This window comes from Trematomus bernacchii, unplaced genomic scaffold (assembly GCF_902827165.1).
Source record: "Trematomus bernacchii unplaced genomic scaffold, fTreBer1.1, whole genome shotgun sequence".
NCBI lineage: Eukaryota > Metazoa > Chordata > Actinopteri > Perciformes > Nototheniidae > Trematomus > Trematomus bernacchii.
The window spans coordinates 921,447-993,535 of record NW_022987666.1 but is presented as its reverse complement, the minus strand read 5'-3'; the positions used below and the strand labels follow the sequence as shown (position 1 = coordinate 993,535).

Genomic DNA, 72,089 nt, shown 5'->3' with positions numbered 1-72,089 from the left:
GCCTATATCCATTTCATATCCTCCTCAGTAAGCATCATGGTATCACTGGATCGATTTCCCGTTTTGGGGATCTCTTTGTAAACAGTTTCATTCATAAGGCAGCACTGTGGATCCTCACAGGCTACTCTTAAATGAATCGAGGGAGGCAGCACAGAGCTCACAGCAACTCTTTTCCCCAAGACTACCAGTCATCCTCCGAGGACAAAAGCCTGTCTCAACTGGAAAAGGTAAGACAATGATGATGACTATCATGATAGAGGCAGTTGTGGTGGTGATTAATAGCAGTACAGTACTTATTTGTATAAAGTGATTACCTTGGATTTTTCATTTTACAACCCAAATGTAATCCTTTCGCCTCTATCTACTTGTCTTTCATCCTTTCTTATAACTAAGAATTGTGATTTTAAAAAGGTGTCTATTATCATCTGACCGGGGACAACAGCTGGAAATTAGCAATGTTGGTTAAAGCTGCCCCATTTACATGTGTTTGTGACAGTTGATCAATGGGGACTGTCCAGGACACTATAAACAAATAAACTAAACTAAACTAAACTTTGAGGGTTAAAAGTGACTTTTTATGTCATAATCACAGCCACCACAAAGAAGGAAAGTAATGACGCTGAAAATCAACCGTCTTTTAATCTAATCTGATTTCTGACCTGAATATTTGTGACTGCGTCAAAAATATCATGCGTCCATGATTGAGGAAGCCAGTAGAGGAGGTTTGATGCACTTTGTCCAAATATCTCTTTTGTCCTTTTCAGAAGGTGTTGGTCTTATCTTCAGGTTGTGGCCCATGATGAGGATGACTCTGGGTATGATGCTGCTCCTGCTAATGCAAACGTTTTTAGGATGGACAGGTAAAGTATCTTTCATATCTTTCCTTTACTGATCAATTGTTTTATAGTCAAAAGGATCATTTGAGAATTACCCAGTCTGTCTCCTTTCTCCTCCAGTTTCATGGAACTTTTTTAGAGTCTTTTAGCTCCTTGTTTTGGCAATATAGAACAAGGTCCAAGTGGCCAAACAAATGAGTTAAAGGTGCATTCAAAGCAGTTTATCTCAAAATCAAAGTAAAAACTTGTACAATCTACACAAAACTAAGGGGGCAGCCTAAGGTAATCAATCAAAAAAGGAAACGACTTGGCTGAGCAGAGGACGAATGAAACTGACATTATTAGCTAATGTCAATATCAACAATCAATACGTTGAGTTTCTTCTCTTTTGTCTAATGTTTGTCAAATGTTTAATCCTTTTAGCTGTGGTTGGTTCCACCACCTCTTGAAAAAAAAGAGGTGGTGGAACCAGTTTTTCCAGGCTTTTGCTAAGTAATGGTGCAATTGAAAGCTAAGTAGCAATGTGGGTTAACAGATATTTGGCTTCCTCTTTAACCAGGAACTGCCGCAGCAAATACACCTACTCCACCTCCACCAAATCCTCCAGTGAGGCTGGTCGGCTCCACCAACTCCTGCTCCGGCAGAGTGGAGATCTTTCACAACGGCACGTGGGGAACAGTGTGTGACGACAGCTGGGATCTGAACGATGCTCACGTGGTTTGTGGACAGCTGGGTTGTGGCCGGGCTGTAGAAGCAAAACATAACTCACATTTTGGACAGGGAACTGGACCCATTTGGTTGGATGATCTTCGGTGTTCAGGGAACGAGACATCACTTAAGGACTGTGTTCATTCGGGAATAGGATCCCACAACTGTCGTCACCACGAAGATGCTGGCGTCATTTGTGAAGGTAATTGTGCATGCATACAGTCAACACCTACAGTTAGTAATGTTCATATACAACTAGAGATGGCACTTTATACCCTAGCACCAACCGACACACAAGAGAGATTTTATAAGGTTTTTAAAGGTCGCCTATTATGCAAAATCCACTTTTTCATGTCACTTCTACATATACATGTGTCCCTTCTGTGTTAAGAGACTCAGAACGTTTCAGGATCAAAGATTCGCTCTCTTTTAGTCCTGATCCATTTATATAAAAACCTGTCTGAAAATGAGCTGATCAGATTTTGGCCCCTTTGTGATGTCATAACTTTTTTTTTTGGGTTGAGTAACTATGAGTCAGTAACCAACCAAGGTAACCCCCCCCCCCCCACACACCTTATCACCTGAATCTCCTCCTAGAGCACCATTGTTTTTTTTTCTAACCAATCATCTCTCAGAGGGGCGTGGCCAGCAGCAGCTCATTAGCATTTAACCTGTTACGCACGGCCCCCCCGGTACCGGGCGGATAAACGCGTCATTTGCAGGAAACAACGTCTAAGGAATCTTAATATTTAATAAACTATGAATGTTTTATATCCATGTAACGGGAAGAAACTCAGCTAACTGATCTTTTTAATTTTTTTTCTCCAAAAAAAACCACAATGCTAACACTCAGCCTCTGAATTAACCACAAGCTAATAAATGTAACCTAAAACGGCACCTAAACTCACAATAACTCCCTTATTACTTATCCTAGATGCACAGCCAACCACTCGTTTTGCATCAGCTGGAGACACAGAATCGTTTGGTGCCCACCTCAACACTCAGTGATAAACATTTTCCACGCTATAAACTAAAGCGTACATCATAACATGTGGAGCTAGGTAGCTAGAAACGCTAACATGGCTTACCTTGGTCAAAACTGGTCTTCAATGGCATTAAAACGATAAAAAAACGATGCTGCAGTTAATCCATAGGTTAATCCAATGTGTCTGTGTCCTCTTTGAAATTATTTCTGATAATCCATAAGCAATAAAACTGCTTTTTCGTTTCCAAATGCCAGAGCTAGAGATAGGTCCACTCTGCTGCAAATTTACATGCGCGCAGCCCCCACCTTTTCTCTTCACAACGTGTGTGTGTGGGGGACTCCCCTTTCGATTCTATTGGCTCTAACGGTCAGAAAGAGGTGTCAACCATCAACATCGACCAAGGGGGGCCAGAGATATGGAAAAAAAAACATTTTCACCCAAATCACCTCAGAGGTGGGGTGGTTTTGGCTAAACCTCTCTAAAAAGGTCAAATGTCACTTGTTGTGCATCAATCTTGATACAGGGTACTTATTATATGTTGTACTTTGGATTCCTAAAGCTTTTAGTCTACTAACCCATCATCCAAGGGTAGTTTTCACTATCTGTAAAAAAGAATTTTTGGAAGGACACTATAATTTACAGTTTTTTACTATGTAAAATCTGAATTTTCTTTAAAATAAAAAACATCTATATTGATTCTGACACTTCTACATCCAACTCACAGATGTAACCTTGCTTTGATAAAAGAAATTATTCATATAACCCTTTTAGAAGTTAAGTTGTAGTCATTTGTTTTGGGCATGTCATTTTCGAGCCTGAAACATGAAAAACAGGCTTGGTGCTTAACAGGTTAAAGTTAAAGACACAGAATCAGCACTTTGGAAACAGGGCTGAAACAGAGGGGATTATGGGATGCTGCAATGATCTGTTTGGTATTTGGAACCAAACACTTCAGAGACATGTTTTGTATATAACTGAGAACTATAATACATTGATGAAAAACAGTATAATAGGGGACCTTTAAAGCCAAATTTAAATTGAAAACACAGGTTTATGATCCTAACTTGTACAATACAAAAAATGGGAATTCTCATCCATCGCAACATGCAAATACAAAATGAATGTATTACTTTAGGTTTAAACCTGTTGTTTCTTAACCAAGTAAAAGAGCCCAATGATTCAATTATCAAGTAAAGTTCTGGCGAAGAAATTCAGTTGACTGCTCAATTGCAACCTGAGCTGCCATATGGGTTGACAGATGTTTGTTCTTTGACTTCAGCAGGATCTGCGATAACAATTAAACCAACTCCACCTCCACCAAATCCTCCAGTGAGGCTGGTCGGCTCCACCAACTCCTGCTCCGGCAGAGTGGAGATCTTTCACAACGGCACGTGGGGAACAGTGTGTGACGACAGCTGGGATCTGAACGATGCTCACGTGGTTTGTGGACAGCTGGGTTGTGGCCGGGCTGTAGAATCAAAACATAACGCACATTTTGGACAGGGAACTGGACCCATTTGGTTAGATGATCTACGGTGTTCAGGGAACGAGACATCACTTAAGGACTGTGTTCATTCAGGAATAGGATCCCACAACTGTCGTCACCACGAAGATGCTGGCGTCATTTGTGAAGGTAATTGTGCATGCATACAGTCAACACCTACAGTTAGTAATGTTCATAGACAACTAGAGATGGCACTTTATACCCTAGCACCAACCGACACACAAGAGAGATTTTATAAGGTTTTTAAAGGTCGCCTATTATGCAAAATCCACTTTTTCATGTCATTTCTACATATACATGTGTCCCTTCTGTGTTAAGAGACTCAGAACGTTTCAGGATCAAAGATTCACTCTCTTTTAGTCCTGATCCATTCATATAAAAACCTGTCTGAAAATGAGCTGATCAGATTTTGGCCACTTTGTGATGTCATAACTTTTTTTTTGGGTTGAGTCAATAACCAACCAAGGTAACCCCCCCCCCCCCACACACCTTATCACCTGAATCTCCTCCTAGAGCACCATTGTTTTTTTCTTCTAACCAATCATCTATTAGAGGGGCGTGGCCAGCAGCAGCTCATTAGCATTTAAAGCTACAGACACAGAATCAGCACTTTGGAAACAGGGCAGAAACAGAGGAGATTATGGGATGCTGCAATGATCTGTTTGGTATTTGGAACCAAACACTTCAGAGACATGTTTTGTATATAACTGAGAACTATAATACATTGATGAAAAACAGTATAATAGGGGACCTTTAAAGCCAAATTTAAATTGAAAACACAGGTTTATGATCCTAACTTGTACAATACAAAAAATGGGAATTCTCATCCATCGCAACATGCAAATACAAAATGAATGTATTACTTTAGGTTTAAACCTGTTGTTTCTTAACCAAGTAAAAGAGCCCAATGATTCAATTATCAAGTAAAGTTCTGGCAAAGAAATTCAGTTGACTGCTCAATTGCAACCTGAGCTGCCATATGGGTTGACAGATGTTTGTTCTTTGACTTCAGCAGGATCTGCGATAACAATTAAACCAAGTCCACCTCCACCAAATCCTCCAGTGAGGCTGGTCGGCTCCACCAACTCCTGCTCCGGCAGAGTGGAGATCTTTCACAACGGCACGTGGGGAACAGTGTGTGACGACAGCTGGGATCTGAACGATGCTCACGTGGTTTGTGGACAGCTGGGTTGTGGCCGGGCTGTAGAAGCAAAACATAACTCACATTTTGGACAGGGAACTGGACCCATTTGGTTAGATGATCTACGGTGTTCAGGGAACGAGACATCACTTAAGGACTGTGTTCATTCAGGAATAGGATCCCACAACTGTCGTCACCACGAAGATGCTGGCGTCATTTGTGAAGGTAATTGTGCATGCATACAGTCAACACCTACAGTTAGTAATGTTCATATACAACTAGAGATGGCACTTTATACCCTAGCACCACCTATTATGCAAAATCCACTTTTTCATGTCATTTCTACATATACATGTGTCCCTTCTGTGTTAAGAGACTCAGAACGTTTCAGGATCAAAGATTCACTCTCTTTTAGTCCTGATCCATTCATATAAAAACCTGTCTGAAAATGAGCTGATCAGATTTTGGCCACTTTGTGATGTCATAACTTTTTTTTTGGGTTGAGTCAATAACCAACCAAGGTAACCCCCCCCCCACACCTTATCACCTGAATCTCCTCCTAGAGCACCATTGTTTTTTTCTTCTAACCAATCATCTATTAGAGGGGCGTGGCCAGCAGCAGCTCATTAGCATTTAAAGCTACAGACATAGAATCAGCCCTTTGGAAACAGGGCTGAAACAGAGGGGATTATGGGATGCTGCAATGATCTGTTTGGTATTTGGAACCAAACACTTCAGAGACATGTTTTGTATATAACTGAGAACTATAATACATTGATGAAAAACAGTATAATAGGGGACCTTTAAAGCCAAATTTAAATTGAAAACACAGGTTTATGATCCTAACTTGTACAATACAAAAAATGGGAATTCTCATCCATCGCAACATGCAAATACAAAATGAATGTATTACTTTAGGTTTAAACCTGTTGTTTCTTAACCAAGTAAAAGAGCCCAATGATTCAATTATCAAGTAAAGTTCTGACAAAGAAATTCAGTTGACTGCTCAATTGCAACCTGAGCTGCCATATGGGTTGACAGATGTTTGTTCTTTGACTTCAGCAGGATCTGCGATAACAATTAAACCTACTCCACCTCCACCAAATCCTCCAGTGAGGCTGGTCGGCTCCACCAACTCCTGCTCCGGCAGAGTGGAGATCTTTCACAACGGCACGTGGGGAACAGTGTGTGACGACAGCTGGGATCTGAACGATGCTCACGTGGTTTGTGGACAGCTGGGTTGTGGCCGGGCTGTAGAAGCAAAACATAACTCACATTTTGGACAGGGAACTGGACCCATTTGGTTAGATGATCTACGGTGTTCAGGGAACGAGACATCACTTAAGGACTGTGTTCATTCAGGAATAGGATCCCACAACTGTCGTCACCACGAAGATGCTGGCGTCATTTGTGAAGGTAATTGTGCATGCATACAGTCAACACCTACAGTTAGTAATGTTCATATACAACTAGAGATGGCACTTTATACCCTAGCACCACCTATTATGCAAAATCCAATTTTTCATGTCTTTTCTACATAAACATGTGTCCCCTCGGTGTTAAGAGACTCAGAACGTTTCAGGATCAAAGATTCGCTCTCTTTTAGTCCTGATCCATTTATATAAAAACCTGTCTGAAAATGAGCTGATCAGATTTTGGCCCCTTTGTGATGTCATAACTTTTTTTTTTGGGTTGAGTAACTATGAGTCAATAACCAACCAAGGTAACCCCCCCCCCCCCCCCACCACCTTATCACCTGAATCTCCTCCTAGAGCACCATTGTTTTTCTAACCAATCATCTCTCAGAGGGGCGTGGCCAGCAGCAGCTCATTAGCATTTAAAGCTACAGACACAGAATCAGCACTTTGGAAACAGGGCTGAAACAGAGGGGATTATGGGATGCTGCAATGATCTGTTTGGTATTTGGAGCCAAACACTTCAGAGACATGTTTTGCATATAACTGAGAACTATAATACATTGATGAAAAACAGTATAATAGGGGACCTTTAAAGCCAAATTTAAATTGAAAACACAGGTTTATGATCCTAACTTGTACAATACAAAAAATGGGAATTCTCATCCATCGCAACATGCAAATACAAAATGAATGTATTACTTTAGGTTTAAACCTGTTGTTTCTTAACCAAGTAAAAGAGCCCAATGATTCAATTATCAAGTAAAGTTCTGGCAAAGAAATTCAGTTGACTGCTCAATTGCAACCTGAGCTGCCATATGGGTTGACAGATGTTTGTTCTTTGACTTCAGAAGGATCTGCGATAACAATTAAACCAACTCCACCTCCACCAAATCCTCCAGTGAGGCTGGTCAGCTCCACCAACTCCTGCTCCGGCAGAGTGGAGATCTTTCACAATGGCACGTGGGGAACAGTGTGTGACGACAGCTGGGATCTGAACGATGCTCAGGTGGTTTGTGGACAGCTGGGTTGTGGCCGGGCTGTAGAATCAAAACATAACGCACATTTTGGACAGGGAACTGGACCCATTTGGTTAGATGATCTACGGTGTTCAGGGAACGAGACATCACTTAAGGACTGTGTTCATTCGGGAATAGGATCCCACAACTGTCGTCACCGCGAAGATGCTGGCGTCATTTGTGAAGGTAATTGTGCATGCATACAGTCAACACCTACAGTTAGTAATGTTCATATACAACTAGAGATGGCACTTTATACCCTAGCACCACCTATTATGCAAAATCCAATTTTTCATGTCTTTTCTACATAAACATTTGTCCCCTCGGTGTTAAGAGACTCAGAACGTTTCAGGATCAAAGATTCACTCTCTTTTAGTCCTGATCCATTTATATAAAAACCTGTCTGAAAATGAGCTGATCAGATTTTGGCCCCTTTGTGATGTCATAACTTTTTTTTTTGGGTTGAGTAACTATGAGTCAATAACCAACCAAGGTAACCCCCCCCCCCCACCACCTTATCACCTGAATCTCCTCCTAGAGCACCATTGTTTTTCTAACCAATCATCTCTCAGAGGGGCGTGGCCAGCAGCAGCTCATTAGCATTTAAAGCTACAGACACAGAATCAGCCCTTTGGAAACAGGGCTGAAACAGAGGGGATTATGGGATGCTGCAATGATCTGTTTGGTATTTGGAGCCAAACACTTCAGAGACATGTTTTGCATATAACTGAGAACTATAATACATTGATGAAAAACAGTATAATAGGGGACCTTTAAAGCCAAATTTAAATTGAAAACACAGGTTTATGATCCTAACTTGTACAATACAAAAAATGGGAATTCTCATCCATCGCAACATGCAAATACAAAATGAATGTATTACTTTAGGTTTAAACCTGTTGTTTCTTAACCAAGTAAAAGAGCCCAATGATTCAATTATCAAGTAAAGTTCTGGCAAAGAAATGCAGTTGACTGCTCAATTGCAACCTGAGCTGCCATATGGGTTGACAGATGTTTGTTCTTTGACTTCAGCAGGATCTGCGATAACAATTAAACCAACTCCACCTCCACCAAATCCTCCAGTGAGGCTGGTCGGCTCCACCAACTCCTGCTCCGGCAGAGTGGAGATCTTTCACAACGGCACGTGGGGAACAGTGTGTGACGACAGCTGGGATCTGAACGATGCTCACGTGGTTTGTGGACAGCTGGGTTGTGGCCGGGCTGTAGAAGCAAAACATAACTCACATTTTGGACAGGGAACTGGACCCATTTGGTTAGATGATCTACGGTGTTCAGGGAACGAGACATCACTTAAGGACTGTGTTCATTCAGGAATAGGATCCCACAACTGTCGTCACCACGAAGATGCTGGCGTCATTTGTGAAGGTAATTGTGCATGCATACAGTCAACACCTACAGTTAGTAATGTTCATATACAACTAGAGATGGCACTTTATACCCTAGCACCAACCGACACACAAGAGAGATTTTATAAGGTTTTTAAAGGTCGCCTATTATGCAAAATCCACTTTTTCATGTCATTTCTACATATACATGTGTCCCTTCTGTGTTAAGAGACTCAGAACGTTTCAGGATCAAAGATTCACTCTCTTTTAGTCCTGATCCATTCATATAAAAACCTGTCTGAAAATGAGCTGATCAGATTTTGGCCACTTTGTGATGTCATAACTTTTTTTTTGGGTTGAGTCAATAACCAACCAAGGTAACCCCCCCCCACACCTTATCACCTGAATCTCCTCCTAGAGCACCATTGTTTTTTTCTTCTAACCAATCATCTATTAGAGGGGCGTGGCCAGCAGCAGCTCATTAGCATTTAAAGCTACAGACATAGAATCAGCCCTTTGGAAACAGGGCTGAAACAGAGGGGATTATGGGATGCTGCAATGATCTGTTTGGTATTGGAACCAAACACTTCAGAGACATGTTTTGTATATAACTGAGAACTATAATACATTGATGAAAAACAGTATAATAGGGGACCTTTAAAGCCAAATTTAAATTGAAAACACAGGTTTATGATCCTAACTTGTACAATACAAAAAATGGGAATTCTCATCCATCGCAACATGCAAATACAAAATGAATGTATTACTTTAGGTTTAAACCTGTTGTTTCTTAACCAAGTAAAAGAGCCCAATGATTCAATTATCAAGTAAAGTTCTGACAAAGAAATTCAGTTGACTGCTCAATTGCAACCTGAGCTGCCATATGGGTTGACAGATGTTTGTTCTTTGACTTCAGCAGGATCTGCGATAACAATTAAACCAACTCCACCTCCACCAAATCCTCCAGTGAGGCTGGTCGGCTCCACCAACTCCTGCTCCGGCAGAGTGGAGATCTTTCACAACGGCACGTGGGGAACAGTGTGTGACGACAGCTGGGATCTGAACGATGCTCACGTGGTTTGTGGACAGCTGGGTTGTGGCCGGGCTGTAGAATCAAAACATAACGCACATTTTGGACAGGGAACTGGACCCATTTGGTTAGATGATCTACGGTGTTCAGGGAACGAGACATCACTTAAGGACTGTGTTCATTCAGGAATAGGATCCCACAACTGTCGTCACCACGAAGATGCTGGCGTCATTTGTGAAGGTAATTGTGCATGCATACAGTCAACACACATGCAGTTAGGTATTGCTCACATAATGTGTACCTATAGATTGCATCTTATATACTCTATCACCAACGAAATAGAAAAGTAGAATAGAATATAGAATATAATCCGTTATTGTCATTATACAGGTACAATGAGATGAGTAGAGCTGCTCCTTTCTTTTTAAGGTGCCATAAAAAAATACAAAAAAACAAACAAGAGACGTACAAAATTCAGGAGAAGACAACATACAAACAACAAGCATTCATACTTCAATATGCAGATACAGTTAAAGTGCAGGAATATATCAGTTTAAGTACAATAAACATGTTTGAATTTGTTTAAAAATATATATATTGTGTCAGTGCAAGCTGGAGTTTAGTGCAATTATTTAATTTATTTTACAATAAGCCACAACTGCAATTAAAACAGGTTTCTTGACTTCACAGAAAGACCGCCTCTCCTCCAGACTGCCCATCTTGTTTGTTCCAGATACCAGATCAAAGTTGGTTTGAGATTGATAAGTCTGCAGGCAGCTGGTCTGCAACCTTTCTCTGGTCACATGGCCGTCCCTTTCTGTTCTGGATACTTTGTGCGTGACTCCACTATTTGGTATCAAGTGCCACGTCAGACTGGCCAATGTGGAACTGTAATGAGGGTGAGTTGAACTACCTTTTTATCACCTCAATAAACCCTTGAGATTTACCATTACAATACAGCTTGACTAAAAGACTTTAACTAACCCATCTGAATGTCATCAACACGTGGCAGCCATGATATGACCAAACCAAATTCCTTTTTCAAATCAAGGACAACAATATATATAAGTATACTATTCTGATATGTAAGTAAGTAAGTAACATTTATTTATAAAGCGCTTTTCACAGACATAGTCACAAAGTGCTTGACGAAACATTAAAACATCATAGGAATCATAAAATAATAAATGACCACACAAGTCACGTTAAGAAGTGCTAAAAACACAATAAAAACACAATAAAAACATAGGATAAAATAGAACGAACACAGTTTATCCAAACGCCATATGTCTTTTAAGTTAAACTAAGTACAAAGATCGTTTCTCTATCACATTCTGGTTTGTACTGTAACCACATGACTGGTTGAATAGACACCTGATTGATCTTTCATTCATCCTCTTTCTTTCAGACCAACACCACCCATGCCATCTATTCCAATAACTTGTTTTTCGACCCTCCAAGTAACGGTTACCTGGTTCTACCTCAGATTATTCCGTTCTCCTGTGCATATCCCTTAGAAACCAATATCAGCCTGAATGCTGCAATCCGACCACTGCTGTGAGTCTATAAGTGAAACAACACACTTGACAATCTATCATCATTTCAGGGGGTAAATACATCTCTAATGGTCCTTCTTTCTCTTCTTAAAGCAATGGAGGTGGCCTCATTGGGTCAGGAAACAGAGCCACAGCCTACATGGCGCTTTTCCACGACTCAAACTTTTCATACAGATACCATTCGGGCCTGGTCACTCTGCCGATGGGCTCTCCTTTGTATGTGCAAGTGTTTGTTTCTGAGAATGATCCAAACTTTGCTGTTGTTCTGGAGGACTGCTATACTACTAACTCCTCAAATCCTCAAGACCACATGCGATACTATCTCATTCATTCCAGGTATGTGTCTTTCCCTGAGGTGGGAAGTAGTGGAGTACAAATACTTTGTTACTGTACTTAACCTGTTACGCACGGCCCCCCCCGGTACCGGGCGGATAAACGCGTCATTTGCAGGAAACAACGTCTAAGGAATCTTAATATTTAATAAACTATGAATGTTTTATATCCATGTAACGGGAAGAAACTCAGCTAACTGATCTTTTTTAAAAAAAAAATTAAAAAAAACCCACAATGCTAACACTCAGCCTCTGAATTAGCCACGAGCGAACACATTTAACCTAGAGACACAGAATCTGGGGGTGCCCACCTCAACACTCAGTGATAAACATTTGCGACGCAATAAACGAAAGCGTACATCATAACATGTGGAGCTAGGTAGCTAGAAACGCTAACATGGCTTACCTTGGTCAAAACTGGTCTTCAATGGCATTAAAACGATAAAAAAAAGATGCTGCAGTTAATCCATAGGTTAATCCAATGTGTCTGTGTCCTCTTTGAAATGATTTCTGATAATCCATAAGCAATAAAACTGCTTTTTCGTTTCCAAATGCCAGAGCTAGAGATAGGTCCACTCTGCTGCACATTTACATGCGCGCAGCCCCCACCTTTTCTCTTCACAACGTGTGTGTGTGGGGGCCTCCCCCTTCGATTCTATTGGCTCTAACGGTCAGAAAGAGGTGTCAACCATCAAAATCGACCAAGGGGGGCCAGAGATATGGAAAAAAAAACATTTTCACCCAAATCACCTCAGAGGTGGGGTGGTTTTGGCTAAACCTCTCTAAAAAGGTAAAATGTCACTTGTTTTGCATCGATCTTGATACAGGGTACTTATGATATGTTGTACTTTGGATTCCTGTAGCTTTTAGTCTACTAACCCATCATCCAAGGGTAGTTTTCACTATCTGTAAAAAAGAATTTTTGGACGGACACTATAATTTACAGTTTTTTACTATGTAAAATCTGAATTTTCTTTAAAATAAAAAACATCTATATTGATTCTGACACTTCTACATCCAACTCACAGATGTAACCTTGCTTTGATAAAAGAAATTATTCATATAACCCTTTTAGAAGTTAAGTTGTAGTCATTTGTTTTGGGCAACAAGTACATTTTTCTGATATCAGTACTTTACTCCACTAGTTATTTTTCTAACGACTTTTTACTTTGACTTCTTGCATTTTTAACACAAATACCTGTACTTTCTACTTCTTACATTTTCAAAACAGGTTAGTTACTTTAGTTTTAATCTGTGTTTAGTGGCGTGATCATTATTATTTAGAGTCATTGCGTGCCTATTGATTTTAACACGATCCGTGTATCCATCATTTCCTGGTCTTCTCTAAAGAAGAGGGACCAATGAGAACGTTGTCATGTTGCCGTTGTTCAGCATCGAAACATTAATTAGCTAACAATGACATTATTGTTCTATTCATATAAAGGGAGGTCAGGTACTCTTTAAAACAGCTGGTAGTTGTGGGTACTTTTTACTGAAGGACATTTCAAAGCCTCTTTACTTTTACTTGAGTAAAGAAGTTTAGTCAGTACTTCTACTTTTACCAGAGTAATTTTAAACACGAGTATCTGTACTTCGACTTGAGTAAAGGATGTGTGTACTTTTGCCATCTCTGGTCTTTCCAAAAAATGTAGATGTACTGAAGTGGAATCTTGGATCCTAATGACTCAGTTTAATCTTTTCCAGGTGTCCCACTGACCTTCGCCATGTGTCAGTGATTGAGAACGGTCAGTCTCTTCGTGCCCGTTTCTCTGCCCTGCTCTTCCCTCTCCACGGTGGAAATCCATACGTCTTCCTTCACTGCACCCTACGTCTGTGTGACAAGAGGACCCAAAACTGTGTTCCCGTGAGTCAGATTCTAACTCAATCAAAAATAATTTGTCAGTAATCCATGCTTAATTGATCCTATGTAGCCCCAAACCTTTTCCCACTTCCGCGCATATGTGAAGGTTATTTTGGTTTAGCATCAGCAGCATTGTAAACTAGAGAATGCAATTCCTGAAGAAATTGCTAGTGGGAATGCTTTATGCTGAAAAGCTGACGCTAAACTGCTATGCTGAAATGTAATGTGTAAGAAGAAAGTGAAGATTTTAGATTGAAATGATACATGAACACTGGGGGCTTGAATGTGTGATGAGTGAAGAAAATAAAGTAAAAAGGCTTGGAAAAGCAGCAAAATATTTGAATTGCAAACTTTTGAACTAACTTGATGGTGAATGATCTGTCGCCATGGCAACGGCATTTGATGACACCCCATAATACGCTTAGATGCGTTGATGGCTGCATCGTTACCAAACCTGTGAAGTTTTGGGCCGTTTGGAACATTTTCACTGAAGTTATGAGAAAACCGTGTTTCATGGCGAGAATTATGTTGCCATGGCAACGGCATTTGAAGAAACCCCATATTTGACGTAGAGCTGTTAAGGGCTGGACCGGTGATATACAAGCAAAGTTTGGGGGACGATCGGACCGTTTCCATTGGACTTACAGCGACATCGTGCTTCATGGCGAGTGGTCTGTCGCCATGGCAACGGCATTTGATGACACCCCATAATACGCTTAGATGCGTTGATGGCTGCATCGTTACCAAACCTGTGAAGTTTTGGGCCGTTTGGAACATTTTCACTGAAGTTATGAGAAAACCGTGTTTCATGGCGAGAATTATGTTGCCATGGCAACGGCATTTGAAGAAACCCCATATTTGACGTAGAGCTGTTAAGGGCTGGACCGGTGATATACAAGCAAAGTTTGGGGGACGATCGGACCGTTTCCATTGGACTTACAGCGACATCGTGCTTCATGGCGAGTGGTCTGTCGCCATGGCAACGGCATTTGATGACACCCCATAATACGCTTAGATGCGTTGATGGCTGCATCGTTACCAAACCTGTGAAGTTTTGGGCCGTTTGGAACATTGTGTGTGTGAGAGAGAGAGAGAGAGTGTGTGTGTGTCTGTGTGTGTCAGAGAGAGAGAGAGAGAGAGAGAGAGTGAGAGTGTGAGAGTGTGAGAGTGTGAGAGTGTGTGTGAGAGAGAGAGAGAGAGAGAGAGAGAGTGAGTATGAAATGAACAGTTAAGGTCGGTACACACCCACCTGAGACTAAAGAACGCGTACCGAAGGCGTCCCGACTTTTACGTCAGCTTCGTCAGCTTCGTCGCCTGCGTCGGCTACGCCGCCCGCTACGCCGCCAGCCACGCCGCCCACCTACGAACACACCGCAAATACTTCAGTCGACGAGTGGCAATAACTGTCCTTACCAGCAGGCAGCGGTAGTGTGAACAGCCAATCAGAGTGATTGCTTGGGCCGACTTTCTCTGACCTCCCGCGGCCGATTCAACATGTTGATTCGGCCGCGGGAGGCATCGGGAGGTGTGAAAAGGTGCCGTAAAGAGACGACGGTGCGGGACACACCAACCTGAGTAGGGCGCTGCGAATGCCCGACTGCCTCTGACGGCCTCTGACTCCCAAAATCAGGTTGGTGTGTAGCCAGCTTTAGAACTGACTGCTGTCAGTTGGAGTGATGACATCATCGTGTTCCATTACACAGGTGTTTATAGTTGAGCTAACGAGCTCTGTAGAGATCAAAGGTTTGCATTGTTCTGAATGAGAGATAAACCTCTTACATGTGAACGTTTTGTGGAAGAACCATAACAGATATCTGTGAAATTTTAAAATGTGAAGCATGTCAAGGAAGTTGAGTATCTGAAGTGTAATTCTTGTGTACTTTCGGGTTAATAATGTGGCCTTTTTGGCAGTTTAACTAAAGGTGTGCGGCTGCTGCAGTGAGGAAATATCAGCCTGAAATTACAATGGGTGTTAATGGAGACATGTTGAACGTTTTTGTCACTTCATGCCCTCAAGAGGCATTTTGTTTAATTATTTGTCCTTTTTCAAGCTACGAGATGTTATCCTACGTTTGTCATGAAAAATTATGTCTCAGGAATGTAAGGTTTGGGAATTATGGCAGTTTTAAAAAGAAATATGAAGGCAAATTTCAAGATTTCCTACCCTCTAGCTGTGACATGACGCACTCTAGTTAATGTTAAAATCTGAAGAAAACCTCTTTAACCTGTTACGCACGGCCCCCCCGGTACCGGGCGGATAAACGCGTCATTTGCAGGAAACAACGTCTAAGGAATCTTAATATTTAATAAACTATGAATGTTTTATATCCATGTAACGGGAAGAAACTCAGCTAACTGATCTTTTTAATTTTTTTTTCCAAAAAAACCCCACAATGCTAACACTCAGCCTCTGAATTAGCCACGAGCTAAAAAATGTAACCTAAAACGGCACTTAAACTCACAATAACTCCCTTATTACTTATCCTAGATGCACAGCCAACCACTTGTTTTGGGTCTCCTGGAGACACAGAATAGTTTGGTGCCCACCTCAACACTCAGTGATAAACATTTGCGACGCTATAAACGAAAGCGTACATCATAACATGTGGAGCTAGGTAGCTAGAAACGCTAACATTGCTTACCTTGGTCAAAACTGGTCTTCAATGGCATTAAAACGATAAAAAAACGATGCTGCAGTTAATCCATAGGTTAATCCAATGTATCTGTGTCCTCTTTGAAATTATTTCTGATAATCCATAAGCAATAAAACTGCTTTTTCGTTTCCAAATGCCAGAGCTAGAGATAGGTCCACTCTGCTGCACATTTACATGCGCGCAGCCCCCACCTTTTCTCTTCACAACGTGTGTGTGTGGGGGCCTCCCCCTTCGATTCTATTGGCTCTAACGGTCAGAAAGAGGTGTCAACCATCCAAATCGACCAAGGGGGGCCAGAGATATGGGAAAAAAAACATTTTCACCCAAATCACCTCAGAGGTGGGGTGGTTTTGGCTAAACCTCTCTAAAAAGGTCAAATGTCACTTGTTTTGCATCAATCTTAATACAGGGTACTTATTATATGTTGTACTTTGGATTCCTAAAGCTTTTAGTCTACTAACCCATCATCCAAGGGTAGTTTTCACTATCTGTAAAAAATAATGTTTGGACGGACACTATAATTTACAGTTTTTTACTATGTAAAATCTGAATTTTCTTTAAAATAAAAAACATCTATATTGATTCTGACACTTCTACATCCAACTCACAGATGTAACCTTGCTTTGATAAAATAAATTATTCATATAATCCTTTTAAAAGTTAACTTGTAGTCATTTGTTTTGGGCATGTCATTTTCGAGCCTGAAACATGAAAAACAGGCTTGGTGCTTAACAGGTTAACAAGGTCTGAACAATGTTTAATATCTCTAAAAGTAAGAATAAGATTTAAAAGTTGTGTTACACGAATAATGTCAGAAAGATGTGTAACATTTTAAAGTTGGAATGAGGTTTCTGAGTGAAAGTATGAATGAACAGTTAGCAGTTGAAGTCGCATGAAGATTTGTTGGAGTCTGAAGAATTTCTCCATTGACTTCCAAAATGTGATGTATTATGGGATGTATCTCTGAAATTATGAAAGTTATGAATGAGAAAAGTAATAGCCATCGATTCCCGACCGAGCTGAACGTTTTGATGTTTGAACGGAGTTTCTGCGATGTTCAATGCAGGAGGAGAAGAGGTGCAAAATTCTGGCGGAATAATAAAAATGTTGTCCGTAGAATAACATATAGTTGGAATGCTGTATCAGCATTCCCACTAAATGAGCTGTCATGTGGGTATATATTAATGCTGCGCATTATGGACACAAACGATTTTCACCCATTTATTAATTACATGTTTTAAATTTGATAACACCAATGTGTTTAATACTGGCAACTTCTAATTGTTGGAAAAACGAAAACGTTCCCAATAGAGACGCCCCATAGATCATTTTGCGAAACACAATAGCCAGCATGTGTAGTTCTGGGGGGGGGGGGGGGGGGCGTTCGATTCCAGTTTTGGATAGTCTGCTGTGGTTTCGTTCCATTTCAAAGAGCTGTTTACGCTCGGCGTAACCTTGGCGCACTGCCACTCCAACATCCAATCCCAGAGCTTGAAGTTTAATCACGGGGACTGTAGTCCTAAACGATAGCTGGGGATTATGGGTAGTGTAGTGTCTTCGGCCATCCTAAACTCGATAATGCTCGAAATGTCCCTTATAGGCCTACATCTGATTCCGGTTATTTTTATTTTGAAATTCAGTTCCTGACGGACGCAAAAAAGGCAGAGATTATGGAATTAAACAAATAAATAAAAACAAGGATAATTGTGTGTTATTGTTGAGTAAATAACAGTGTGTTATTTAGAAAATAATAACAAATTAGAAGGAAAAAAAGATTTAAAAAAATACAGATTTCAGTATTTTGAGGCTCTAAGCCCCACTTATTTTCCTCACAGACGGCAAAAAAAGTCCGACATTATACGATTTAAAATAAAAACAATAATTGTGGCTTGATATTGAGTAATAAGATGTTTTTATGAATCCCACAGCTTCCGGTCTTCCAAGACCCGAACGGACAAAAAGACGTGTTGCAGGCACGAAACACACTACCAATAGAAATACATTGCTTTTAAAATCGTTCTGTGTGACACGAAAAAAAGGGGAAAATCGTGTTGGTGAACACGAATCAATAGATTAAATGTCGTGACTATAACACAAAATGCCGTGAGACTGGGTTGCATGTTAACAGTTTATAATAACTCTCACTGCCAGAAGTGCTATTTGGCTATTGAACTTTAGCGAACGTTAGCTATCTATCTATCTATCTATCTATCTAACAAGTTGGCTCGTGAACAATAGTTGTCTAGCTATCAAACTAGCTTGCTAATGTAAGCTATCTACCTAACAAGCTAGCTCGTGAACAATAGTTGTCTAGCTATCAAACTAGCTTGCTAATGTAAGCTATCTACCTAACAAGCTAGCGAAAGTTAGCTAAGTAGGCCTACTTTAGATACGATAAGATAAGATAAGATACCATTTTTGTACAAGCAAGCTAACGTTTGCTATCGAACTAGTTAGCTAAAATAATTTAAGCTGACCGGCAGCAGTAGTTTCACACAGCTACAAACATCGCCTTAAATTCCCAAATATGCATAATTTGGATAAACGTATCTCCTATTGGTAATCTAAATGGTTAACTCTGCCTGAAAAACTTTTAGAAATGAATAACTGTGCATTTAAAAGATAAAAAAACGGTTTATTTGGCAAGTAAAGGTTTATAAAGCTGGCAACACTATGCAAGTTAATAGCACTTACGCTAACCAGAAGTACCAACACAAAGTACGGTCATGTGGAGTCTCCCGAGAGCAGACGAAGCATAAAGTGAATATCCAAACACTGCCTAAATGTGTCTAATCATTATATCCCCTCTCATATCACAGCACTGCAGAAGGACATATCGCTCTGTTGACAGCCAAGATCAGCTCCATCCCGTCACCATTGGACCAATCACGTTTGAGTAATAAATACAACTTGGTAACGTGGAAGATATAAACTGAAGTTACATTTCCTTTTTCCTTTTAATTTTGGCACTTAGGTGATAACTGTAAAATGTTAATTGAGGGAGTCGATAACCACAATTTGATGATGTATTTATTCCGATGTATGATTCCAATCTTATTTAATCTCATGTTGAAGTATTTTGTACTGATTATATTATCAATAGTTGTAAGCCCTGCTTTTGATTTATTCATTTGTTCATAGAGGATAATCTTTGTACCATGACTAGCCGTCTGTCTTTCTGCTCGTAATGTGTTTCCTGCCAAATCATTTTAAGACTTTTGCAGTTTTACAACAATATAATCTTTTTACTTCGATCACGAGTGTGTATGTGATATAATAAATGTATTCTAATGACCTGAGTGTTAAGGTAACTCATCTACGACACACCCTCTGATGTCCTACCTGTCACTGCATTGTGTAGGCTATGATTAAAGATGGTTCTGTGTGAGCTAATCAAAAACAAGATTGTCATGTCTTACCTGTATTGGTTTTTTTCTGTTGTAGAATTTCTCAACATATTTTATCCCGATGTCGGTCATTTCATTTCACGAAAACTGGAAATCTGGTTGTTCAGACAATAAGTAGTCCACATAATATATAAGATAAGATAAGTTAAGATTAAACTTTATTTATCCCCACGGGGAAATTGAGGTATTTACAGAAGCTGAAGAAACACACTCCTCAATGTCAGTTTCAGTGTTTTAATGACAAAGATGACGACACCCTGAAACAGAGTAATACAGCGAGGTAAGCTGACAAAGTATTACATACATGCATGTCATCATTAACACAACACAAATATATGCTACGACACCACGTATATATACACCAACAATAGTGGGAACAGTCTTACATGTGTGAGTGGATGAACGTCTCGACACGAGGCGGAGTGAATGAACAATGTTTGAACTAAAATGGCCGCTCAGTACTACCGGGTCAGAGCGCGGCATATCCTGTGCGACAGCAGTGACACGCTGCCCTCTAGTGGCCGGCGATAAACTCTTCATCCCCCCCAGACCGGAAAGCTATAGGCTGGAATAGATTAACGGTCTAAATCCCGTATCCAGCTGCCGGACTCGGGCTCGTAGCGTGCCGGCGGCTTCCTCACGCGGCCCGGCCGAGTGGGCTGGGGCAGCGCCGGCGGCGACTGCGGCACCGGGAGCGGTGCGCCCAGGAAGGCACCCGTAGGAACGGCGAGGTCAGAGGACGCCTCATCAGCAAGCGCCGGTGGGGAAGCGCCCATAGCCGAGTCGCGGGGACCATCAGCCGGCCGCTGAGCAAGCCCCTGGGGCGTCGCCCAGCCCGGGCGGATAGGTGGGGGCTGATGTCCCAGGGCAGCGGGCGGCGGCGGCGACGGCGTGGCCGACTGCTCATGGGCGCAGGGTGTGGCCGGCGTGTAGGCACGGAGGAACCGCCGGTTGCGCAGTGTCAGACGTCCCGAACCGTCAACCCTGATCCGATACTGGTCATGGTCCAGCGACTCCACCACGATCCCTGACCTGTCCCATTTGCGGGGGCTCGGGCCTTGCTGGTTCTGGAGGAATACCCTTTCGCCGAGCGCCAATGGGCGGAGCGGTCTTGAGTGAGTCCCCAGAGACTCGGTGGTACGGGACATACGGGTCCGAAGGGCGTCCTCCTTCGCCGCCCATGCCTCGCGCCATAGCGGGCGGATATGCGGGTTCGAGAACTTCTCGAGGCGGTTCACGAAGGAGAGCGAGCCACGAAGGGGGCGGCCGAAGATGATCTGCGCCGGCGAGAGGTTGCAGTCGGGGTCAGGCGTGTTCCGCAACTGCAGCATAGCACGCAGGAAGCGGTCCTGATCAAGGCTGCCCGACGGGCCGGTGTTGAACATCAGGAGGCGCTTAGCAGTCTTAACCGCAACTTCCGCCCTCCCATTCGACTGCGGAAAGCTAACGGAGGACACACGGTGTTTGACGTGCCATAAGCGGAGGAAGTCCTCAGTGTGGCTCGCCTTGAATTCCGGACCACCGTCGCTCGAGAGCTCCTCCGGTACGCCGAAGGTAGCGAAGAACGAGCGGAGGTGTTGGACCAGGCCAGCTGAGCCCGCCAGGGCAGTACCCGCCGTAGAACTCAGGACCTCTACCCAGCACGAAAGCCGATCCCCGACAACTAGGTAGTGGCGGCCCCCATAGTCGAAGAAGTCAGCAAACACCGCCTCGAATGGCGTGGACGGGGGTGGTGACGGCAGGGGGGGTGTAGCCGCCTGTGACGGAGCATTGCGGTTGCAGTCTGCACACCCGTCCCTGGTGGCCTGAATGTCCCCGGACATCCCGGGCCAGTAAACTATGGCTCGGGCATGCTGCCCCATCGCTGAGGTCCCCTGGTGAGTGGCATGGAGATGCCGAAGGACTCTCCCACGGAGTGATGGGGGGACCACGACGCGGTCCCGATAGAGCAGGACGCCGTCCTGTGCGTAGACGGACTCACAGACCGATGACAGACTCGCCAGGGCAGGGTCGTTAACGTCAATCCCACCCTCCTGCTCGATGAGTTGGAGGAGGTGGCCGAGGCATCCGTCAGCCGCTGTCTCCCGTGCGAGGAGGGGCCAAGAGACGGCTCCGAGCTCCCGTGCGTCGTCGCGGATGGAGGCCATGAGTGCTGACTCCACGGCGTCAGGCCAGCTCGGCAGCCCCAGTGAGAGGCCGTTCGCTGAGCCCGAGGGGGAAGGATGCCTTGACGTGGCATCAGCGGCATAGTTGCTCTTGCCAGGCAGATGCACAATGTCGAAGCGCCATGGGAAGGTGCGCTGCTTGAGTCTAAACAGACGCGAGTTTGTTATCTCATCCAGCGTACGGTCACCAAAGATCTTCACCAATGGCTTATGGTCGGTGACCACGACGAGGTTGTCGGACCCCTGCATGAAGTACCGCGTCTGTTCCAGACCCCAGGCCACAGCTAGGGCCTCTCCCTCGACGGCCGCATAGCGCTGCTCCGCAGGGGACAGGAAACGCGAACCCGCGAGGGTGATCCTCCATCCTCCTGGACAGCAGTCCGGTATGCCCGAGGCACAGTGACAATGTTGCTGGAGCAGGAAGTAGCCAATGCCACGCATGGACCAGTCAGGGCGGAGGCAGGTACGCTTCTGCATGTCGTAGATCTCCACGCCCTCGCGGATGGCCTCCATTATGGCTTGCTTGGACGTCTGGAAGGCCTCCTCCAGAACGGGGGACCATAGGAACACACAGCGCGGGCTGAGGAACGGCTTAAATGGGGCCATCGTGTCACGCAGCTGGGCGTAGTTAGCCACCTGGTTGACGAGGCCAAACCAACTCCTGATGTCCGTCGTGGAGCCTGGGGTGGGGAAGTCCCGGATGGCGTCCAAGTATTTCGGGAGCGGTTCGATGGTAGATTCCGACACCCTGAAGCCGGCGAAGTCGACGCACCTCTCCGCGAACTGAAGCTTGTCCGGGTTCAACACGATGCCCGACCGGCCGACACGCGTCAGGAAGTCGATGGTCCTCCACCAGTGTTGCTCCAGGTCGGTGTCATAGTGGATGGTGTCATCCACACAACGTTCCTTGCGTTCATAGTCCGAGAGGACGGCGTCAAACCGACGGTTGTAGCCATCCCCTGATGACAGGAAACCCTGTGGTGCCCTGGTGTAGCGCCAACGGCCGAAGGGCGTGATGAAGGTCTCACGTTGGCAGAACTTGTTGAGGGGGGAGAGGTCTACGGTCCTGCGGGGGGAACCGTCGTGCTTCCGAGTGACTACCATGCGATGGCACCACGCCATTGGCTTGCCGTATGGTACGCGTTCAATGACCCCGAGGGCTTCGTCCCGCAGGAGGTCATCGTGGACCCTCCGCTGCCAGTGTAGAGGCACTGTAGCCGCGGTGTGGCATGCCTTAGGCGTAGCTGCGGGGTCCACGTGCATCTCGATAGGTGGCCCCTCCATGCATGGTAGTGCTCTTACATTCCGGGCATGAGGCACGTTTATCCCCGGCCGCAGGGCTCGGGGCGGGGCTCGTCTGTGGAGTCGTCTGCAGGCGCCGGAATGACGACATGGCTGATAGGGAGGACGACGGGAGAGCGTTACGGGCCATCTCTTTGTTCTCGACGAGTGCAATTACATCGTTAACTGGCTTGACCAGGACATCAGATGTCCCCAGCGTCTCGCGGCGTATGTCCGAGTCATAGATGCCATTGAGCAGAACATCACGGATAATGTGGTCGGTATAGTCCACGTCTTTACCACACTCGCATACCGCATTATATGCGCATGTCTCTGCTTTACCCCGCACTCTGGCAGCGAATGCGCGGAATGTCTCGTCGCGTTCCTGGCGTAACTGGAGTAGCTCGGTGCGCAGGACGCATGTAGCGACTGGGATGACAGCTAGGGAACGCATGACGGCGATCAGATCTGGCAAGGGTCCGGAAGCGGCGTCGGGGACGGCTTTCAACAGGCTGTCTCCAAGTACAGGCCCAGCGCACTGAAACAGCTGGAATGGGGCCTGGGCATTCCCTATGCCTGAGCCGGCGCGGAATACATTCCAACGGCGGATGAACACGTTCCATTCCTCTATCGATACGCCCACATCAACTTTGGGCCGATCGAGTCTCGGGCCGTGAGGGGCTGGGGCCTGGGCTGGCGCGGCCATGACAGGCGCTGCGTGCTGGTGGCTAAATCCATGAATCGTCAATAGGGCAATGACGAGTGCTTCAGATACGTCTTCGGATTTGAACTCGCAGCCGGGGGCAGGGCATCCAACAACGACCATGGTGTCGTCATGAAGAAACACACTCCTCAATGTCAGTTTCAGTGTTTTAATGACAAAGATGACGACACCCTGAAACAGAGTAATACAGCGAGGTAAGCTGACAAAGTATTACATACATGCATGTCATCATTAACACAACACAAATATATGCTACGACACCACGTATATATACACCAACAATAGTGGGAACAGTCTTACATGTGTGAGTGGATGAACGTCTCGACACGAGGCGGAGTGAATGAACAATGTTTGAACTAAAATGGCCGCTCAGTACTACCGGGTCAGAGCGCGGCATATCCGGTGCGACAGCAGTGAGACGCTGCCCTCTAGTGGCCGGCGATAAACTCTTCAGAAGCAACAGGGTCAGAGTGAAAAAAACAGGATTCACACAAGGTCAAAAATAAAGATAAAATAGAATACAAATACAAATAATTTAAAGAAAATAACAAATAAAGTGATAAAGTCATATAGTAACTTTTGACTTGAGTGGACATATATACATATTTGTATTGTTAAATATAACATTAAAGTGGACCTATCATGCTATATTTGAATCTCGCAAAACATATCAAATCCTGCATTAACTTTTTTAATTGTAATTTTCAGGCAAGGTTAAAGTGGACCTATCATGCTATATTATAATAATATAGTGTAGGACCATACCTATATAAGGCATATTTATACTATTTTTTTTTTCAAAATACCAAACAGATCATGCATTTTAGCCATGCCTCATTTTGCTCAATTTGACATTTTTTAGATCTGTTTTGGCAAGGGCAGATTCAATGAGAACAGCACCATCTACATGTCTGGCATATGTACTACAGCGTCTCCAGCGCTTTCGAACGGCAATGGCCGTGGCTGTCTCCTGATTGGTGGAGTTGGCAATAGCCGTAGCGCCACTGTCCTGACATCAGGACAGTGTTCAAATCTGGATCAGTTTTTATCAGATCCGTTGCAGCCCCTTTTTTAGAGATTTGGGTATGGAGGAAAATCGAGAGGGTTGTGTTTTCTGACACTTGGTGAGTTCCCTGGAACACCGGGGACACATATTCATGTATAAAAGACGTACCAAAGTGCATTTTGCATGATAGGTCCCCTTTAAGTGTGCAGATGTGAGTGCATGTTTAAAATCTTGTAAAAACAGTGCAGGTTAAAACATATTTCATATGTTAACTACTGAGTTTTTCCTCATTAAATTAAGAACGTAAGATTTAATAAATAAATGAGTTCATAAATAAATAAAATCCTGCACACTGCTGTTCGAAAGCACAACTAATTCTTCACCCTTTATTATGCAGAGAGAAGCTTGCCCTGAGCTGTTGTCCCTTTTGTATGTTATTAACATTATTCACTAATAGACTCATCATGGATACACATTACTAATACTTAAAGGAGAGGTGTCATGCTTTTCCGGTTATTAACCGTCCCCTTGTGTGTTATGAAGGTTTTTATGCATGTAAACGGTCTGCAGAGTCAAAACCCCTCAAAGTACACCCTGTAGGGAGTAAAACTCTAACACAGAAAAGACCTCCCCTAAACGCCTCGTTGGAACTTTCTCATGTTCTTCCTGGGCATTTTGACGTGTGGAGACCCAGTAGCCACGCCCAGAGCTATGACGTGATACGGTCATGCGGTACCCGGAACCAAATGGACCAATCCGTGGAGCCATTACGTTACGTCCGTGGAGCCGTTACGTTAAGCCCCCGCTGATTGACGGACTTCCTCACACACACACACACTCAGTGCAGGCAGCTCTGCTGATTTCTCCTCCCTGGCTGCAGTCTGATAACAGACAGTTGGGATCGAGGCGAAATTCTCTCTGCAGACCCATTCTCACAGCGTTTATCAACCTTTTTCTTACTGAATATCAAGCCACACTTATTGTTTTTACTTCGGTTGTAAGTTTGTGTGTGCTCAGGATGAGTTTGGCTGTGTTTCGCTGTGTATCGCTAAACAAGGAAACCACACCTTCACGGAGCTCAGCGCGATTCACAACGTCCCGACCAATCAGAGCACACTGGGCTCACAGGGAGGGTGGGGGCTGGAGCTATTGGAGCTACAACGAGCCGTTTAGTGGAGAGAGTGAATACTGCTGAATACACACACTTTACAGAGATGCTGTTTGAGAAACCAATGTGAGTTTGGAAAAATGCACAGTATAAATCTATTTTAGTATACCACAACAATGGAATTATGATCAGTGGAAATGGCCATGACACCTCTCCTTTAAGTCTAAAAGGAAGGAACTGAGAAGGCCTGCCCCCGTGTGGACTGACAGGTGAATTGCATGCGTTGATATGAGACTGCTGGGTCTGATGTTTGATGCCCATATTGCTCCCTAGAATACCTGAGGAGGTTTTTGTGAACAAAGTAAAGTTTCAGTTCTTCACATTGTGTGTATTTTTCAACTAATACGTTCTAAATGCATTTCCATTTTCCCCAAAACATATATTTTATTAAGAAAACAGGTAATGATTGACACAGCTGATCCTGTACACATTTAATTGTCAACCACATAACACGATAAATGAGGAAATTCATTTGACTTACTTCTCTTCAGTCTAAATCTGTGCCCCTCTACCTTAAAGGTGGAGTAGGTAAGTTTGAGAAACCGGCTCGAGATACACTTTTTGTTATATTCCATGGAATGCTCTTAACATACATATCTTAAGTGCTTTGACAAAAAATCCATAAAAAAATGTCATCTGTGGAAGCCGTAATACTGTAAAAAGTACGACCAATCATTTTAGTCGGCCCAGCTAAAATAACTGGATGGCCTACCTGCCTGTCAGCCTTCCATCTGTGCACAAACTTATCTCGTGCCCTCATTGGTCATGTGCACGTTCGTGTGTGTTGGAGGAGGGGCTCTATAAGGAAGTGGCAGATTTTCTCCGGTTGTGTATTTTCAAATTCTAGCGATGTCGAGCCGGTTTCTCAAATTTACCTACCCCACCTTTAACCTTAACCAGTCCTTATCCCTATCCCCAACCTGCTATCTCTGTGAGGCCTAACCTATCCTCAACCTTAATCCCATCATGGAGGTTAGTGATACAAGAAACTAATTTAGGAAAAGAGGAAAGAGACTTTATCACAAGCTTAAAACCAGTGGGGCCAAAATAACAAATCTATAGCGTGAATTTACTGGCCAGACTGCATGTGTTTTCTGAGGTATAAACAATGCTGCTCATAAACATTTAATTTACCCGGCCTATCTTCCCAGACTACTAATTTCCTCCAGTTTGTGTATTCTAACTTTACAGACTCATTATGGTTTCAGAAAAGGCTCTACATTTACATAAAGAAGAGGACAAGGTGCAGCACACAGAGAATAGCAGGTGAACATAGTGGAGGATTAAGCAACCAAAAGAGACAAATATTTCCCTCAGGAGTGCTGAGATTAAAGTCAACATTTAGATTTTCAACAATTCTGAAACTGTTTTCTCAAAATTCTGAAATTGTTTTCTCAAAATTCTGAAATTATTTTCTCAAAATTCTGACTTTCTTTCTCAAAATTCTGACTTTTTTCCCCCAAATACTGACTTTTTCTCAAAAATGTATAGTTTTTTCAAAATCTGCCTTCTAGGAAAATCAAAAACTCTGAGATTGCCGTGAACATTCAGGTTTATTCCTCTTTTCCCTCAGCATTCCTTCTTTTTCTAAAAATTCTGACTTTTATTCAAAATATTATATATTTTTCAAATATTATATTTTTAAAAAAAATCAGATATTTTTGTCCAAATTTTTTTATTTTGTCCAAATCAAAATTCTGCCTTTTAAAAAAAAAGTCTGACATTTCTCAGAATTCCCTATTTTTTTTTCAGAGTTCCGACTTTTTTCTCTAAATGTTGGCTATTCTAAGAAATCTTAAATTTCACCAAAAATCCTGACTTTTTCCCCAAAAAATCTTGAAAAAAATACTTATTTTTTTTTTCTCACAATGTTCCCATTTTTTCTTAAAATTCAAACTTTTTTCTCAGAATTGAGACTGCAGAGAGAATCTTTGCATAGACACCAAATGCACCCCACAGCTGAACCAGCACTTTGTATTCCTCTGATACATGTGGCCTATTACATTTGCTTTTTTGCTATTACCTATCCGTTTGACACTGTTGACCACAACATATTACTAGACCGACTAGAAAACTGGGTGGGACTTTCGACAACAGTTCTAAATTGGTTTGAGTCCTACTTAAAGGACAGAAAAAACTTTGTTTCTATAGGTAAATACACATCTGAGTTGACAAATATGACATGTGGGGTACCTCAAGGCTCCATCTTGGGGCCTCTTCTCTTTAACATCTACATGCTACCACTGGCTCAGATAATGAAAAACAACAAAATAAGTTACCATAGCTATGCGGATGACACACAAATTTACGTAACAATTTCACCAGGAGATTATGCTCCAATTCAAACACTGAGTAAGTGCATTGAACAAATCAATGACTGGATGTGTCAGAACTTTCTCCAATTAAACAAAGATAAAACTGAGGTAATGGTTTTTGGAGCCAAGGCAGAACGTATAAAAGTTAGCGCTGAGCTTCAGTCTGCAATGTTCAAAACAACAGATAAAGCCAGAAATCTAGGTGTAGTCATGGACTCTGACCTGAGTTTCAACAGTCACATTAAAACAGTTACTAAATCAGCCTACTATCACCTAAAGAACATATCTAGGATTAAAAGACTAATGTCACAGCAGGATTTGGAAAAACTTGTCCATGCTTTTATCTTCAGTCGACTCGACTACTGTAATGGTGTCTTTACAGGTCTCACTAAAACATCTATTAGAAAGCTGCAGCTAATTCAGAACGCCGCTGCTCGAGTCCTCACTAACACTAAGAAAGTGGATCACATCACTCCTGTTCTGAAGTCTTTACACTGGCTTCCTGTGTGTCAAAGAATAGATTTCAAAATACTGCTGCTGGTTTATAAAGCTTTGAATGGTTTAGGCCCAAAATACATGTCTGACCTACTGCTAAATTATGAACCATCCAGAACCCTCAGGTCTTCAGGGACTGGTCAGCTTTCTGTCCCCAGAGTCAGAACTAAACATGGAGAAGCAGCATTCAGTTATTATGCTCCATCTGGAACGAACTCCCAGAAACCTGCAGGTCCACTGCAACTCTTACTACTTTTAAATCCAGGCTGAAGACTTTTCTTTTTGCCGCTGCTTTTAATTGAACTATTCACATCTTAAACTGCACTGTAACTTTGAACTTTTATCCATGTATTTTTTCTTTTAATGTTTATTTTATTATCTTTTCTTTTTAATGACTGATTTTAAATGCCATTTTCATAATGTCTTCCATTTTTGTAAAGCACTTTGAATTGCCTTGTGTTGAAAGGTGCTATATAAATAAACTTGCCTTGCCTTGCCTTGCCTTGTTGATGTTGCCGTCCAATTTTTTATTGATCACTTTTTATCGATTATTAATAGACATGCCCCCCTTAGAAAATTCCGAGTTAAGAATAGGAACACTCCATGGTTTACTAGAGAACTATCTGATCTCATTCATGATCGAAATAAGCAATGGTCCTTAGCTAGAAAGTCTAACACTAGTGATGGTCAGTGATTCTTTTATTTCAGATTCAGATGGTATGTCTAATACCTTTAATGCTCACTTCAAAAAGGCTGGTCACATTTTTGATGAGCAAAGTCATGACTCTGGTCGTACTCACAGCCATAGTCAAGAGATGAACTCCCCTGTTTTCGATTTAGCTTATTTCTCGGTCTCTGAAGTCTTACAGGGTTTGCACTCGATTGATCCTAAAAAGTCTGCCGGGCCTGACGGCCTTGACCCGTTCTTTTTAAAAATTGCAGCTCAGATTATAGCACAACCAGTAACACTTTGTTAATGTACTCTACTGGGTTTCATTAAACAGTTTAGATTATCAGATACCAACAAACTGAATCCTCTTCAGGTCAGTTTACAGGAGAAACTCTTACTTTGTGTCTGAGGGTCCAGGTTCATTACTGAAGACCACACACACACACACACACACACACACACACACACACACACACACACACACACACACACACACACACACACACACACACACACACACACACACACACACACACCATGAAATCAGTCAGACTTCAGGCCGCTCTCCATTTTGTCTGCACTGGCTGTCACATGTTATGTAACTCTGACGAATCAGAAAACAGGAAATAATAAAAGTGTACAACACTTGCAGAAGTCTCAATGGACTCTAGGACGCAGATTTTTAACCAAGAAGTTATTTACTGACATCCAGTAAAACAGAGTAAATAATGAATGTGTTAGAAAGCAGATCCTGGTGTTAACACTCACCCTGTTGTTCTCCTCCTCGTGTCGAGCTGTAAAATGGCGTCTGGCAGTCTGACTTCATACTTTCACCTTCCCTCACCTGTCTGCACCTCCTCCCTCTGTTTCATAACCAGCCTCACCAGCTGAACCAGCACACACTATGTTCAGTAATATAGAAAAAGACATGCAGCTAAAAACAAGCTCAACAAAGTTATCAAAAGACGACACAACATCCACACATCAGCGTCCATAGGATATCATTAAATCTGCTTTAAATAGAAAACAATGAACAGCGACTTAAAGGTAGGGTAGGTAAGTTTGAGAAACCAGCTCGAGTGCGCTAGAATTTGAAAATACACAACCGGAGAAAATCTGCCACTTCCTTCCAGAGCCCCTCCTCCAACACACACGAACGCGCACATGACCAATGAGGGCACGAGATAAGTTTGTGCACAGATGGAGGGCTGACAGGCAGGTAGGCCATCCAGTTATTTTAAAATTTCACAAAGCTACATTTAACTAATTTACAAGATGTGCCAAAATCAGGGCTGAAATAGAGATTTCACCTCAAGCAAGTTGGAAGGAGGAAAAGTGTTTTAAATAGAAGGAAAGTGTGCAGGGATGCTCAAATACGTGTTCATGCAGCCCCTAAATAATGGTAATACTGATTAAAAATAATTTCTAGGGCAGAAAGTATTTTAAAAGTGAGAAAACTATTTTAAATGGCTTAAAAAGCACCAAGTGATTTAAGTGAAGTTCCAAGTTTCCCCACAGGAGGGCTCCAGGGAGCGCATCACCCAACATGAGCACAGTGCTCTACTCTTTCTGTTCTTCCTGATCACTTCAGATATGTCTTTTGTGTTGTTGTTGTTGTTGTTGTTGTTGTTGTTGTTGTTGTTGTTGTTGACTCACTCCAGCTCCTCTGGCCTGCAAGAGTCTACTTGTGAAAAGCACTGGTACAAATGTGTGTATAAGTTTACACGTTAGGGCCGATCACGCAGACTGCGTGGGGCCTCACCTGGCCCCATACACCATGTGTATCGTTTGAAATCTATCGATTCAGATTCCGGTTCTTATCGATTCCGGTTCTTATCGATTCCGGTTCTTATCGATTCCGGTTCTTATCGATTCCGGTTCTTATCGATTCCGGTTCTTATCGATTCCCCGTTTCGATTCCAAAATTGTAAAAGAAAGAGGTCAAACGTTTAGATAACAAAAATATCTTTATTCTTTTAAGCTTTTACTGACATTTTTACAAATAAAAGATATACATGCAATACAGATGTATTGCACAATAGCTGTGCTTTATTTGAACTGAGCTATGCCTGTGGCAAGCTATGAACAGGCATTACACTGTGCCTTGTCTTTTTCTGTATTAGTGTTTAGCCTCACTTTAGAGCGTTTACCGCCATCCATCTTTGGTGTTATGAAGTGACTGAGCTTGTGAACTGTCTACGGGACCGTCTGTGGACCTCTGTCGCCTGTCAGCGCAACTTACATGATGCTGTTTAAAAAAATTAAGGGCGGTGCCGGCCGTCAGCGTACCGAGCCGGCCGCCTACGGCCCGCTGACGACCGGCCATTCTGTGATTCTCCAGAACACACAGATGGCCAGTCCGCCCTTACCCTGTATTCCACCGGGTCACCGCGGCGCAGACGGACCCGGTGGAACACAGGGTCTACCGCGTTTAGGAACCGTTAAGCAGAACCGAAATTGTGTATTTTGTATGGGTACCCGGTACCTGGCATTTTCTTATCGGTTCTCATCTGGAACCGAGTTTCGGTTCCCAACCCTACTCATCATATAACTTTGCGTGGGGCCTCAAGTTGGCCGACGCCCTGCGTTAGGGCCATGTAGCTAATAAGTAGCATATATAATAAATATGAAATCAGAAAGTATTTATCAAACGCACACAGGCAGCTGTGTTTAGACCCAGGTTGACGGTAAAGGATGCATCCTGGTTTAATTGATCTGGCCTCATGGCTGTGATGTGTAATTTACGTGGATTTAATAGTACCGCATAGTTTAGCAAATAAAAGTGATCGATCTCCCAGGTAGCGCTGTCTGTGTAGTATTTTGTAACGTAACGTCCCAAACAGCGACCGTCTGTTTAACGCTATCGATTCAAACAGCAGCATTTTATTAATATTTTGTTTCAAGCTCTGGTCTTTAGTAAAAACAAAACTAGTCGAAGGGGAAACGCTCCAAGGGGAATCTGATCCACCTTCAGATGCGGGGACAGCTCGGTCTCTCTGCAGCGGTGTGAGCCGCGGTCTGTGAACGCCGCTCCGCAGTTTAATGCAGGGCCGTAGCTACGTTTTTAACGGGCCTAAAATGATATTTAAAATGATTCACTTAATTAATGTTGGCCTACTGCTTGTTTCGTTGCTTAAGAATCTTGTGGACATAGTGTAGGTTTGTTTCTACAAGTACAGTTTTAGGGACACAAAAGTTAGGGGGGCAGCTGGGGGGGCAAGGCTCTACAGTGCAACTGCCCCCCCTGGCCCCCCCGTAGATCCGCCCCTGGGGGAGAGAGAGGTAACACGGTTTCCTGATAAGCGTTTTGTTTGATAGGCTTCAGCTGTGGAGAGTATGTGCTGCAGGGAGGTGGATGCACCTCGCACAACGCACCCAGGAAGGAAAGCAAGCTCCGGTCCTTTTCCTGTTAGGGAAACTGTGGACTCGATGCCCTGACAGGCTGGAGTTTGTGCAACCTGCACAAACACAATAGCTCACCATGATTACAAATGGTGAAATGCAATGTAAAATGACCGAAAAAATACCAGCTCACTAAATCACAACCGCTCAAACCAACTACAAACTACTACCGCGGATTGGGCAGAGAAGGAGTCCGAGAAAGTTGCTCCCCCATGTGACGTAATATGACGCGTTTGACGTATGACGTTAAAAAAAAGCAGTTTTTAGAAGCAGAGCTCAAAACGGCTCCTTTCCCTCTGAATTCTTGCCCTTATGTCTCGCAAAACATATCAAATCCTGCATTAACTTTTTTAATTGTAATTTTCAGGCAAGGTTAAAGTGGACCTATCATGCTATATTATAATAATATAGTGTAGGACCATACCTATATAAGGCATATTTATACTATTTTTTTTTCAAAATACCAAACAGATCATGCATTTTAGCCATGCCTCATTTTGCTCAATTTGACATTTTTTAGATCTGTTTTGGCAAGGGCAGATTCAATGAGAACAGCACCATCTACATGTCTGGCATATGTACTACAGCGTCTCCAGCGCTTTCGAACGGCAATGGCCGTGGCTGTCTCCTGATTGGTGGAGTTGGCAATAGCCGTAGCGCCACTGTCCTGACATCAGGACAGTGTTCAAATCTGGATCAGTTTTTATCAGATCCGTTGCAGCCCCTTTTTTAGAGATTTGGGTATGGAGGAAAATCGAGAGGGTTGTGTTTTCTGACACTTGGTGAGTTCCCTGGAACACCGGGGACACATATTCATGTATAAAAGACGTACCAAAGTGCATTTTGCATGATAGGTCCCCTTTAAGTGTGCAGATGTGAGTGCATGTTTAAAATCTTGTAAAAACAGTGCAGGTTAAAACATATTTCATATGTTAACTACTGAGTTTTTCCTCATTAAATTAAGAACGTAAGATTTAATAAATAAATGAGTTCATAAATAAATAAAATCCTGCACACTGCTGTTCGAAAGCACAACTAATTCTTCACCCTTTATTATGCAGAGAGAAGCTTGCCCTGAGCTGTTGTCCCTTTTGTATGTTATTAACATTATTCACTAATAGACTCATCATGGATACACATTACTAATACTTAAAGGAGAGGTGTCATGCTTTTCCGGTTATTAACCGTCCCCTTGTGTGTTATGAAGGTTTTTATGCATGTAAACGGTCTGCAGAGTCAAAACCCCTCAAAGTACACCCTTTTTTTCAAAATACCAAACAGATCATGCATTTTAGCCATGCCTCATTTTGCTCAATTTGCACTTTTTTACCCCTGTTTTTGCAAGGGTTGATTCTGTGAGCAACAGCACCATCTAGAGGCCTGACATATGTACTACAGCGTCTCCAGCGCTTTCGAACGGCAATGGCCGTGGCTGTCTCCTCCTGATTGGTGGAGTTGGCCCAATAGCCGTAGCGCCACCGTCCTGACGTCAGGACAGTGTTCAAATCTGGATCAGTTTTTATCAGATCCGTTGCAGCCCCTTTTTTAGAGATTTGGGTATGGAGGAAAATAGAGAGGGTTGTGTTTTCTGACACTTGGTGAGTTCCCTGGAACACCGGGGACACATGTTCATGTAGAAAAGACGTACAAAAGTGCATTTTGCATGATAGGTCCCCTTTAAGAATAAATGTAGTAAAAAAGAAAAAACCTGCTTGCTCTTTAATGACCCGAAAAAAAGGAGTTGAATCTTAGAAAATGAAGTCAAAGTCTAACTGGGATTTTAAATATGTACAATTAGCGAGAGCATTTAACCTGTTAAGCCCGAGAGGACCCTAATCCGGGTCTGGCGGGTAGTTTTTTCACGAAACTGTGTCTCAGGGCTTCTTAATACGTAAAAACCTATGAATGTGTCATACTCACTTAACGGTTAGAAACTCAGCTAACTGAAGATATTAACCATTTTTACCGAAACAAAGCACAAGTCTCACAAGAAGCGTCTAAATTAGCCCTGAGCGGAAAAATGCTAACGCACTTAGCACAGAACTCACGGTATAAATACCCTTATTACTTATCGTAACTGCACATCCAATCCAGTAATCTTAGTAAACTGAGATTCCACAGATTCCAGAAATATCAGTATCATCACTGAGCGATCAGAACTCGCGGCAGGGGAAGCAAACACAGACATCACAACACGTAGCTTCACGGACCATTCACGGGAGATCGTCTCACCTTAGCTGTTATTCTGATCAAAAGTCGTGTTCAATGGCATTAAAACGATAAAAACGCTGCTGAGGGTTAATCCATAGGTTAATCCAATGTGTCTGTCACTTTGAAATGATTACTGATAATCCATCATTCCATTTCTATGTCAAAAACGGAGATTTCATATTAGCTGCTAATGATAGCCACCAGAGTGTATCGCAGCTTCCGGTTCCGGGGCATTCTGGCTACGCATCACTCATTCACCAATGGGTAATGTTTAGATGGGTTTTAGGAACTTCCGCTCGATTCTATTTGCTCTAACGGTTAAAAAGAGATGTCAATCATCAAAATCGACTGATGGGTTCCAGAGATATGAAAAATCCACCCAAATGACCCCAGAAGTGGGGTTTTTTTCAAAATCTCTCTAAAAAGGTCAAATGTCACTTGTTTTGCATCAATCTTGATACAGGGTACTTATTATGTTATAGTTTGGATTCCTAAAGCTTTTAGTCTACTATCCCATCATGCAAGGGTGGTTTTCACTATAAGTAATTATTTTATTTTGGACGTCCAACTCACAGATGTATCCTTGCTTTGAGAAAAAAAGATTATGAATTTACCTCTTTTAGAAGTGAAGATATGGTCATTTGTTGTGGGAATGTCATTTTTTTGGGAATCCAAACTATAACATGTAATCAGTACCCTGTATCAAGATTGATGCAAAACAAGTGACATTTGACCTTTTAAATGCTCTCGCTAATTGTACATATTTATAAGCAGGTAATCGAATAAATTCCAGTTAGGCTTTGACTTCATTTTCTAAGATTCAACTCCTTTTTTTCGGGTCATTAAGGAGAAAAATTGTGAAAAAGTGAATAAATTCTACAACCTTTATCCCTGGTTTGACAAAACAATCCACAAATTTTTAATTATTCTCCTTTCTTAAAATGTAGTCTTTGTCTAAAGCCTGTACAAATATTCCTTATGACTTAATTTCCCTAACGGTTCAAAAGAGATGGCAATCACCAAAATCGACCGATGGGTTCCAGAGAAACGGCAAATCCACCCAAATGACCCCAGAGGTGGGTTTTTGTTGCTAAACCTCTCTAAAAAGGTCAAATGTCACTTGTTTTGCATCAATCCTGATACAGGGTACTTATTATGACTGTACTCGTGCTCTCAGACGCACTTGCAGGCGTGCAGAGAGAAAATGGAAAAAGGATAAACTCCATGTCTCCCTAGAAATCCTTCGTGCTTGCCTTTCTGACTACCAGACGGCAGTCAAAGCAGCCAAAACAGAGCACATTTCTCTGTTAATCTCCAAAAACAGCCATAAACCTCAGGTTCTTTTTAATGTCCTCAACTCGATCATTAATCCCTGTGATGTTTATTCTATTGTCCCATCGACTACTCTCTGTGATAAGTTTCTTACATTTTTTATTGAAAAAGTATCTGCTCTTAGGCTAGCCCACACTAGTGCTACCCCAGATCCTGCTCCTTTTCTGTGCCCTGCTGTCCTCGACCACTTTGAGCCTGTATCCCTCTCTTCTCTCTCGGATGTAGTCAAGCACCTGCGGCCAACAAACTGCACCTCAGACAGCATTCCCTCTCGCCTTCTCAGAGATGTTTTTGATTCAGTTGGAGCAAGTATTTTATTACTTTTAAACACCTCTCTTACCTCAGGATGTGTCCCAGCTGCCTTCAAACATGCCGTGGTTAAGCCACTCCTTAAAAAGAAAAATCTCGACCCCTCCATTCTCGCGAATTTTAGGCCCATCTCCCAGCTACCTTTTTTATCAAAAGCCCTGGAGCGAGTAGTCTACGCCCAGCTGCAGTCTTTTTTAACCATCCATGGAATCCATGAAAAGTTTCAGTCTGGCTTCAAACCCATGCACAGCACTGAAACAGCCCTTTTAAGAGTTTTTAATGATCTGCTCCTAGCCGCCGACTCAGGTAGCCCAGCTGTCCTGGTGTTGTTAGACCTGACAGCTGCCTTTGACACTGTGGACCATAGCATCCTGCTGTCACGGCTTGAACAGTCCGCTGGCATCACAGGCTCTGCCCTTGCATGGTTCAGGTCCTACCTGACAGACCGTAGCTTCTCAGTGCAGCTAGGTGCCTTCTCCTCTGCCAAAGCCCCTCTTACCTGTGGGGTTCCCCAAGGCTCGATTCTGGGCCCCATCCTTTTTCTACTGTACATACTGCCCCTAGGTTCAATTCTGACAAAACATAACATTCCCTTCCACTGCTACGCCGACGATGTACAGATCTATCTGCCTCTCAAAGCAAATGTCAAACACTCACTACAGCAGTTGATGGACTGCTTAACAGAGATCAAATCCTGGCTGAGCAAAAACGTTCTCAACCTCAATGAGAGCAAGACTGAGGTCATCTTTTTTGGACCGCAACCTCCAGCCTCTCCGGTTGATATTCTGGGCTCTCTCAAAAAAAACATCCTCCCCTCGGTCATGAACCTTGGAGTGACCTTCACTAGCACTTTTAAATTTGACAAGCAGGTCAGCACCGTAGTAAAATCCTGCTTTTTTAAAATAAGACTATTGGCCAAAACCAAGTCGTATTTATCTTTTAATGACTTAGAAAGGGTTATTAACGCCTTTGTAACCTCGAGACTGGACTATTGTAACGCTCTGTATGTGGGTATGGACCAGGCCTCAATTAAACGCTTACAGCTAGTCCAAAACGCTGCTGCACGTTTGCTGACTGGCCACAAAAAGCATGACCGGCAGTGGCTCAGTCAGTAGGGGCTTGGACTGGGAGCCGTAGGGTCGCTGGTTCAAGTCCCCGACCAGACCTAAATATGGAGTGTGGACTTCTACTTGGAGAGGTCCCAGTTCACCTCCTGCCCTGCCGTGGTGCCCTTGAGCAAGGCACCGGACACCCCCCTTCCCCCCCACTCCCATTGCTCCCCGGGCGCTGTACAATAGCTGCCCACTGCTCCTAGTACTAGACTCCTTGTACTAGGATGGGTTAAAAGCAGAGGCCAAATTTCACTGTGTGTGCTGTGTGCTCTGCATGTGTGACCATTAAAGAGGGTTTCATCCCTCCCTATTCTATTCTACCACATCACCCCTATTCTGGCCTCACTACACTGGCTTCCAGTTCGGTTCAGAATTGATTTTAAAATCCTTTTATTTGTTTTTAAAGCACTAAATGGGCTGGCTCCGGCCTATATAGCTGAACTCCTCCAGCGCTACACCCCAACAAGAGCTTTAAGGTCTGCTGACCAGCTGCTGCTGATAGTGCCCAAGACCAGGCTAAAAACCCGAGGGCACCGAGCCTTCTCAGCAGCTGGCCCTAGGCTCTGGAACACTCTGCCCCTCCATGTGAGGTCGGCCCAGACCCTAGGGATTTTTTAAATCTAAACTAAAAACACACTTCTTCTCTCTGGCCTTCTAGTTAGAGCGGAGCACGACTCCTGACTTTTCCGTGTGTTTTATTTTTATTTTGTTTTTAAGATATATCTGTTGTAATTTATTGTCGTTTATTGTGATTTGTAGTAATGTGTTTTTATTACATGTACAGCACTTTGGCTCGACCAAAAATCGCTTTTAAATGTGCTATATAAATAAAACCTGATTTGATTTGATTTATTATATGTTATAGTTTGGATTCCTAAAGCTTTTAGTCTACTATTCCATCATGCAAGGGTGGTTTTCACTATAAGTAATGTTTTGTTTTTGGACGGACACTATAATTTACATTTTTTTACTTTGTTCAATCTGAATTTACTTCAAAATAAAAACATCTATATGAGGCGCTTTCACACCGCAATACTTTTCCCACAAAGGTTCATCAGAACTTAGTTCATGAGAACTCTTTAGTTCTCATGAACTAAGTACAGATTGCGTTCACACCGGAATAAGTTCCTGGGGGAGGATTAGGCAAATGAAGCCGCTGACGTCACTTCTTCTTCTTCTGCTTTGGGTTTACTGGCAGGCCGCAAACAACTTCACGGCGTATACTGCCACCCGAAGTCCCCCGCCGGAAGTCCCCGGAGTTGGGGACTGGCTTCAGTAGAAGCTGCTGGGACTCCCAGGCTGCGTCTCAGGTCGATTAAATGGAATCCTTCCCTCACTTGCGTCGTAGGGAAATTAGTTTTAAGAGCAATGGGACGTCCTTTCCTCCGGAGCGTCACGTGAAGCGACGTCCGTTTGTGATGACGCCGCACAGCTGTTCGTCTGACAGCAGCTCTGGGACTCCCAGCTGCTTCTACTGAAGCCTTCCGAGTCAATCGCCAGAACGCCGACACCTCCTCATCTCCACCGCTCCCATGCTTTCTTTTGTGTTGCCATAAGTTAGTCTCTCTGCGTTTTGCGCGCTGAGCTAATGCTAATGCTAATAATGCTAATGCGAGGACAATAAAATGGCGGCTTCACAAAACTTTTTGGGAGTTTTACGGGGCGTGGTTTGCATTCCGCCCAGCCAATCAGACACAGGAACCTTTTTCTCCCACGAAAGTACCTGCTCTCTAGCAGGGACGAACAAGGGGGTAAAAAAGGTTCTGATTAACTAATTTTAGTTACGGCTCTTTTTGGTGTGAACGCGACATTTCGGAACTATATCGGAACTAAAGTGGGGAAAGTACTGCGGTGTGAACGCGCCATTTGATTCTGACTTTTCTACATCCAACTCACAGGTTTATCATTGCTTTGAGAAAAAAGATTATTCATTTACCCCTTTTAGAAGTGAAGTTAGTCATTTGTTCTGGGAATGTCATTTTCGAGCCTGAGACCTGAAAAACAGTCTCAGGGGTTAACAGGTTAAATGCTCTCGCTAATTGTACATATTTATAAGCAAGTAAACTAAGAAATCCCAGTTAGGTTTTGACTTCATTTTCTAAGATTAAACTCCTTTTTTTCGGGTCATTAAGGAGAAAAAACAGTGAAAAGTGAATACATTCTACCACCTCTAATCCTGGTTTGAAGAAAAAAAATCCACACATTTTTAATTATTCTCGTTTCTTAAAATGTAGTCTTTGTCTGAAGTCTGTAAAAATATTTCTTATGACTTAATTTCACCTAAAATAGTTTTGCTAATTGTACATCTTTATAAGCAGGTAAATAAAGAAATCCCAATAAAGTTTTGACTCCTTTGTCTAAGATTCAACCCTTTTTTTTGGGTCATTAAGGAGAAAAATAGTGAAAAAGTGAATAAATCCTACCACCTCTAACCCTGGTTTAACAAAACACGAAGCACACAGCTGAATTTACAAATGAAAACTTTATATTGAGTCCAAAGGAAATGAAGCCCGTCCTAAACCAGCTGCTGCTACAGATTCTAGGAAACAGTGGAAACATGCTGGAGTTTTCTGGATAACCTTTTTTGCATTCAAACATTTTATTTTGGTAAAATCAAACAATTTGTTTGCACAGCTGAGTATTTCCCATGCAGTGCAAGTAGCTAGTGACGGGTCACCAGAGAGTACCACAGCTTTATCGCTGGGGCCCCACAGCTGGTTGCACATCCCCTATCACAGTGTTATGGGGAATGGAGGCGCAGCTACGTATTAGCGGAGTGGATGAACAGGACGCTGAGACTGAGTTATTACTCCAGTTTTGCAGCATCCCTCCTCCGTTCACAGGCATAAGAGATGCCATGAGGGATTTGGCGGCAGGTCAGTTTTTGCTCAGCCGCTAATGTCGCGGTTTTTACAGGGGGTCAGGAGGCTGCGCCCAGTGGTGCGCGCCTCCGCCCCGCAGTGGGACTTGCCGCTGGTGCTCGAGGCTCTGGTCACAGGACCATTTGAGCCTCTGGAGCTCTCCTCCAAGATCCGGGCATTTTTGTTCTTGAGAGTCAGCGCCAACTCGGCTCATGTCCCACTCACCAACTCTCATAGGAATGAAAGGGGACCAGCCTTCAGCGCTGTATCCAGTTCTATGTATGCCTCCATGATTTGCCCACCGTATGTGAAGCACTCTTTGCCCACCGTATGTGAAGCACTCTTTGTCCACCGAACCCCAGCCTGCGAAAGTCAAAACACAATGAGACATGGAAGAGCTCGAACTTGATGGCAGATACTGAAGAATTTATTGGAAGTTACGGCCGGAGAATTGACAAAGACATTTGCTGCAGCGATAAGGTGACACAGCTCCTGCCCAACCAACTCTGAAGATCGCCCAGACGGTCCCATGTATTTTAGCTGGTTCAATGATCAACACTCTGCATGACAAGACAAAACAAACAAATCACTATAACACCTCTATCAGCTGATGCCAACGGGCAGGAATAAGGAGACACAAGTAAGAGAGCGCAGCACCCTAAGGTTGCAGGCCTGTGCTCGGTGAGGGGAGTAGGAAGTGATAAACTGGGTCCAAGGTATGGGCCTAGGAAATATGCTCCTCAACAATTGCTAGGGATAAGGAGGCAGAGTTTTCTACAGTATATTATCCAGATTGTTGCCAACTCCGCTGTTGACGTTGCCAAACAGGTAGTGTTGGATATTTGTTGCTGGCCTTGGGCGAATTGGGTCCAGTGACACCGACAAATGCATGGTGGAAACCTGGTTCTTGCAGAAGGCTGTGTCCTGAAGAGGCCCCTGAATAAACCTCCACCAAACCTCCTCTCCTTACATCATTTTTATCTGAGTTTACAGTTAACTCTCACAGTAACGTGATCAATCCACGTTACATCAAACATTGCCTTTGTATTCAGTACAATTCAGTTTGCTGAAGCTCTTCACGTGTTGATGGAGTTTAATGAGCTCCATAGAGGAGTTAGCAGTCAGATAAAAAACCTCCCACAGACTCAGACACTTTCTGTCACTCTTTGTGTGAAGCATTAGCACTCTTCATCACAGCTTGGATGTTACTGCAAGTGAGACTGTTCAGGTATTGTTCATGAGAGTTAACATATGATCTGCCTGCATTACTGATGGATGCTCAATTCAATGTGACATCACTTTTGATGGGCATGTGGAAGTGCAGAGATATAGATATCTGTATTTTGTGATCATGTTTACAGTTTATGTTCTGATCATCTGCAGTAATTCCACTATTGTGTGCATCATTGTTATTCACAAAGGCCTCCATGAGCCTATGTACATGTTCATTGCAGCTTTGTTGATTAACTCTGTTCTGTCCAGCACTAACATCTACCCAAAGCTCAGTTTTACCCAGTAAAAGTACTTCATTGTATTTCTGGTAGAAGTCAAACTAGTACCGAGTCCAAGAGTGTGAGTTTCCTTCAGAACTTGTGGTAAAAAATATTTGTATCACTCGTCAAATATAGCAGGAATAATGAAGAGCAGCTGATTTGAAAAAGCAAACTCGAGAGGCGGCTGAGTGACCGCAGTGCAGAATCGCTGTATAGTTTAAATCTCCTAACAATGTTGTCCATTTTAGACACAGGCTTATTATATTTACAGACCTTAATAACATCCATTTTCTGGGCTCAATATGTGTCTTGGCCGTTTTCGTTGTGATCGCTAAATTCCCCTTGTTTATAATAATCACCGTTCCTTCAGCAGGATGTGAAGTGTGATTTTAGCAAACGAGTGCTTTTGTTTTGAAAACACTTCCGTGAGTTTCGCCCCGCCCCTCGCTCCAAGGACCATTAGACCATTTAGTAAGGTACAAAGCAAAAGGCAAAAACGCCTCTCAGACGCTCTTCCGCTTAATAAAGAAAAACAATTGGACGGTAGATACACGGATTCTGAGCATCCCACCAATGCATGTTCCTCATAAATGTAGTACCATTCAAAAAGGGAAATAAACAGGCTTTCCACAATATATGATTTACTGCCAAGAAGCATTGTTACAACAAACATCTACCAAACACACATGTCCTTACTTGTTGTGCTATATTTTAGTTTAGTAACTCCACAAGTGTTTTATGAAAGAGCAACTCATGACACTTCAACGCTTTCTTTTACCAATTGTCTTTGAAGCAGATTTCAAGTGAAAACCTCTAAAATAGTTGACAATATCTACCTTTGTTCAGTTTCAAGATTCGCTCTTCCATAATAAAGGATAAAGGAGTTCATTATTATCTAGCCTATATTAATATGTTATTTGTCACTTTAGGAGTTTTGCAGGGGGTTTAACTCAGAGCTGAATACTTGGAGACATTTCACTCAAATAGACTCTATATATAAATGTGTATATATATATATATATATATATATATATATATATATATATATATATATATATATATATATATATATATATATATATATATATATATATATATGATTAAGGGTGGAGGCCATTTCTGTGTTTGATTAGCATTTAATTCACGTGTTTTGCGTGCTGGTGATATTATGCAGGACAACATATCTGTCCTTTTGCAGCATTTAGAGTCACTTTCCTGCCGGGCTTTATGTCCTTGCTTTCTGTCTCTGTGTTTCTCTGATGATGTTTATCACAGGAAAATAAAGTGGTATTTAAAATGTGAAAGGTTAAAAACTTAAAATGCAGATGATGGAAAATTAAGAAATGTGACAGAAGAGATCAGGAAGTCACAAACAGAAGTCTTTTGTGTGTTAGACCATCCCATCATTCAAGGGTGGTTTTCACTATAAGTAATGGGTTTTCTTTAGACGGAGGTAAGAATTTACCTTTTTTTACTATGTTCCATCTGAATTTACTCTGACTGAGAAAAATCTATATTGATTCTGACACTTCTACATCCAACTCACAGATGTAACCTTGCTTTGATAACATTAATTATTCATATAACCCTTTTAGAAGTGAAGTTATAGTCATTTGTTTTGGGCATGTCATTTTCGAGCCTGAAACCTGAAAAACAGGCATGGTGCTTAACAGGTTAACAGGATTCCCCTTATGGTAACCTGAAGTATTACTAACAAACATTAGGTCTGTTTTTATAATTTAAATATTTATTTTACACCTGCAAGGCATTTACAGCTAAAGCTCCAGAGGACCTTGCTGAAAGAAACACACTATCCCTCAGTGTTCCCGTTGTCTCCTAACAGATACTGAAACCGGTATGATTTAATAATTCTTGATCTTAAATTCTTTAAGACCATCTATAATTCTCTCTATTCCCCCACCCAAGCCTTAACATAACCATAAAACATTAACATATTATATAACATAATCTTCATCATACAGGAGTCAGTCAGATCAGTGAAAAGTGCAAAGAGACTGTTATTAATTGTTCTGAGTTGTAAAGCAATATAACTGACCTAAATTAAATGTAGAAAAGCATGTCCATACGTTTCTAAATAGTCAAATACCTTTTAACTAAACAAAAACAAAATGTCACTGCCTGTTTAGTGGACAATTTTTTTATTTATAGTGCTTCATAAAAATGATGTATAACTATCAGTAGGCATCATTTATAAATATTATAATTCACATAAAGATGTCTTTTGACTGGCTGATTGTATGAACCTGAGTCTTGTAGAGACAATGTGAAAAACGATACGCTATAACAAACATTAGCTCATTCAGTAGCAGCAATCATCTTACCTGTCATCAGTGAGAGGATGAGGAGGAGAAAGCTCTTCATTTGGTTGGTTTTAGACGCTGACTTCTTCCCTAAGATCAGTCGTCTGGTATATCAAGTGTTTGGGCAGTGATTTTGAGGTCAGCAGTGTGTGTACAGTGTGTGCTGTAAGTAAATAACTCTTTAAGACCACCTGTTGATAAAGGTGACGCTAACAGCTCTACCAACGGCTAACGTTCAAAGTCGTCATGATGTCTGGAACTGCATGATACTTATGTTTCCGAGTAATTTATCTATGAGAGGTTTTATTTTTACAACATTACACCCTCAGCTCGACTTAGAAAGCTATACAAAAAAACCCGGATGTGAACCACAGGCCCATATAAGACTCAACCCAAAGCACAAGACCATATGAATCTGCTGCTGATGGAGGAATGAAATCAGGTTCTCATGATATATCAGCATTACAACTAAAATGTTACTAATAGATTCATCTGCAGCTTAACTACTTACATCTCTATTGCCTGTTGAATATTTCAATGTTGGTGTAGTAATTAATCTCATTGTTTTTCCCAGTAGTGTAAAGCAAACATCATTTACTAAAATAAATCATGCTGGAATGACAAAACTGAATAAAAAGTACTTTGTATAAAGCCAAACAAAGCGTTATAAATACAGTACGTTTACCTTAAACTGCCCAATGTTTTTCCTTTTGGCTTGGTATTTAATATAGTCTGCAGAGATTTGAACACAAAGACATCTTTATTATCATTATTTCAAATCTGGACAAAAGAACGACCAAAAGAGAACTTATACCTCTTTAACCATTTCAATGTAATGCAAACCTGTGTGCTCAGTATATGAGTGCCCTCATTTTTGTGTAGCTTAAGCTTTTTAATGCATCTGAAGTAAAACAGCAAACCACATTACAAAGTTACCGAAATTGCAAGCAGCCAGTCCCTGTATGTCAGCTTGTGGTTGCATCAGTTGTGTGGGTTCAGTCCAAACAGGGGAAGTTCAGTTGACGCTGTCCCACTTAACATGAGTGTCCGGTGGTAGAGGAAATGACTCGAATCGGGTTTGCAGTTAGAGGGGCCTGTTGGAAAGATATCAGAGATGTAAATCAAGTGATGATAAAAGTGAATGTAACATAAATTATATTATATACTGTATATATAATATTAGACAATCATACAGGGACCTGTTCGCTTTGTCTTCATACTCATACAAGGTGCCCATCCTGTCAGAAACCAACATGAATGATGCATTATGCAGGGTTATTCTAACATAATTAAAGCCAGTTTGAGGGATAGAGTTCAATTGAACTTTCCTTGATAATGTAGGAACTACATTACTTTGTATTACTGTCCCTGCTGCTGTTTGCCTCAGAACACAAGTCGATTTTTGGAAATGAAAATACGGTCTGACTGTGTTCTGTTCATTAGTTATGCCTCTGCTGCCTATTTGAGTGACAAACTAACGTTACTGTAGGCAGCTGTGTTTAAAAAAATGTATTACACAAAGATTAGAGGTTGGTATTTTAATGTCTCATGCTTGAACCTGCATTTTGAAGAGAAAAAGCAGCTGAAATGTGTTTTTCGAGTCTGTTTGTGTGACTGTAGTTTGATCATTTAAAGAAAAACACAGTAAATAAACTTCTTACCCGTGTAGGCCAAATATACTGCGAGTGTAAGCAGCATCACATCCAAAGAGAGAGCCAAAGCGATCTCCAACACAGAGGCCCGATCTGCACGACAACACCACAATTACATCTTAATTGAACACAATGATCATCGAGAGCATTTAGACCTTCATATATGTTTGTTAATGGATTTGACCTTCAAGCAAATGTAGTTCTTAAGCGTTAAAATACCACCATGCTTTCTTACCAAAACCGTGATAAGAAACTGTAGCTGGCTGTATGGGGGACGATGCTGGTGAGGTTGGAGAGGGAACCAGTGACACTGAAAATAAACAGAACTGCAATTAAGCAATTAATCAAATTGGACTTAAAAGGTTTTAAATGTTTTGTTGAAAAGGTAGTGACTTTAGGATGTTTGTGAGTGTCGTGTAACAAACATCTTTGTCTTACAACAGACACATTCTGCAAAGAGAAAAAAGTAGGGACAGTGTCCAAGCTTTTAGAATCAGTTTTATGCAGATCCAAAATAGAACCCAACACTAGTTTTTTAGTGAGTGAGGGCCATTGAAGGGACAAATGCAATGCTGTTCTTTGCACTCTGAAAAAGTGCTTGAAAAGTAGATTTTGAAAATGTATCTCGGATTGATGTAGGAAAAGCGAAAAGTAAAAAACTATTGCACAGGAATTTTTGTATTGAGCTTCAGCTTCAAGTTCTTGAATGTAAAGGCTCGCATTCCAGATTTAAGTGATCAAGAAAAACTAAGATGAAATAATAGATCTTTGAAAGGGCATTATTCAAGATAAAAACATGTTTCATTTAAAACCAAAAAGACACACTGACAGCAGCATTTTAAAAACTCACCAACAGTCATCAGAAACCTGTGGTAGAAGTATTGGCCTTGTAGAGAGTGGATGTGTTCTGCTCCACACCAGTATGTCCCGCTGTCTTCCTTTGTCACGCCTCTCACTGTCATGGTGATGTTTCTCTTCTCTGTCTCATCAATCATGGAAAACCTCTCAGTGTTCTGGGCAGCGCTGACTACATGTTCACATATAGATGGATCTTCTCCCTTACAGATGAACTTCTTTACTGGAGCACCCTCTGGATATTGACACCAGTATGTCATATTCTGTCCAATAGTTGGAGACCTATTGAAGTTTTTGATAGCAGCTGGAAACAGACAGACAGACAGATTTGTAAAAAATGCAAAATGTTGTAATGTGCTTCACTGGTACAAACAAAATACCAAGAATAAACCATGAAATAAAATGTGAGTATTTGATTTCTGAAGTTATAGGAAATATCTGTTTCGTACAATCTATAGCTTTATATGTGCCTGTAAAAACATAGTCTGTAACATTTGATTTATTACATGTGCAATGTTTCCTTAGGGAAAACGTTTGACCATGTTTTGATATTTTGTTAATTAGTTAGGGTTACTCACCAAATAACCAGCCTAGTTTCACTTTTGCAGGGGAAGATTCCTTTTTTCCGTATAGTTCACACATATATCTCCCAAAGTCCTCATGTGGAAGTTGGTTGATGATTACTTTGAATTTTTTATTTTCTGTATCATGGTACAGGTGAAATCTGCTTTTGTTTTCATACATCCTTCCTAATGCTTCCTATGATTGTTTCTTCTGCCTCTAATAAATCAATTCTTTCATAATTTCCATTTGCTTCAGGGTATTTAAAGATGAATTCAACCCATCCTTCTCTGCATCCCGTCAACACATCACTGGCCTCACATCCTGTGAAGATCAGACAAACAGTCACATCATGTCGGAGACAAAACAATCCCAGAATAATGACCTCTTAATCAGCACAACCTACACTTACCAGTAGATCACAAAGATAAATCAGTTAATAGCTAGCAGACTTCCTGTCGGATATTTTTCGCCTGAGTTTTCCAAACGTTGGGATGGACGTCGCTCAATTTATAATTTATTCGTACAATGGTTCGGGAAACACTGTCAGTTTGAATACATTTTCCATGGCAGCCGTCAGCTGCAGATAAACATTCATGTTAAATCAATCGTGAGCAAGTCAACGACACAAACTAAGCTAACAAGGAAATATAAAAAGAACAATATAAAACCATTGGAGTATAAATTGTAAAGCTCTATTTACCTTATCTATCCAATTTATATCTGCTTGTCTAGTCATTTGTTCTTTGTCCGACTCGTTAAGCCTAAAGGCCCTGACACACCAGGCAGTCACCAGAGAACTCGCCGACTTCCGACACCGACAGTTCCATCGACGAGTTCTCCTGCGTATTGGCCGTGTGTCGCACTGAAATACACCGCTTTACTACAGCCGAGCACGTACGAACTGCGCATGCGTGAGTGGCAATAACTCTCCTTACCAGCAGGCGGCGGTAGTGTGTATTCGTCATTCAAAATAGGCAACAACCGGAAGACAGAGAAGAAGAACAGACTGATATAAACAAACAAATAGCGGGTGCCGTTCCATTTTCACTCTCGTCCATCGAAAACATGTTTTAGAATATAAAAATACATGCATGATGAAATGAGCACATAAAGTGCAGACATACTATAAAATCACAGTTAATAGACCTGCATCTGATGATCGCAGTGTTCTGGCGGGTGTGTAGTTTATTGAGTCAGCAATGTAATAATGGCCACTTCTTGCTAAATTTACGATGAGATGAAAAACCGGACTTGACCAAACAAATCACGGAGCTCTCAGCAGAGGACAGCCGGGGACGCTCCCGCCGATATCAGAGATGTCCCTGCTATGTGTGGGAGGTAAGAGAGGACATTTAAGGGCTATGTTTGATGTCTTTAAGTATCACCTGCTGGGTTTAGCTGCTGTCCTGTGCCTTAAATCGTTTGTTTACGTCCCTCACTTCCGTTTCGCTTCTCATTTGCTAGCTGAACAGCTGATCAGAGTGGTTTCTTGGCCCGATAGCTTGTGTCAGACACCCGGCCGATTCAACATGTCGATCGTGAAAGGCCAAATAAGGCGTGTCACGGCCGAGGGTTCGGGACACACCAAATTGACTTTGGGCGACAAGGAACCCGTTTTCGCCCAACAACGCAAGACGGCCGATATCGGCCTGGTGTGTAGGGGCCTAATATATAAGTGAACATTTGGGAATTTCTTAGTGCAGACACTGTAATTAACTGTAAAGCAGTCTAAATGCCCTATATTTATTTTATAAATGCATATTTTTTATCATCAAATTAATGAACTAAGCAAAACAAAATGTATTACTGCACATGTAAAAATATCCAAATAAAGAACATTTTCTTTTGACCCAGTTTGTTGATTGTCTATGAACCTGAGTCTTGTAGGAACAATGTTAGAAACAGTACATTCTTTTAGAGACAGAGCTACAGTGGCGTCGCCTGGCCTGGGCATCCGGGGCTTTAGCCCCGAATGTTTTTTCTGTAGCCCCGGACAATTCTCCCTCAATAATATAATACATTAACCGTGCTTTACGTGAACCTCATCATGACACAAGAGAGGACGGCAGCACTGTAATTTCCCGTGTTCAGTGAATGCAACAGAGGCATGACACCAGACCAATCAGAGAGTTGCATGGAAATAAACGTGTGCTTGTGTCATTCAAGCTCGGCTCTGTGTGTGTGTGTGGCAATAGCGCATTTAGTGTGATAGAGAGAGAGGGAGAGAGATGTTAGCATCTGGTTAGCTAGCTGCACTAACGGACATAAGGAGCTGTTTGTTCCACAACAAGCTGGAGGAGAGTCCTCTCCTCTCAGACTGAGAGACTCAGGTGAGCTAAAGGACTCTCTGAGTGTTTAGATACATAACTTTAGTCTAAGTTATCTCAGTGGGTCTCAAACGGTTTGGTCACAAATTATTCAAAAGATTATTTCCGCGGCACACCTTCATATGATCATTATAGTTATAAAAAAAATAAGAGAATAAAGGAAAAACAGTTATGAAATACTATATGGCAGTAAAACAAGAATAGAGTTTAAAAGGGGAGTGATTTGTAAAATATCGATAAAGAAAAAGTACATCTGTTTACAGTTCTGTTTCAAATGGGTGTTGAGAGAGGTATCCATAGATCTCTTCATTTTGCTCTCAAAGTGCACCAGATTGATGCATTTAACTTCAATATTTAAAAAAAAATCTTCCCGGGGGAGCATCCCCCCGGACCCCCTAGAGGAGGTGAGCCCACCACTCATAAAAAATACCACTTTACCCCTGCCTATATGCCGTGAGCTGATTATCGAGCCTTCATTGTAACAGTCGCGGGTGTATTGTGTGTGTGTGCGTGTGGGGAGTGTTGCAGTAAAAAATGCCACTGTAGTGCCGCCGCCACTGTGGGCTAAGCCCCGAATGTTTTCAGGTCCAGGCGACGCCCCTGCAGAGCTTTAACAAACATTAGCTCATTCAGTAGCAGCAATCATCTTACCTGTCATCAGTGAGAGGATGAGGAGGAGAAAGCTCTTCATTTGGTTGGATTTGGACACTAAAGTCTTCCCTGAGATCAGTCGTCTGGTGTTGGTTGGTCTCCAGTATCTGATTCTGCTCAGCAGTATTTCCTGAATGTATATCTAACAACTCCTCGCCCCCTTACTCTTCTATCCTTCCCCCTTTTACCTCCTTTGAAGTCTTAGTTATTTCTCCTCCCCTTTATACGTACATATACACAGTTCATAGCCCAGTAAATTGAAACTGCCAATAAAAAGTGAAAAACAATTCTTAGAAAGTCCCTCACTTTGACCCATACTTGCCAACCCTCCCGATTTTCGCGGGAGACTCCCGATTTCATTGCCCTCTCCCGGTTTCCTCCCGGGGTCATACATTTCTCCCGCATTTCTCCAGATTTCTGACTAAATCAGATTTACTCAGGACTGTTTCCACTCGGACTTTAATACAGCTACACCATTGTTTGGTTTCCATGGTAGCGCGTCTCTTTAGTAGCGCGCGCAACTGAAAGTCTGAGAGGGTGGGGAAAATAGTCACAGAAAACAGAACAAGAATCGACAACTCTACCCTCTGCTCACTCCTGTCCTTCACATATGCTCCATAAAGGATGGTGCTACAGGCCGCAAGGCAGTGCCCTCACAACAACAATAAGCATGTTAATGTTCATCTCATACAGCTCCCCCCCCCCACCCCGCGGTGGTTTTGAAATGCTCCCGATTTCTGAGGTCTCAAGGTTGGCAAGTATGCTTTGACCTTATATGTAAACTGGGTGGGCAGTGAGTTTGACTCAGCAGTAATGTAGCCCTGCAGTGTGTGTGTGTGTGTGTGTGTGTGTGTGTGTGTGTGTGTGTGTGTGTGTGTGTGTGTGTGTGTGTGTGTGTGTGTGTGTGTGTGTGTGTGTGGTGTGTGTGTGTGTGTGTGTGTGTGTGTGTGTGTGTGTGTGTGTGTGTGTGTGTGTGTGTGTGTAGTGTGTGTACAGTGTGTGTACAGTGTGTGTACAGTGTGTGCTGTGAGTAAATGCTACTACTCTTTAAGACCACCTGCTGATAAAGGTGACGGCACTCTGGTTAGCACAGAAGCTAACAGCTCCACCAACGGCTAATGTACAAATTCATCATGACTGTCACTGCATGATACTTATGTTTCCTAGAAATGTATCTATGAGTTTCAAGTTCAAGGCTTTATTGTCATTTGCACACTAGCTACAGTGCAACTGCACTACTAGCAACCCAGTCTCACGGCATTTCGTGTTATAGTCACGTTATTTAATCTATTGATTCGTGTGCACCACCACGATTATCCCCTTATTTTCGTGTCACACAGAACGATTTTAAAAGCAATGTATTTCTATTGGTAATGTGTTTCGTGCCTGCAACACGTCTTTTTCTCGGTCTGGTCGTGGAAGACCGGAAGCTGTGTGGTTCATAAAAACATGTTCTTACTCAATATCAAGCCACGATTATTGCTTTTATTTAAAATCGTATCATTTCGGACTTTTGTTGCCATCTGTGAGGAAAAGAAATGGGGCTCAGAGCCTCAGGATACTGAAATCTGTATTTTTAAAATATTTTTTTCCTTCTAATTTGTTATTCTTTTCAAAATAACACACTGTTATTTACTCAACAATAACACACAATTATCCTTGTTTTTATTTATTGGTTTAATTCGATAATCTCGGGCTATTTTGACGTCCGTCAGGAACTGAATTTCAAAATAAAGTCAACACGTCTTTTTCTCGGTCTGGTCGTGGAAGACCGGAAGCTGTGTGGTTCATAAAAACATGTTCTTACTCAATATCAAGCCACGATTATTGCTTTTATTTAAAATCGTATCATTTCGGACTTTTGTTGCCGTCTGTGAGGAAAAGAATGGGGCTCAGAGCCTCAGGATACTGAAATCTGTATTTTTAAAATATTTTTTTCCTTCTAATTTGTTATTCTTTTCAAAATAACACACTGTTATTTACTCAACAATAACACACAATTATCCTTGTTTTTATTTATTGGTTTAATTCGATAATCTCTGTCTTTTTTGACGTCTGTCAGGAACTGAATTTCAAAATAAAGTCCGAAACAATACCAGAAACAGATTTAGGACTTTTCAATAATCCTCAGCGGTGATTGGATGTTTTAGCCGCAATGCACGTAGGGATATGGTGTTTATGCACACGTTTCTTTCGTGTCAGAAAGCACGATTTTCAAAGTAATGCATTTTAAGTGGAAGAATTGTTCGTGTCTCCTCTTCGTGTCTCGGGAAGCCGGAAGCTGTATTATTTTCTAATGTTTATTTTTTTTAACCATAACGGGTACTTTACATAACATTGAGTCAAACTTATCCTTGTTTTGTTTATGTTAAATTGTTATTGTCGATCAATTGTCCATTTTATTTATTAAGGTTTAGGATATTTGCCAGGAGAAGGGAGACCTCGGAAACCGGAAGCTGTATTATTTTCAATGTTTTTTCTTTTTTTCTTTTATTAATTTTTTAACCATAACGGGTACTTTACACAACATTGAGTCAAACTTATCCTTGTTTTAATCCTTGTTTTATTTATGTTAAATTGTTGTTGTCGGTTAATTTTCCATTTTATTTATTAAGGTTTAAGATATCATTAGTCTTTTATTTTATTATTATCATGCTTGATGTTTACACTTTTCTGCATTTTATAAGGCAATATATACTTTTTTGTTTTTGTCTGTAGGCTACTTAGGTTATTAAATAGTTATTGTGTCAAAATATAGGAAATGTATTAATATTTTATTGTATAATCGGTACAGGAAATGACATAATTCAGAGCACCACCACCGGTCCGGCATTGCGATCCATCCTCTGACAAAGTAAGTTGTGTCACTAAAGTCTGATGCATGATTTAATAATTGGGGCTTTTTTTTAAGCCTTTTCTCGCATAGTTCATCATACATAATGAACTGTTCTAAGTCTGAGAAATGCTTTCGCCATAATCAGCAAAGCAACATTAATGTGAAATTATTCTTGCGGGCGGCTAGCTAGCTAGCTCACGTTCAACATAAGCTTAAACTAGTTTAGCTACATTTATATCAGCTCATAAGTGGTGTGTGGAAAATATTTGTCTTAATTACGGCTACATACGTCGGTGTTAAAGTGTGAGTTATACGTTATCTTAATCGCTTTTGTTTGACACATGACAGTACTAACGCTGCCGAGCGGACATTTAACATATGTTTGGGGGGGAGGGGCATAGTCCATGTGCACGGCCATGTGCTTGTTCAGGGTTCCCGCGGGGTCTTAAAAAGTCTTAAATTTGATAATCTGAATTTAAGGCCTTAAAAAGGTCTTAAATATGACAAAAAAAATAAGAAAGGTCTTAAATATGATTTAGAAGGTCTTAAAAATGATGGGATTTGAAAGGTACTTCTGTGTTGCGATCGCGTCTAAAATGTGTTTTGGGGGACTTGTCCGGGCTGCAAAGTAACGGTAATAGCCTTTCAGTTCCCCCCAACAATTTGTATTGAAATAAATCAACATGGAACCAGTAATCACTAACTTTGTTTCCCCCGGCCCCTTAACGGAGAACACCCAGCTAGTAACCTAGCAACCAAGCTTCAGCTAGCGGCAGTCAGAAACTCATGTCTCTTCGAATCTACTTACAAATACATTTGGGGAAGTGTAAGTTCAACCGTATTTGGTTGGAAAACATCGAATTTAGTGCTTGGTTGAAACCAGTGGAGGGGAACGTGTTTGAAGCCCGCTGCACCTTTTGCAAAAGAAATTGGCGTTTGTTTGGCTAATATAGCGTTAGCTAGTGCAGCGTTAGCTAGTGCAGCAGCTCCCGCAACAACACCGTTGGACCTCCGGGCGACGTTTGGGTCTACGTCAACCCTAAAAGCGGAGGTGCTGTAGTGTGTATACGCTAAACACCAATCATACAACAGCAACGATGAAAGATTGTAGCCAAGGCAGCAGAGCTCTGAATATAGCTCTTGTTACTCTCTCTCTCTCTCTCTCTCTCTCTCTCACACACACACACACACACACACACACACACACACACACACACACACACACACACACACACGGGCTGCTCGATTATGGCAAAAATCATAATCACGATTATTGTGGTCAATAATTGATATCACGATTATTAAATAAGATTATTCATTGACTTTGAAAACATCCATTTATTGAACTTTAAAACAAATAATAATTTGAACAGTATCTTTTTAACTGTTGATTACCCTGAACGTATAATTCAACTGAAAAACCAATACAAAAATAAATTAAATAAATGATATATTTAAATAAATAATATCAAAATAATAAATACCAATAAACAAGATCAACAAATATTTTGGAGCGCACTTCCACAAGCTACTAAACATATATAAATATGATAAATAAAAATAAATTAGACTAAAATTAATTAGATCAAATATGTTGTAGTGCACTGTCATAACCTAGCAAAGCTAAATAATAGTTTTTTTCGATTATGTTGTCTTTGTAATTGTGGCAGGCCACGATTAAGGCGATTCAAATACGATTAATTGCACAGCCCTAACACACACACAAGCACATACAGAGACACATACACACTTTTTGGCTAACATAGTTCTGTACTGTTATGCTGTTATGTTCAGTCATTGTTCTTATGTTGAACATGAATACATTTGATTTGTAAGTAATTATGGGACGTATTTCTTCTTTCATAGCCATTTTCCTTCATACTTTCTTGCCGTGAAATAGGTCTTAAATTCTATTCGAAGTGGTCTTAAAAAGGTCTTAAAAAGTCTTAAATTTGAGTTGGCGAAACCTGCAGGAACCCTGTTGTTATGCGTCTGAAACAGGAAACACGTAAATGAACTCACTCAGTCTGTCTAAAGTAGTTAAACCGTCACAATGTGCATTTAAAAAAGCTAGTTTCACTACATAATTCACTTTTTCTGTTCTCTCCTGCAGCTCCTGTACCCACACCACAAACCCATACACTGATCTACACCATCATAAAACCAACGGCACTTTTAAGAGCCAAACTCTCCCTATCTCCCTATCTAGCTCTCTTATATCTATCATCTATTTCTTTATTCACCCTTCTATCTATTCTGTGTACTTCTCTACTTTCCTGTGTTTGTCAGTCTGTCTGTTTGTAATCCTGTGTTAATCATGCCAGGTGGGTCTACAAAAAAGACATGTCCCTTCTGTCAGAACATTTTATTTTGTGCACAGAAGATCTGTGCACATTGCCTTAAGGAGCAGCCAAAAAAGCTGCGCCTTGAGAAGAAGCTCAAGCGGTTTGATGAGAAGCGAGAGGATTGGGTGTCTGGGCGGAAGAAGAACCACAACATTGCTTCCATCAAGGATGAAGCCATTGTCTTGGTATGTACACTTTTTACTGTATGTTAATGCCCAGACACACCAAGCTGACACCAAAGAACTGACACAGACGGACCCCCGACTGTTTGCCAATATATTGGGCCAGGATAAAGTTGAATGTTGTTTTTATATACATTTATTTCTTAATGATGTTTGTATCTTATTAACCAATATACACTTTGATATCAACTTCAAATATAGATATTATTGCAAAGGTATTATTTAATATTCTCTTTTCTTTCAATTTTTGTCAAGGGACACTATTTTAATTTAACTTTCACATTTAAATAAACAGAGCACTTCCTTCACTTCCATGTTGTGTTCCATTCTTGCTTATGTACACACTTTTAGACATTAAAGGTAGGGTAGGTAAGTTTGAGAAACCGGCTCGAGTGCGCTAGAATTTGAAAATACACAACCGGAGAAAATCTGCCACTTCCTCACAGAGCCCCTCCTCCAACACACACGAACGCGCACATGACCAATGAGGGCACGAGATAAGTTTGTGCACAGATGGAAGGCTGACAGGCAGGTAGGCCATCCAGTTATTTTAGCCGGGCCGGCTCAGATGATTGGTCGTACTTTTTACAGTACTACTGCTTCCACAGATGACATTTTTTTATGGATTTTTTGTCAAAGCACTTCAGATATTCATTGCTATCGGGATGTTAAGAGCATTCCATGGAATATAACAACAAGTGTATCTCGAGCCGGTTTCTCAAACTTACCTACCCCACCTTTAATAAGACTACATCATTGTATGTTACTACTCTATATTACTCTTACGACTGCAGCCACAACATACGGGAACGTTTTACATTGCAGCACGCAATTTCAATTTCAACAGTGTCAAGCTATGCTTGGATTGTGTTACATTTTTAATTATGCAATACTCATTGTGTACACAAGTGTTAATTGTTGAGTGGTCACACATTTGCATCTTATTGTACTTTAACTTTAAGATTATCAGGGTTTGAACTGGGACTCAGGATACTGATTGATTTGTATTTTGTGTTTGTCTATAAAATATTTTTCTGCTTCTACTGTGTAACCCTTCCTGGTAAATACATGATTCTGCAAAAGCTAAACTCAGCATCTAGGTTTATGAATGGCATACAACTAGATGCTGTCATCAGTAATGTTATAGTTGTAGTTATATAGTTGTTTCCTTTCCATTTCTTTAAACAGTAAATATATTATTTTGTCATTACAGCTTGAGAAACTCCATGCCATTGGCTTTAAACCAGTGCTGCTTCTTGGCAAGGAGACCAGGAAGAAGGAGGTCAAATGTGAAATCCTAACCCCTCGCTGCACACTGACCGCCTATGCCCAGGATTACCTTGACAAGACAGGCACTTTTTATGAGTTCCTTTGTGAAGGTGAGATGCTTGCACTATATCTTCACAGTTCACAGTATTGTGTACACAAAATGTTTGTATCAATGTTAAACTCTTCTAGGGATGGTTCACCCCTAAAACATGTTCAGTCAACGAGTCCTTACCTCCCTGACAGTATAAACGTTGGAGAGCTTAACATTTCCTTATAACCAACACAGTTATATGGAATGAGTTTGGATCAACTCATTTAATAAAGTCAGTTAAGTTAACAACAACTTACAGCGACTGTTTTCAATCCATCCAAATCTTGTGGGACAACAACTTGATCCAGTATTTATCCTTTGATACAGCCAGAAAGCAGTCATTCGAGCCATTTATTTGGGTTTGGCAAACTATATTTTTGTGAGACAACCAACACACATCCTTTCTACCTGTTAACTGTCACTATTTTTAGCTGCAAAGTATTACAAAAGTTGAAAGTAATTGCAAAATATTTAGGGATATGGACAACGTTTGACTGTTTATTATTTTAGCAAACTACATACAATAAATACATTTTGAAACACTGAGTATGTAGCCTAATGAGACATGGCTTACTCTGCAGAGGGGACTTGTGGACATTTAACTGTTATTTATCAGGAAATAGGTAGGCAAGTTTACTTGAATTTGAAAAACCATTTTGGGGTATTGTGCTACCACTTGCGCATTCATTGTATACAAATTGAAAGTTGTTAATGTGGAGGAAACTTCTGTGTAGTAATGCATGGAGTCACCGACTCAGGAAGGAGACACGGTGAGAGTTGGAGCTTTGATGTCAAACACTGATGGGTTTATTCAGAGTATTCGGCCGGAGGATTCACATCACAAATCAAAGAGTCAGAGGTTCTGACCACACGGTAGAGTTGCCACGTCAATTCTGAAGAACCTCTCTCTATGCTAGACCTTTTAACAGGTTCACAGAGAATCAACATCTCTGAAGGAGTAGACTAAACACTGAATCATCTGCGTCCAACGCTCATGGCCTCAAGGATTTCACATCCGAGAGCCCACAAACACCGATAAAGAAATGCTTCAGTGTTCTCACAACAATTACCCTACGTGCCAGTCAAGTTGACCGGTCTCACACTGGTGACAACAACACATATGGCACCAAGGCCTTTCCTTAGAGGAGATAACATATGTCAGAGTAAAAGGTTAGATATCTAGAAGAATTATTCCTTAACAGTTCCTCTCTTTTTATCATTTTTGATAACCTTAAAACATTAGTCTAATAATTCTGGTCAATACTTAAATCAATAGGCGTCTTCAGATTCGAGTGTGGTCTCACCTTACATTCAATTACATCACAAAGTAGAGTAAGATTGAAACATTCAATCACAATGATTGATACAGGCAATCATAATAGGAAAAATTATCTCTCATCAGTGTTTGGAGCATCTTTTGTCAAGTACAATAATGAACACACATAAAAACACAGATACATAATAGCAAAATATTTGTTTTAAACTAATATCTTTTATCATTTAAACCATTAGTTAATGTCATTTATCAAACTATAAAATCAAAACCAGAAACAGCTTAAAGATTTGCTTTAAAGCAATCACTAGTCAAAAGCATTTCAAACTTAGGATCATAAGAGATCCAGCTAAGGCATAACATTCACAGTGGTGATTTGATCAATCTGTAATCCACAAAGTTGCAGTGTCCTCAATTTTAGGATTACTTTATGTTTACTTCATTACGCTTTAGTCAAGAGTAAGGCACTTAGTCTTAGTAAAATCAATACATTCATTTTAGTCAAGTACATTGTTCAAAATCTGAAAAGGAAAAGTTAGGCAAATATTCAAAGACTTTTGTAAAAACCTGGAAAGGAAAGATTAAACATTCTTAAAACTTTAATTCATACATTTGTAAATGCTACAACTGATCTGTACCAAATTAAGTCTATCACTTATTCTTATTAGCCATACTTACCTGATCATCTACTTATGGTACTTGGAAAGGATTCTTCTGTGTTTATCTAATGTTGAAATATAGAATATCAATTTCTTTAAATTATACTTCTCTAATTTGAGGATCAAATATGCTACATAATTGTTATATGAATTATTATAAATATTTGTTTTGGGCCAAAACTGAAATTAATCCAGTACTTGAAACACCATTTTATGTCTGTCTGTGCATGGGTAATACATTACAGAGTAGTGTTGTTAAGCCTGATTGCTGGATGATTAAGGATATTAACATTATCTGTTATAATATTAGAAATACCTTATTCTTCAATACCTTATAATCTGAGAATATTTATTTATTAATTTTGTTTAGTGTGAAAATCTAATCTGATCTGACTAAATATATTTATCACCACTACTTAACACATGTCTGGTCATTGGAAATATAAAAAACAATCATTAATTGTACATCTTTAAACATCTGGTCATTCAATTCAAAGTTCATCTTTGTACGAGAGCTGGAAGAACATGTCCGTCAGGCTTCCTGACTCGTTCTCCTCCTCCCTTTATGACACCGAGTGTCTGGTGTGTAAAGGCATCCTGATACTGTAGATTAGCACTGAGGTGCTGATTGGCTCAAACTCTTCTTCATCAGAGCGCCATATTTCAACCCCCCAATTGCTCTGCTTTTGTGTGGCTCATTCAGTGAGCTCTGTAGCTGACCCCCCAGTGAGACGGAGGCTCATCTGCCGGTATTCCTTCTGCTATCTGCTTGAGTACAACTGCGTATTCCTAATGCATCCAGGTGTCCCCCCCGTGATGGGAGAGGTTAGGAAGACATCAAACTCCTCCAAGAAACATGGAACCTTGTATTATAGAAGCCTCTGAAGCCCTCGCTCGTCCTGCAGGGTTGTCTGCTAGAGCCCACCGAGCAGAAAGATGAAGAGAAGAACCCCCTCTCAGCAGAAAGGTGAAGAGAAGCATCCTCTCATCTCGAACGACCTTGTGCTTCCTTGCACGTGGCTGGGGGTGCTCTCTGCACCCGGAGAGTGTGTCCTAGTTATTGGGTTAACACTTGATAGGGATGTTTTTTCTGAGTGAAGACAACTCAAAGTAATGGATTAGCACATTATCATTTAATTACAAAAACAGGATAGGCCCCTCAGAATGATTTGGGAGCCTTCCTGACACATGCACATTATCATTTTGAAGGTTTGTGTTAGTCATTTAACATGCAAGAATCATATACTCATCAGTCCATAGCAGAGACATGTTATTGTAAGTTAAAGGTGAGCTTGTCCCTGTGGATATAACCCCTTCTCAATGATTCTAAATGTATATTAATTCACCATTTACCTTTTGATAAAATATTAGTTTATCAGAAATATTTTGTCTCTTCCATAAAACATAGGTTTGAGAAATAAATTACCCAATATAAAATCAATTACTCAATATAATTGACTCTTCCCTCCCTTTTCTTACATATGGTACATATGAAATAATAACTTAGGAGTCTATTTAAGCATGGTATAGTTTATAATCTATTAATCGAGAAGACTCAGTATCACCTGTGTGCAGCTTACAAAAAACCATTGTGATAAACATATATTATGCAGGAAATTGATACATTTGTTGAAAAACAAAGCATATCTGATTTGGGAGGAAAAGTTTAATCCCTTTAACATCTGTGTTATTACTGAAGGCATAGCATGAATGATACTGGGTGTCTGAGGGTGTCATTACTGAGAAATGTCAAACAAAATCAAAACCTTACATTTGAAAACAGGTTTGCATTCCTCAACTTAAGGTGACGTTATCATTGGAAACAATAAACGCTAATTGTTTTGATGTAGAATCTATACATTGAATCGTTAGAGCAGAACATAATGGTTGTATTGTAGCCTGAGTTTTGTGCAGCAGTTTTACTAGGTGGAAACATTGTCTATATAATGTGAATACATGTAGAACTAGACATTTAAGAGACCCCTGACATTAGGCCTATTTGAACAATAGTAGGGGCTTTTACCAGCTCGCCAACTTACAGGCATCCTCTGCATAGCAGTATGAATAGCCTTAAAAACAACCCACTTTGCGGTAACGAGAGTCATGTATCTGAACCAAATGCCCTAAGTGAAGCCGTTAGTCTCATCTGACTGACCCAAGGGTTGGTGCTGGTGTGACAGGGAGGCTTCCAAGTGTTCATAGCAGATGTCATGCTTTCAGTTCATGGCTCAGTGGGGGGGAGCAGACCCATGTGAGACAGTATCAACGGCTGTAATGTTCAGTTTGAGGAGTGTCATTCTCTCTGGGAGCAGGAAATGGTGTCCATTCAGACCAGACCTTTAATGTCATGTAGAGCAGCCATAGCATCTCTGTGACTGCACTCAGCCGGACTGCAGCAGGGCAGAACTGGGTGACTTTTAGTGAAGCCGTCCAAGGCCATAGACAAAATGGAACCACGTACTAACAAAAGGGACACAAGGTCATCAATGTCTCTCTTTACCTTTGGCCTGATTGTAAAACAAATTAGTGGAAGAAATGTGGAACACTAATCCATCATCATGTGAAATTTAGAGTTAATTTACTTAATTACTTATGGGTTGAAGTCAAATTAACATTAACATTAGAACTAAAGTCAGTTAAAATTGGACTTGCACGGATCAGAATCTAATCAATACACCATTTTCCCAGCTCTGTAATGAAAAGGATATCAAGATTACTGTAGGTACATTACAGGAGTGTTAAAACATCCAAACATGCACACTTATCTTATTCTAGTAGAGATTAGAGGACAGGTCTAATGTTGTGAACAAAATGATCAAGTCAAGTTATTTTATTTATTTTATCTTATGTACCACATTTAATTTAATAATTAATCTTAAATTACTAATAACTTTAAAGAAAGCAACAATTTACAATGTGGATAAGGTGACTACTTATCCAAAGTGTGTGGGTGGGTGTGTGTGGGTGTGTGAACAGCTTGTCTGCCCAAGGTTAAAACATTTGGGACAGCAGTGAGAATGTTATGAGAAACAATTTGTTGCTTCGACTGAACTCGAAAGAAGCTGAGATTAGAACATTTGAAATAAATCAAAACACTTGCACATTAATTAAATACATTTGACATTTAGCTTGAGCTGGGTTCAATACTTTCTTTATGGTATTTAAATTGGGCTCAAGTAGAACCTTTACATGGATTTGGCTTGCAACACAAAGTGATACCGATCTCTGTCTGTTATGATTTGAAAGTCTCATGATTTAAAGTGTAGGGCTGTGAAGGAGAGGCCCTTGGAAAACAACCTCTACTTCTTTGTTAACTGTAATTACTTATTGTAAAGAGATTGCAACATTATACTTTTTAAAGAATTGCTCAATTCATTTAACACATTTATTATGCACACTGTAATGAAAACGTCAACAAATATATTGATCCTGGCTTAACCAGCGACCTTTACTCTTTTGTTCATAAACTCGGTTTCAGAAAACTTGTCAGTAGTTTAACAACTATTAGAATTTTAGTAATGTCTATGGAGACCAATTGGTTGATACGAGAAATCATTTGAAGCAGTTTAATAAAGAATGTTAAACTATATTTAAAACTGTAATTAAACTTCAACTTATATTAATTATCTGAATCCAGTGGCCAGTTGGAACAGATAATCAACAAAGTTTCCATTTTGCAGCAACAGCGCAAAAGGTTTCAACAATAATTTGTATTATGTCTGAGTCAAGTTCTGTCTTATCAGCTTTGTTTCGGAATGTGTTCAATACATTACGTTTTTTTCATTATTACCAAACAATACATAGATTTAAGAATAAATGAAACAAATAATACAATATTGACCTAAAACAGCAGACAGATTTTGCCACCCTGACCTCCTCAAGCAGGTTGTTTACGACCAGCAGTGATGCCTCTGAGGGTCTCAGGGTGCAGGACGGGGCATAGGGTTTATAAAAGGTCACAAACATATCTTAACATACCAGCAATACAATTTAAGAATGTATTCTTAAAGTAATATTATCTTCTCTTCTTCTTACACCTACAGCGCACACCCTGAACAGTGTGCTCCTTGTTTACATTTCCTCTGCACACTCAGATGCAGGACATAAAACACTCTTTTGCTATTTATTTTCATTTTGCAGCACATCTATACTACCAGAATTTTGCAAAACACTATATATTATTTATCTTTCTCAAGTCATTTACTTTTGGTGAGTTAACTAAAGCTTAGTTTATTTTACCCTGGCTATGGACTGATTCATTATTAGTTGTTACAAAACATGCACAAGACGGCGGTTAGACAAACCAATATAGACCCCTGATACAAACAATCAGACAAACAAACATGATGAACTCATAATAAACACCAGCGTGACAGCAAAAATTCATCCAGCTCAATTTAGTCCGGATTAAAGAGGTTTCAGAGGGGGTAGGGACTATTTGATCTCTCCCAATGGGAATCCAGTGGGGTACCTTGACTCGTACCTCCACCCTTGTATACAAGTCCTTAGATCGGTGCCTGAAGACCGTCCAAGAGCAATAACTAGCTTATCCTCTTGCGACTCCACTATCCCTGCTCTAGTGGTGCTATGCCCCCCCGATCCGGAGCACATAGACTTTTTTCCTCTACCCTTTCTATCTGAAACCACACAGTTAACTGTAGTCCTACTCGACCAGCCTACACACCTCCCATCATGTTCATCCCAACGATGAAACACAGTTTTGCTCTACACTTGCATACCACTGCCCACCCATGATCAATTAGCCTATAATTTTATGTATGCACCCCGGACCGACATCAGCTCCTCAGCAATGTAGGGAGCCTGTCGCATCAGGTAATGCACGCACCTCGCACCTGCCAGCACATCGTAAACGGCCACAAGCCACGAGAGTGCTTTTAAACCGTCTCGTTTTTAATAGAGACGGCGGTGGTGTGAGTTAAAGTTATAGACAAAAGCTGTGATTTTCTCCCTCTGAGTTCACTTCACCAGCTCATGCAGATACGGGGAGGTATTTGACACACATTCCCCGGAGCCGCAGCAGCTGGAGCCGTGTTTTTTTTTAGAGGCGCTGGGGGTAATATCTATGGCTGCTTTAGTTAACTGCTAGTGTTGGCCGCTGAAACCCCCGGAATCTCTGCGATTTGTTCATTACAAATCTCTATTTTGATTTCACACAGAAGTTCCACTTTACTGCTGCCCTCATTAAGTTTTTTTTTAAACATCTCCGTGTATGCCTGCACGGCACATACGTCCGAGCATCACACACAGAGGGAACCAGCCAAGACAGAGTCCCTGGATGATCCCCTGGGGTTACTAGCCCCAAATGTTCATTAACCAAAACGAAACGCAGCCGCTTAGCTTCACAGATAATTTTAGGATACCGTCAATCACAGATTCTGGTAAGGCAATGTCCAAATGTAGATTTGAAATCACACTTACCAGTCTCTGAAGATCTGTTGGTATCCTGCCGACAACGCCAATTTGTGGAGGAAACTTCTGTGTAGTAATGCATGGAGTCACCGACTCAGGAAGGAGACACGGTGAGAGTTGGAGCTTTGATGTCAAACACTGATGGGTTTATTCAGAGTATTCGGCCGGAGGATTCACATCACAAATCAAAGAGTCAGAGGTTCTGACCACACGGTAGAGTTGCCACGTCAATTCTGAAGAACCTCTCTCTATGCTAGACCTTTTAACAGGTTCACAGAGAATCAACATCTCTGAAGGAGTAGACTAAACACTGAATCATCTGCGTCCAACGCTCATGGCCTCAAGGATTTCACATCCGAGAGCCCACAAACACCGATAAAGAAATGCTTCAGTGTTCTCACAACAATTACCCTACGTGCCAGTCAAGTTGACCGGTCTCACACTGGTGACAACAACACATATGGCACCAAGGCCTTTCCTTAGAGGAGATAACATATGTCAGAGTAAAAGGTTAGATATCTAGAAGAATTATTCCTTAACAGTTAATGTCAAGGTAGTTGGGTTTGATGACTGAAATGTAGTTTTAGGCTTGAGCCATCCCTTAAGCAATTTCCTTTTAGCAAACCGTTCCTAAACTGTTTGCTTTATCAACGCCCAAAAGGGAGAAATGTTTTGAGGTTAATGGTAAGAGCACAATACATGAAGACGATCCCAGTTGACCACATATTCAGTTTGGCAGTTCTGTATTAAGGTCATGTTTCTCGGGTTGTAAACAAAAGCAGTTATCCAGTGCATCCAGAGGTCCCTTTATATTACATTTAGCAGACGTTTTATCCAAAGCGACTTGCTACTTATTTGATTGCACTTATGCAAAACACGTTTGCGTCAGTCTTATAAATTCTGAACAAAATGTGTGGATGTAAATAATGTAAGGGAACATACATGCACACGTCTATATGTTGTCTACCGACAAATTGACATGTCACATCACATGGAATGTAGACACAAATCGGAAGAATAATATCGCAAAAACAAAACCATAAATGGTTGACTGGATAAATACCACTATTACGGAACGTCTACACAGCAGCGTTAAAAAAATCTTGAAACGCTTCTGCCCATTCACTTTGAATGGGGTGACGTCACTTTCCCTCACTTTTCGCCGAAATGCATTGTGGGCAGGCGAGCGGAGATTTTCAGGATTTTGAGGATTCAAAGTTGAACAATGTTCAACTTTTGAGGCTGAGGTGGAAGCGTCAGCCAATCAAATCCCGTGTACGCAAATCTGACAGTTCAAGCTCTAGCCAATCAAACGGCGTGTATGCTGGGAGAGACATACCGCAGGTCATTTCCTCATATTCCAAAACATGGAGGAGAAATTAGCGGTAGCGAATCAATCACCCGGTGCTTTATGACCAGACCTACCGGGATATAAACCGGAGGAGCCAGGCATGGAGGGAGGTGGCAGAGACAGTGGTAGGTTTTCGCCTGTTTTGGGGAGTTTATATCCAGTTTACTTCGGGCTTTTTTGCTTCGTATGTCGCGGGCGGGAGATTCATGTGATTGGTTGTTTGCAAAAAATCCCCAAGCTTCAGATACGCCCACCTCCAAGATTTTTTTAACGCTGCTGTGTAGACGTTCCGTTACTGCTATTAACTTTGACTGAACACAGTCCTATGACATGACGAGTATATTTTTGACCCTGTCTGGAAACATACCTTAAGCACGCTGTATTTCTTATTTCTAGATATATGAGTTAACCTCTTTGTCTTAAGCAAGTCAAGACCAACATTTGTTTAACTTGCACAGGTTGGACACAGGACTCCACTGGCCAGGGGGTTGCGGAAGATCCTGAGGAAGAGACAGTCACGCTGAACCTCACACCCTGTGACCCATCTGAACCAGAAAACAACTGGCAGGAGGCAGGGACGTCAGAGACAAGCACTGTGCAGGTGGAGGTGCTGAAGACCCCCCCCGTGAAGCAGTGTACCACCAAAGAGGTAGGGCAGGAGGCAGGGACGTCAGAGAGCCAGGTGCCAGAGACAAGCACCGTGCAGGTGGAGGTGCTGAAGACCCCCCCCGTGAAGCAGTGCACCATCATAGAGGTGGGGCAGGAGGAGCAGCCCCAGCGGGATGATCTGAGACAGGCTACCACCACGGAGGGGCCAGGTAATAAAATAGATCGATGGAATCGGAGGGATGAAACCCTCTTTAATGGTCACACATGCAGAGCACACAGCACACACAGTGACATTTGTTCTCTGAGATTTGCAGCTTTTATATTTATAAAAGTCAAGAGTGTTTTCCGATATCTTCCTAAAAGATTATTGTAGGTAACTTGTTGACAAGTCATGCTTCTACAATATCTCAAAACACCTAATTGCACTTCTTGCATTTTTGGGAATAATGATTGTTCCAATAGGTAAATAATAATAACAACAATAGCTTAATCTAAATAACAATTTCACCTACAACTTCATAAATATGAAAGGAAAATGGGATACTTGGGTATGTGTATATCCTTAGGTACTTGGATATAAATAAATATGAAACATTTAGAAAAATACAGTCTTTCATTCCTGAACAGACATGTGGTTACTATATGGTTATACCTTTTTCACACAAAAATGCAAAGCAACAGCAGGCTTGCTATACATTTGATAAATCACAAAATAAAACTCATGTCATTTTGTTTACACACAGAAAGGGTCTTACATTGTAGCGTTGGGCAGTAGGTCGATTACATCAAAATGATTTGGCACTTGTCCATATATTGTACGAGAGGTTGATATCATTAATATTGTGGTCTACCTAAAGCAATCCCTGACCCTAGGGGTACACTTCAAAGCAACTCATGCAACAACGTCATGCAGCATATTTAAACTTTATACTCAAGAACTGCATTTAGATATGACACGGTCCCATAATGAATATACGGGGAATAAACTTAGGTTTTTGAATCAAAGTTAAATTCATTTAACGTTACAGCACAACATGTTAATATTTATCAAACTATTCCTTACACATAAAGTATGGAGTCAATTATATAGGCAAGACAACAAAACACCTAGACTTCATAGATCAACCTCAATTAAATCGCAATAACAAAAAGATATCTGTACCTAACACCTATTGCATCATGTGATGCTGCATTTGTGGGATGTATTTTGAAACTTGAGTTTAAGCTTAACTTGGTATACTGTATGTATATAGTAATATTTCTTCTTCAACCCACAGCTGTCAGGACAGGGTCCGTGAGGGACACAGTACTTGGTCCTAGACGCAAAAAGAAAAAGTCAGGTATGTTAACAGTATTAAGTATTTTGACTGATTATAAACAAGTGCATGAGTCGAATTGATTGGTATTCTAATAAATCTATCGACATGTACTTTAGCAAAGTGCATGTAAACGCAGTGATTGATGCTTCTTCAGTGAGTTAACAACGCTATATTGTGACTAATAACTATAACTGATACATTATCCAAAAATCATTATCCAAAAATCCAAAGGGCTTTAATTGTCTAATTAGACTAAAATACATACAGTCATAGTTGATAAGGTGGTGATGAGAATGCTAGGCAGTAAAGGAAGCAGCAGTGCAGTATTTTCTTTGGTCATCTCAGGCTCAGCAGTGGTATGGCCATTCAAACAAGCATCCCATTTTAGGACTGAGAGCAGCTTGGTTCCATTTCAATGATGTATACAGTAACTTTTGACCAGTGATAACAGTGTGATCACTATTCATCGTGCAAGTCTGGTTGCTACTTAAGTGTTCATAGTTGTATTTATTTTATTTCTAATATGACTAATACTGTATGTGGAACCTGCTTTGATGTTCACAGATTGCTCCTACCACACTCGCCTAGAAACTTTCCCCATCAGGAGTGTAATAAGAGAAAGAATGAGAAAGGTTAGACAGGAATAAAAGTAATGCATAGGGTGTGCTTTATGATTTATGTGATTTCCACCACAATTGTTTGCTAAATAGCTAATATGCGTTTGGTCTTTCCGAAATTAGAGATTTGTTTTCTTCTCTTGATAGGGAAAAGCAGAGATGTTGGTGGAGTGGGAGCCCTGTCCAGTATGGTATATATCTTCCAGTTACTTGGCTTCATGTCATCTGATGTAGTCCCATGTTGGAGAACAAACACATGATATTTAACAAATGCAAAACATCCAGATCTACCACCAGTCCTCTTATATATTTCACTGCTGTTATTCTGAAGCAGCTGAAGTAGTGTAGGAACAAATGATTGTTTAACTTCATTGTTGTTAATGTATGCATTTTGGTTTGTTTTTATTGTTTGTTTGAAAATGTGTTTTCATTTCTATGTTCACTTTTTCTAAATGGTGGTGGTCGTTAATAAATGGAAAATGAAACATTTACTTATATAAATTGAGTTATAAGATGTTTGCTTCACACATGTTTTATGCTTTTCGGAAAGACGAAACCAGTACCTGTAACTAACATTATTCCATTCTGTTTTCAGTGGCAAGGAGTGGGCTCATTCCTGGCAGCCGAAGAATTCTCCGGGATAATGCATACAAATAAAAACTGTTATTTGAACTCCAGTTTTGTTTTTGCACGTTTATTCTCTTGTTTATATGCTCCATTTGAGTCATATTTAATATGTTTCTATTAGAAATAAGATGAAAACCTCCACCAAAATGCATTTGACTTTTTAGGAAATTACAGTTGAAATACTACATGATTTCATTGTCAGTGATAGGAACACCATAACCTATATTAAGCATATTCATGTGTGAAATCTGGTACGTTGCCATCCACTGCCTTATCTAATTTGTTTAACTTCCGAAGTATAACGCTTTGGAGGTAGGCTTGCATATCATTTAATTATAGGCCTAATTAAAATGATCCTGATCTGGATCACTGTGGTTTTGCTACTACATTTGAAAGCTTTTGGGGACATATTTAAATGCTTGAGATATTAAAATAGTAGTGATTACTTTGAATTTTCTTTTTCACTTATTGAAAACCACAACTCGAATATCAGGATGGTCTTTATCTGGAAAGTTATCCACATCTCATCCCCACGTTGTCATGGCGACCCTTTGTCACGTCACAGATACGGTACCCGAACTCAGATCGCCACCCGGAAGTACTAGACAAACGATACTGCCGTTGCAAAGGAGGCAAAAGTGCACATTTGTATTGTATATTTTTTTAAACACAGGGTTTGGTTTCGGATCGCGCCCGATTGACGGCTTTCTGAAAGGGAATGGAGCCTATACGGCCGTCAACGCAAGACAAGTCGAACGAGTCCACGCACACACGCCGGAAGAACTACAAATATGTCAGCTCTGTACTTCGTAACGATGTTTGGGCGCGTATCTAATGGGAATTGTAGTTTGTAGCGCTGCTCTCATATCATTTCAATGGGTTAACTTTCTATTCTTCTGTGTTTTTGTATGTTTTGAGCTGAGGTGCCAACTCAACATACAATGTTAAAAAAAACATATAAAGCCAGAAATGTAGGTGTAGCCATGGACTCTGACCTGAGTTTCAACAGTCACATTAAAACAATTACTAAATCAGCCTACTATCACCTAAAGAACATATCTAGGATTAAAAGACTAATGTCACAGCAGGATCTGGAAAAACTTGTCCATGCTTTTATCTTCAGTAGACTATTCTTATGTTTATTTTTCTTATTCTATAAGTAAAATAAAATGTATATGTAATTGCACATTATTATTTATAGAAGCCTGTTTCCCCAATAAAAAAGACTTTCCCAATGAAAAGTCATAATTATGAGATAAAAAAGTCATAATCTTTTGAGATAGAAAAGTAGAAATAATGAGATAAAAAGTCTGTGCTGGAGATTTGACAAATGACAGAAGCACAAACACTGTTTGTTTGAGTTTAGAGCTTTGTGCCCAGCTCTCCGCCACCATCAACTCTGAAGATTCTCTCCCTGCCCGGCTGATTTAACCTACTCAACAAAGATACATGTACACAGTGGCATAACAAGGTTATGATTGGCACCGGTGCAAATATTGTTTTGGACCTAATTAATTTAGGTTGCTTGGTTACTTTGAAGACTGCGTGAACCCGCCAATGCCATTGGGCCCCTGGCCGGCCCTGGGCCCCGGTGCGTAGCACCGGCTGCACCGTCGATAGTTACACCACTGCATGTACATCTATCAACATGAGGAGGCAAGTGATGTCTCTCATAGTGGAATCTGGTTCTCTCATAGTGGAATCTGGTTCTCTCATAGTGGAATCTGGTTCTCTCATAGTGGAATCTGGTTCTCACTAGGTCTGAGGTCACCTGGACGTACTCAAGAATGACGCAGGAGCACAAAGTACCAATGAACTGGCCAGATGTATGGAGAACCGGGATGACTGGAAGCGACGATGGAGGGCTCGTCTGAGGACGACCTAGAGAGAGGTCTGGTCAGGCAAGAAGAAGTCATAGATTGTACTTAACATCAGCAAGAGTGTACATGTAACCAACATGTTCCTGTATGAGGGAATACCAAGGGTGAGCGAGAAAATTGCAGCCAGGAGAATGAGACTAGCAGGACATTGCCAAAGGCATCAAGAGCTGCCAGCCAGCAAATTGGTGCTGTGGGAACCAACACACAGGCATCGGTCACGAGGACGTCACACACTAACATACGTGGACGTACTCAAGAATGACGCAGGAGCACAAAGTACCAATGAACTGGCCAGATGTATGGAGAACTGGGATGACTGGAAGCGACGATGGAGGGCTCGTCTGAGGACGACCTAGAGAGAGGTCTGGTCAGGCAAGGAGAAGCCATAGATCTCGCCTCAGGTATTCTGACCCTGATATATCCACTATGCTGTTATTATCTCAAAGAATGGAGGCTTATTTCCATGGTTTCTTGGGCATCGCTGTTATAAGCCCGAAAGAGACGGAGGGAGAGTTTACATATTGTACAGAACCGTGTGACAGCCCTGGGGCTGCTGCCTGTTCCTCTCAGGGAGAGAAGAGGTCAATAATCCAGCAAAGAAATACAAATCAAATTCAAGTTAAAGTAATTCCCCAACAACAGCCGCCTCATATATGACCTCATATGACCTCATTTCATGCTGGACAGCTGCGAGGTGATCAGGGGGTCTTTTATGGCAGCACGACTGTAGCGCATGCACACTTGTAAAAAAGAAAGTAAAAGAAAAATAGTTTCTTTTTTTAATATGAAATATCAGTCCATTCTAAGCACAGTAGCCTACAGTGTGTAGCATAGCTATGCTTTTAACCCTCCTGTTGTGTTTGGTTCAAATTTGACCGATTTACTACTTTCA

The 72,089-nt window shown here is 41.3% G+C and overlaps 3 protein-coding genes across 4 annotated transcripts; 2 read left to right on the top strand and 1 right to left on the bottom strand.

Annotated features, from left to right (window-relative positions):
• The first annotated feature begins 147 nt into the window (after positions 1-147).
• LOC117487139 (deleted in malignant brain tumors 1 protein-like) lies at positions 148-19,772 on the top strand. The gene is made up of 14 exons (XM_034135800.1): positions 148-227; positions 765-860; positions 1,396-1,746; positions 3,810-4,163; positions 5,047-5,400; positions 6,238-6,591; positions 7,442-7,795; positions 8,642-8,995; positions 9,872-10,225; positions 10,676-10,884; positions 11,394-11,542; positions 11,635-11,877; positions 13,578-13,737; positions 19,208-19,772. The coding sequence occupies exons 2-14, from the start codon at positions 797-799 to the stop codon at positions 19,286-19,288; spliced, it is 3,381 nt and encodes a 1,126-aa protein (XP_033991691.1). The 5' UTR covers positions 148-227; positions 765-796; the 3' UTR covers positions 19,289-19,772.
• Positions 19,773-45,547: 25,775 nt separating this feature from the next.
• On the bottom strand, positions 45,548-48,536 carry LOC117487138 (polymeric immunoglobulin receptor-like). 2 transcript variants are annotated; one of them, XM_034135797.1, is made up of 7 exons: positions 48,432-48,536; positions 47,746-48,052; positions 47,163-47,471; positions 46,548-46,622; positions 46,322-46,405; positions 45,860-45,898; positions 45,548-45,754 (listed from the first exon to the last, which is right to left on the bottom strand). In XM_034135797.1, exons 2-7 carry the CDS (start codon positions 47,909-47,911, stop codon positions 45,642-45,644), a joined length of 786 nt encoding a protein of 261 aa, XP_033991688.1. In that variant the 5' UTR covers positions 47,912-48,052; positions 48,432-48,536; the 3' UTR covers positions 45,548-45,641. The 2 variants fall into 2 exon arrangements, with proteins under 2 accessions (XP_033991688.1, XP_033991689.1); XM_034135798.1 differs by lacking the exon at positions 45,860-45,898 and having other exon boundaries at positions 48,432-48,535.
• A 7,103-nt stretch (positions 48,537-55,639) lies between these two features.
• Positions 55,640-69,334, top strand: LOC117487162. Its single transcript, XM_034135816.1, has 7 exons — positions 55,640-56,075; positions 57,286-57,451; positions 66,604-66,963; positions 68,032-68,094; positions 68,638-68,705; positions 68,838-68,881; positions 69,286-69,334. Exons 1-7 carry the CDS (start codon positions 55,863-55,865, stop codon positions 69,332-69,334), a joined length of 963 nt encoding a protein of 320 aa, XP_033991707.1. The 5' UTR covers positions 55,640-55,862.
• Positions 69,335-72,089: the final 2,755 nt, after the last annotated feature.

Bases quoted from the DNA above. Each gene is read 5' to 3' on its own strand.
- LOC117487138 (XM_034135797.1), bottom strand. From the start codon at position 47,911: ATGTATGAAAACAAAAGCAGATTTCACCTGTACCATGATACAGAAAAT. The intron at 45,899-46,321 runs GTAAGAAGTTTA...GGTTTCTGACAG, and splicing joins AGTATATTTGGCCTACACGG to GATGGGCACCTTGTATGAGT. The intron at 45,755-45,859 runs GTCCCTGTATGA...TCTTTCCAACAG, and splicing joins TATGAAGACAAAGCGAACAG to GCCCCTCTAACTGCAAACCC.
- LOC117487139 (XM_034135800.1), top strand. From the start codon at position 797: ATGATGAGGATGACTCTGGGTATGATGCTGCTCCTGCTAATGCAAACG. The intron at 10,885-11,393 runs GTGAGTTGAACT...TCTTTCTTTCAG, and splicing joins AATGTGGAACTGTAATGAGG to ACCAACACCACCCATGCCAT. The intron at 11,878-13,577 runs GTATGTGTCTTT...AATCTTTTCCAG, and splicing joins TACTATCTCATTCATTCCAG to GTGTCCCACTGACCTTCGCC.
- LOC117487162 (XM_034135816.1), top strand. From the start codon at position 55,863: ATGCCAGGTGGGTCTACAAAAAAGACATGTCCCTTCTGTCAGAACATT. The intron at 66,964-68,031 runs GTAATAAAATAG...TTCAACCCACAG, and splicing joins TACCACCACGGAGGGGCCAG to CTGTCAGGACAGGGTCCGTG. The intron at 68,706-68,837 runs GTTAGACAGGAA...TTCTCTTGATAG, and splicing joins TAAGAGAAAGAATGAGAAAG to GGAAAAGCAGAGATGTTGGT.